Here is a 72,089-nt window from a genome sequence, read left to right on the forward strand (position 1 = left end):
TTATGGACTCAAGTCCGAGTTGTAAGTAGCTAGACCAAGCCCGCACTTAAGGAGTGAAGACTATGTATTTGAATAATATTTACGTTCTACATATTTCCTTATATTTGTTTTGTAATTATTTAGTTCATCCTCTCTAATTAAAAAATAATCATAAATCAGGTACTACTTTATTAGTTCTCATTATAGCAAAAGTTATTAAATTATTAACATGAAAATTAACCATTGCTATTATAGTAGCGTTTAAGCACTTATGAGTTATTATTATTATTTTTTTAAAGTTATATCCAGTAGTTTTTATTTAATAATTCAAGAAGAACAAGCATGCTTATTTACTGATTAGTTTGGTTCAAGATAGTCCTTGACTCTTGAAAATAGATAAACCTTCTTAAAAAGATATATCTATTAAAATATTTTTTGGAAAATAAATTTATGTGATTATATGTAAAAAAATGTTATACATATATTATTTAAAACGTTCAGTTTTAAACTACAGATGCAATGCAATATAAAGACAGGTGGGGGGGGGGCGGGGAATGGAGATGTTTTTAAGACAAATAATTTAAAGAATAGCAAAGTGGGAGTTAGGGCGAACCATACAGTGGACAACTTTATTTTCCACATTTATGTTTTTTTAAAAGCCAAATGAAGCACAAGAGGTATGTAGCTGAGAATATAAGTAAATTTATATTTAATTGCTTAAATTCAGGTAGTAGAACTCATTCAAATTTTTGCATAGGATACTTATTAAATTTACTGATAATTTGATAAACATGATCCAATCAGAACTGTAAATATAGAATTATATTTTTTATTTTTTTATTTTTTTGATTTAATAAACAATTATTATAATTAATATAAATCAAGATATGTTCGAGTCAAGTTCTTCTACTGTAGGAGTTTATAGGAACCAGGAATGACCAACTACGTCTTCTAAAAAAAATAATTAATAATAAACACAATATAATTTATTTTTAATAAAAAATGGAAAAAAATAATGATAAATATTTCTTTAAGGAAGTATTATTTAATTTAAATAAACAATCCAATGAAAATTAAAGTACATTTAAGCTTCATGTTCCAAATGTTATACATAATTTCAAGCTAAATAATAGATACAATGTTTATCATAAATTTATCAATGTAATTCTATTTAAATAAATTATTTATTTTATAACAAATAAAAAACCAAAAGTAGTAAAGTTTCGACGGGGATTAGTTATCATCTTGAAATACATATTATATTTCACGTCATCGTTTACTTTATATTCACAAGAACTCCGTAAATCATAATTACCGGAAATAACAGACAAAATATAGAAGTCATGCTCAGAAGATGAGTTATTATCCAATTTAAAATTACATCGTAAAAAAGGTAAAAAAAAAGAAGGTTAATCCATCATATTTACTTTAAATCTTTGATGTTGCTTATATTTAACTTATAAATATACCATGGAAATATTCATTATTATTTTTGATACTATAAATTTAAATATTTATGCATCAAAGTCAGCACTCCAGACATACACAGGGTACATCTCTTTTAGTAGACTTATATATCTTGACAGTTATTTGAGACAAATAGTTGTTGATTTTAATAACCGATTTTGCAATATGTTGTTATACAAGTTACAATTTGTATAGTCATCGGAACTTGTACGGAGCATACAAAAAAAGACTGTCTTGTACAGCTCAACGTAACATATTCAAAAAGAAAAGAAAAAATGAGTACAAAAATTTATCTATAATCCCCATCCTCAGAAAAAAAACAAAATTTACTTACTTTTTTAGTGTCTTCAATAATTAAAATCAAATAAGTCATTTCTTATTTCATTCAGATAATTCGTAAACTCATACGTACGATATTTTTTATTCAAACAGCTTTGAACAGTAGTTTAGCAAACACGGGGATAGAAGGGACCAATGCCCTTGTGTGGTACAGCCCTTCACTTTTTCTTAAATAATGTACTAATGAACATACGATATACATTCTGTCAAAAAAGAACTGGGAATTGTTCAATTAAATTGCACGCACTAGAAAGATTTAAAAAAACCTTTTCTTTCTAGATCGGAATGTCCCTTATTTGCAGTATAAACTACTATTAATGTAATGAGTAATAAATAACATGTCCACTCTTTATTAAAGTTTACATAGATACTCAATTATTTATATTTAACTTCTGAACTTTTCCTGCCTCCAAAATATTCATTATTTCTTACAATTACTAAACAATTGACTAAACTATATTTAATTTGTAAAAAAAGACATTACCCTAATCATGAAATACTTAACATATGGAATAACTATTAACTTTTAGAATCACACAACCTCTCTATTAGAAGTATTATTATAAGTTATATTAATATATTCTGTTATCGTCAATTCATATTAAAATTAGTAATTAATAATATAATTTTGCATAGAAATTGATTATTCATCCTACACGTGAAATAGATCTTCAAATTTTGTAGTTTCTTGTTGTCACACTGGTAAAACATCGGATCGAAAGCACAATGACAATAATATAATAACTTATCGGCATACAACTTCAACATCAAATATGGAAATTCTGAATCAATGGAAATCAGCTATACCAATAAATTATACCTGGTAAAAATAATAAATATTTTTTTAATGATATTTGATGAGTGTTTATATAGAATTATTTTTGTTTATATATATTGTAAATCCATAAATGGTCCTAAAATAGTTGTTTTTCTTTTCATTTTAAATATAAAGATAATGAAACAGAAAGTACCAAAAAGTTGGGAACTAAAAAGACGTATCATAAGAAAAAATTATATACCATCTTTAGGAATAAAAACAAAAGTCACAATTAAACAAAGGACCAGTATAATATCAATTGCTGAGGTGAGGCGTAAATAGAAATGTGATTAAATATAGTTAAGGGTACACAAATTTTTAATGGAAGATGATATGACAAATTTGTCTGAGCTCCAACAAAAATTAGATATCAATTGTGTGCCTACAAAAATCAGAGTAAATTGAACTTGCTTTCACAATAAATTATCATAATCAATTAGAAATGAAATAAATATCAACCCAACTTCAATATGTGCCCGTGTCTCCTGTTTGAGTTATAGCGATGATAACGAGTTGCTGCATTAAAATAGGCAAAATATGAACTAATTTAATCTTTAACATGTTGAATAATCCACAGTGAGGTTCTGTATTCATAATATAGGTTTAAAATTACTGAAGGTATATATGTAAGCAAATATCGTCTATATATATAAAGGGGAGGATGCAGCATCCTTGATAATAAACTCTTCAAAAATGAACCACAAACATATACTCATCAAAGAAATCAAAGCAGAAAAACCAATTTTTAACACTTTTAATGAATTATAAAGGGAGATCAAATCCAACTACAAGAGGTGAGACATAAATTACATAATGTGAAGTCATCTATCGATGAAAACAGATTCATCATGAATATGATGAACTACGAAGGAACTTATAATCTCATAATTATGTTATGGATATTCCTTATAAAAATGTCTTTCTTTGATGTGCTTTAAAAAGAAGTCTGTCCTCCATACTCACTAATAATAGATCAGAAATGAATAAAAGGAAATCTTGTATGAAACATTAGCTCTTTTTTTGACGAAATTGCATCATACTTGATCATTGATTTAGGAATACTTTTTCAAGTTTCACCACCAAAAATGGACGATCAGATAAGTCCCTAGCTCTGCATTCATGATTCATTACTTCTTAACAAGATTTTTTTTTGTTGGCCAATAGGGCATTCAGTTTTATTCAACAATTTTTTAATACAGATTACATTGGTATAATAATTTAGCAAATAAAATATATCGATAGAAAATCTTTGCGCTCATCTTAATTGTTATCGTCTCTTGTAGTACGGAATGTGTATATTATATGCTGTGTGTTTGTAATCATTGCGTCGATTTTTTCGTCGTTTGCTGTTGCTAAAAAATCATTTTTCGAAAATTGGACGGCAAATCCCTTTTCAATGATGATTTGTACGCCAGTATAGATTTCTGTTAATCTAGTGCATTCCCAGAGTATGCGGTCAGTTGTTTCTCTTGTTAAACCGCAGAAAAAATAATCTGCTCGGCCATCTATGTAGTATTTCTCGGCCGTTTCTAGAGTACCCGAAAGTACTTTTTACTTCAACCATTTCTCGGAAGGGAATAGATACTTATTTTTAATGGCGTTGATGCTTTGCTGTGGAGTTTTTGTGATTTTACGACGGCTTAAATAAGCAATGAAAGGAGTAAGTGTAAGTTGAGTTAGACGTCTTCTCAGGTACCAGGTGGAAAATATACTAATCTTGATTCTAAAAGGAAGTATTGGTCGCTGTACTGGTAAAAAATGTTCTAAGACTGCCCTATTGATGGAAAAATCCATCTAATTTAAAAGATAGTTTAACTCTTTTAAAACTGCGACTACTTCCTATGAAAAACTACCAGCAAAATAGAAGCTAATGCAATTTGTCAGAGGCATTTCCCATCCTAAGGAGACTACAAGTTTTTTGATTACTTCACAAGGCCCATCACAATATCCTTTCATCCTAGCCGAGAATCTGCCCAGTTTTTCAAAGGCTTTGGATAGACTCAATTATGGGAAGTCGGTGTATTTTAATCCTTTTGTAACTAGAAATTGATTCAATTGGACGCTCTAAAAGTACTGTCTGTCCCACAATTTCTTGAACCCATGGAAGTTGAGGCATTTTCAAAATGTACTAAATTAAATCACGATTAAGCCACCATATTTCATTGCATTGTGGATTCTTTGAGTTGATATATTTTTCTTCTTTAAGATTTTAAGGAAAGAATCTTCCATTACATTAATCTGTAATGAAAGAAACCCAGTTACTCCGTTACAAGATTCATTTGAGTTATTATGAACTCTTTTTTATTCACATTTGGCTCCTCTACAGGCCTGATGCCAACCTCTCGACTACTACTTTTGAGTTTATGTCAACTAAAAGGCCCAGAGGCTCCGTTATCCAAACATCGAGGCCATCAAAACCACTGTCAGCCAGCATTGGAAAGCTATGCCAGAGTTACACAGAGGGGGCCAGGCTTTCTACCGCCCCCTGGAAGCCATCATTTCCGCTGAGGACAACTACATTAATTATTAAGAGAGCTCAGACAAACATCTATGTATAGTTTTAATTTTGTTAAAATTCTATTGTTATTTTATAAATTATATCTTGTTGTAGTTTAAAATTCAAAGTGTTCAGATTTTAATGGACCACTTTGTATGTAAAGTATTATTATTCAGCAATATTGAATTTATGTAACCATATAATATTAAAATGTATTCTTTTTTATTTTATATAAGCTCCTTCTAACGGCTGTAGTAATAATATTAATGAACATTTATCTTCCGCCCCTACTACTTCGTTCTTTCTGAAAACCACTTTGAAGTGCATGACTCAATTTTCAACAGCAAAACCATCCTGCAATATATTTTTAAATTTGCAAAAAATTTTAACTGAGCAACATCGCCTAACAAACAAATTTTCAAGAGTCCAGCTAACCTTCCTCTCTTGGTCGGGGAAAGAGCTTTCAAGAACTTTTTAGTAATAAGCTCAGTTGCATCAGCAGCACCAGCACCACTTTTTTATATAAAATTATTTAAAGATAATCTGGATTTAAAAAAAGAAATACTTTTTGTCCATCGTTTATGTTATATTTTGAGGCAAAATAAAGAAAGCAGAAAAATCATGTATTCATCATGCATACTTTCTTATAAAGTTAGTGGAAAGTAAAAAAATAAAAGATTTTATAAAAACTATATGTACATAAGGGCATAGCTTACTTAACTTCTGGATAGACACGAGCCACGCAACCTCATTATTGGAACTTTTAAAATAAATAATTATTCTATTAAATAATAATTATAGAAGAGAAGAATTAATTCTTCTTAAAAAGTACACTGAAAAAATAGATATGATAACGTTTTTAACACTCAAGTGTAATTCACTAATAAAATTGGAGAGAAAGCACGCTTTTTTTTAGACTTCTACGACATCTTGATTACCCAGACATTGTAACACTACTCAATACTATGTGTTGTTTAGAAAACCTTTATTATGTTCTGCACTTTTATCTAACTTTCAGTGCCTTGCCTTCGACAAGCAGCTTTCAAATTCGAAACGTGGAGTCACACATATGATCAACAAGAACTTCAAGCCAACAATTCGATTTCGAGAATCGGATGGAAACCTTATAAAGATATCCTGCAACCTTTCAGGAATTATTTTTAATGTTCTGGGAATTTATGGGCCAAATTCGGAGAACCCTGATTTTTATTGTAAAAAAAACTAACAGAACTCTACAAATCCTAACGGAAACACGAATGCCCGCGCAAAGGAAAAACTTTGCTTCATCATGAAATCTCTATGACGCAGATCATAACTGTAAAAGATTATAGCCATACTTTCTTTTCTTCTTAAAAATCCTCCAAACCCCTTGTCGTTAAGAATTGACCTATTTCTATTCAGTGGTATTTAAAAGCAATCAGTCATGTCATATAAAGTAATCGATACCAAAATATCCGACCATAAGGGATTGTACAATAAAATTAATTTGATACATTTCCCAAATCATAGAGATAAAAAAGCTTGGAAACTCAATTCGTCATTAAATATATTATATACCCAAAGTTATGAAATCTTGGAAATAATTGAGACCCCGAGATACAATGTCAAAAAAAAGGATGCAAAGTCTTATATGAAGTATAAAAGATGCTATCAAAGATTAAAGCTATATGCAGACAGGCTGGAGCCCGAGAAGCTGTCAATAGGAATAGGAAAATTGATATCATTGAAAATGTAAATATAGAGGACATTTCAGAACGTGAAAAAAAATTCAATCTGGATCAAATTTTTCGAGATTCTCACTTAGCATTTAGAATCAGATTAAAATTGAACAACATCGAAGACTTGTTATGATGGATAAAAAAAAAAGCAAATGGAAGGATTTGTCAATCATGTTAGCAAGTGGAGAAATATCTGAAAATCCTACGGAAATATGTTAAGAAATTAAAACCTTCTTCTCCGAGCTGTATCAATGCTTTGATTATATAACACTTGTACTTGTTCCAGATGTACCCATCGATCTGCATAGTTCTGCGAAGAACTGAGATGCAATGCAGACCGTAAATTCACTATTCCTCCTGATGGTAATAATTTCATGGACAAACATTCAACGATACAAGAAAACATAACCACTGTGAGAGAAAACACTAAATCTAATACAATTCCTGGACCATCTGGTTTTGAATTGTACAAAAATATATACTTTATATTGCTCCTATTTTATTACAATTTTACGAAAAGATAAAGATAGCGTCTGATATTTTCCTGAATATACATCTGATGGAAAAAAATAAAAATAATAAATTTATAAAAATTTGAGGCCTCTTACTATGCAAAACTGTCTTTACAAAAATTTTACATTAATTATTTTAAATCGCATAGACAACGTCTTGGATAAAATTTTACATGAATCTCAGTATGGCTTCTTAAAACATAAGTTAAGATATTATATTTCCAAAGGTAAAACTGTTGATATGGTTTTCAATAAATCCAATCCTACCACTGACGTTTCATCTTCATGTTTAATACCCTATGGTCTAATAACAATTTATTATTGAATTTGATGTACAGTATGTTTAGGCTGTATTTAGGAAATTCGAAACTAATTACGTTATTTAAAATCTTCCTGGACTTCTGTAGATACCAATCATGAATACAGACTAACGGAATTTCAGAAATATTTAACTTTATTTTCAAGTACTTTTATTTTTCGGCGTAAAACTGTTCATTTAATTTCATTGTCAATGTCCTGTTTTCCTTTTATTGGGGAAATAAAATAATTTAGAACATTTATAACACTTAAAATATTTTTATCAACGTTGGGATTTGTCTATCTAGGATTCCTCTAGATATTTCAATAGTTCAAAAAAAAAAAATCAGTCTTAAAATAGTTTTTTCCAACTTTAGAGAAGCTACTTATTAACAAACATCATTTTCTTGCAATGTAAACAGACGACCTCCTATTTTGAATGGAAGTATTAATATAAAACCTTTGCAAGTCACTATGTATTCTTCAATATATGTAAGGAATGTGTTTATCAAGCTTTTGTCAACAAAGTGTCCTTCCAATTGTTCTTCAAAAACTGTCTGGGTGTTTTCATCTTTTTTTATTTGTAATTATATTAAATTTACAGTAAGTAGGCTAAAAAATATGCATGTTAAATAAGTAAAGTAAAATGATAGTCTGATTATGTTTTACTAAAATCATATCTTGAGATATATTATGTGATAATTACATGGTAAACATTTACATCTACCTTACGAAGAGGACTTGATATATCTTGCAAGTGCTTCATAATGTTGTAAATCTACTTTTGTCTGTGCTTTTTTGAGAGATGTTGGGAATATAGTGGGAATATAATATGGGTGATACTGATTATGACTGGGTTCATTAGATATAAATTGGAAGCCCCATATGAAGGCAAAAGGTCCGGATACAAATCAGAACCATTTTGATTTTTCCTATGGACAGTTTTTGCCATAATTCAGTCTTATCTGGATTGTGCTTAGGAAAGGATGAGAAGTAAACACATTCATAGCCTAGTCGTGATAGACAAATAACAGCCAAAAATGTCTACCATTTCAATACATTGCATTCAGCTTAAATTTCCCACTTTTCCTTACTTCAATCTCACTTCTAATTATTAACTATTATTGTCTGTTGATTATATAGTTTCCCTTCTCTGTTACTTCTGCAATAATAGTACAGTACATCCACTGACAAGTTGAGCCGGACGTTAAATAGTTCTTCTTCAATTTTAAAGTACAAGTTCAGAGGATGAGATAACTTTTATACGCCGAATGTGCTCATTTTCTCCTCTCAAGTAGTTTTTATTATTTCGGGCCGGTCAACATTAAAGAAAGGTTAATAAGGTTAGAACTTTGAGGAAGGAAAAGAGATCCACTAAGTCTTCTCTTGTTTCTTAATTATGTTGCATGTCTACAGAATTCAATGGGTACATGTATTAAAGAGATGAAAATTGGCAGAAAAGAGTTGAACAATGTTTTCTTTTTTGATGATTGCACTGTCATCCTGAGTGGAAAAAACGTCCCCACTGATTCATGAATGCTTCACCAAATTGAGGATGACATTGGGAGAGAACATGTCTGAAAAAAAAAATGTATGCAAATCACAAGTGCTAAGTAATCTGGCGATAACTTCTCAGACTTTAGAAGCATTCAATAAAGTTGAGAAAACAATTGTTTTGTGGAATTCGATCTCTATCAAGGTAGCGGATAGCATAGGTGTGTCGGTTAGCGTCTGTATTCCGATTGGCTGAGCTAAGTGACGTCACATATGTTTTATTAACTCAAAAATTAAAACAATAATATTAATATAACAACGTGAATTTAGAGTTTATCGAAGTGTTGGAAGACATACTCTTTTCAATGTTATGGTCTGGTAAAGGGATTTCAACTCTTTAGACGAGATCCAATAAACAAGGGCTTCACTCAGTGGTTCCCATCTCCTGTAATGGAAAGATCGCTCATTGTACAGGGTCCCCTTCACTGATTTATGACTGCTGACTTCTGATCTTGTTAATATTTGTCATAGAATCATCATATACTTTTACAAAAAATAACTAAGGAGTTCTGTAAAACGACAGAATAATCGACTGAAATATCCAATGAGGAGCATAGAGAGTGTTCATCCTCCATCCACAGCTCTTTCTTTGAAATTCTTGAAAGTTAATTGTGCTTCGTACATTATAACAAAATTGCCGGTGCAGGGAAGTGCAGATTTTTTCTTAACGCCCTACTGTAAAAAAAAACTATTCTATTAATAAGAGTCCTTCAGTGTCCTGGATGTATGTAACGCAAAAATCCCTCATCTCCATCACATTTATATCAATTATATTTATAAGTTGGACTTCGTGATATTCGGTCTATACGGATAATTGTATAAGATGGGAACTTCAAGCTCATGCCTGGTTGCTTTATTACTACTGAGTCACTTGACATTGGAAAACAAGCAGGTCATAAGTCAAGGCTGGTAAATATAATGTGCTTCTGTTTTCTCGATATTTTGGTCTGTAAAGCAAATTCTATTTTGATAACACATATAAATAGTTATTCGGAGATGTTAAGTGATTATGTGTTTTACAAAATAGCAAAATTCTTAACTTCAGTAAACTTATGTTGAAATATCTAAATGTCATTGAAATTCCAAAAAAATGTTGAGCTGTGAATGCTTTTCTAAACAGCCAAGTTGCTTGTCACCAAATTGGTCTATTACTTCTGCAAAGATCTAGGATCTCAATACAAATAAATAAATTATTCTATACTATATAATTATATGTTTTTAACTGAAAACAATAGTTAAGATGTAACAATATAATAGTACGATTGTTTTAGTATTGATTGAAAAAATAATAAATTGTAAATGATATTCTTCAAAATTTACATTCCCTATTTATGAGTTCCCGTTATTTTTTTTTATCTTATTGATTAATTTGTTTTTGTTTTGGACATGCAAATGGTATTTTCTTATTGTTATTGTTGTCAGGCGAGTATAAATGTCAAAACACTTTTTATTAATTGTTAGTTGTAGGGCTATAAATCATCTGTTTTACAAACTATTGCAAGCGGTGGAACACGGTGGATGACGTCCTTGAAACTTGAGAAACTCATCCACTAGTTAAAATGTTGAATAACTCACTTCAACAAGACACCTTTAAATCAAGTGTGAACCGAGGAGATCCATATAACATTTGTAATTCGAGAATGAGGAGCAAACTTGCATAAGAAGATTTTAAGGATAAGTTTATGGAAGCAGCAAAGAAGAAAGGCAGGGTTCTTCACTAAATAAAGTTCGTCTGGGACCCTATTCTTAGTCCAAGCCAGATGTATCTAAAATAAAGAATAACGTCGGGGGTTTTTCTTTACATGGAAATACTTTTGAGACTCACGTTATATTTTTTTCAGAATACAACAAAACAAAAACAATCAGAGACAGCTGTTGAATAAAATCATGGAAACCGTCAGGAACGGGATAGGAGAAAGGATTAGAAGAAGTATCTCTTTACAGAAACTCCCATACGGTCTTGAGGGAACCAGTGGTAGTTCGTGCGGTGTCTAAAGTAATTATTCGACTCCAAGCATTGATCTCCATGGATTGATATTAGAAGGTTAATCCTTCTCCTAAAATAATAAAAGTAGCTCTAAGTGATTTTAAATTATATAAACAGCAGGTAATTTTATTTTTATTAACTTCAACTATTACGCTGTGTTATCATTTCCTCGTTATTTATTTATTTTTTGCTTCTTTGTGTCCACTTTTTCTTATTTTTCCCCCTTTCAGAGGGTATCTTTCTTATTCTTTTTTATATTATCAGGTTTACCCTGTTTGCGTATGTGTGTATTATATATATACTTATATTTGTCGGTATGTGTGTACATATATTCAGTATATACATTGTGTTATTTAATTTTGTCTGTGTTTCTATATTACTATCTATTCCATGAGCTCTATGAGATTGTTCTTGTCCGAAAATTTACAAATTGTATATTATTTTATTAATTCTACTCTTGACAAACGTAATTGAATATAGAATTTCGTTTGATTAAAAATTAAAAAAAAACAACAAACATATTCTTGTTATTCCATATCAACCATAGAATAAAAATGTTGTTGAAAGTGTTGTGTGGAATTATAATACGACATATGACTTACCCACCTACAGTTTCAAAGATATTCCATTTTCTAAGCAAAAGGGTAGAATATAGTTGAAAGTTAATGTGTAAACCTGATTATTCCTAATGGTGTTTCGATTTATAACAAGGTCGTTTGAGGAGTTCATCTCTTGGATGCACTAACAGCTCTCTCTGGAGGGATAATTGTAAGAAGGAAAGGGTGGTGGCCTATATTTCAATGGGCAGTAGTACTTTCGATTTTCAAGCCTTACGATCCAAGACAGCGCGAACAAATTTATTCCTTCGTCATATTATATATTAGACCAGAGGTCATCAATCTTTTTTTACTGCGGGGGTAATAACTAAAGAATGACAAGCACAGGTCGTTTAATCATTCTGTTCAATACTTGCGAGTCAGAACGAAATCTCTGACATCCGTGATGGGCTGAAGTTCATCTCCCAATTTTAGATATCGACTAGTTTCAAAAGTTTTTCACTATATTGTAAAGACTGGACGAATATATAACGATATCAAACACGCTTTTGTTTGCTGTCCAGTTCTAAAAAATATAACAGATTTTTTTATTATTTAATTCCATGTATATTGCAGATTTTGAGCCGAGACATTAGGAAGCGTTTGTGCTATTTGGTATTCCGTCTAACATGAAGCAGACTTCAGATTATGAAAAACCATCAGCTATCAGTAACTGCAAAGTGTTTATTGCTGGACAGCTCACAGAAGATAGGGTGATTGACGGAAGAAGTGTAAAGACTATCTTCTTAATATTGGATCTATATAGATACATCGCTTAAACCTTGGGGCTCCCTCAATTATAAGACTCATTGTGGAAATATGTCGTCGAATAAATTAAATATTTTCGATCGATATTACTTCGGTGTGAAAGTACTCATATGCTGATTATTCGATATAAGAAGTATACGAAAGAAAATATTGATTAAATTGTCTTTTTCTTTTCCCTTTTTATTTAATCGAGTTGTTTTGCTGTTTATTTGTTAAGTACATTAAGTTTAAACAATATTTATTATGTATGTGTGCATATGTACATGAAGTATGCTATTCATTAGTTTGTGATAGTTTGATAGTTTTTGGTTTTTAGCTCTTTAGAAGGAAATTATTTTTTATCTAGTATGTTAAATGATAATTTTATACAAATTTCCTTTTATGTGTTTATTTTTATTTATGTACACTTAATATTTCTAATTGTTTAGAAAAAAGATATATAGTTAAATCAAATGCAGTGTGCAGAGATCCTAATCTTACAAACTAAGCAGAAGAAAAGGTTTGTGTGATTTGTGAAACTGACGTTTGGCTTTTTATATATCATCAATGTTTGGTTTGAAGTTGCTACATCCAATCAAGAGAATTGTTTTCAAATTGTTCATCAGTCTATCGTGTTCGATGTGCTGTCTTGACATAATTCATTTGTTGAAAAGGTTTGCTCACAGACACAAGTTGTTCCAAAGAGTGATACCATACCATACATCTAAACAAATCGGAATTCTCAGGAAACGAGTCAATTGCTGCTTCTATCAAACACTATTTGATGAAGTTGCCATTAGTAAACGGGTTTCTTCGTTCTATCATCTTTTATACAATTTTATAACTTGTTTAGTATGGGAGATTAATGGGAGAGTTTTCTAGAAATGTATGGAACAGGATAAAAGTACGTTCTAGCTATTCACTAGGTGAGACACATAAAATAAACTATAACAATTATAAATTTAAGACACATAACAATAAGAATCTTCTAGTATTCCATATATAATACTCAAATTTAAATTTTATGACAAAGTTTCGTGTTTCATACGTTTTATCAATCAAATTCGAATAAAATGGGTGGGCCGGATGAACTGACGTCGCCTGATCTGGCCTGCAGGCCATACTTTGGTATCCTCTGTGTTAGACACTAATTAATCATGCAGAACATATACTAAGAGACAGTCCCCATCTATTATTTAAAGGAACAGCTTGCAAAAATTGAGAGGAAACTGTGGCATCAACTCTATCAACTCTACTCTCAGTGAAGACCTTAAAAAGGTACATTCTGTAAGGAAATTGTTCAAACTTAAGTAGTTCCCATGCAATATTAAGATGCATCTACTTTGCTTCTATAATTAACTCAAGTACATAATATCAATTTTAGTATTAATTCCTATTTTTGTTCATGAAATTTTAATATTGTAGATAATAAGTAAATCTATATTTATATCTTTATTTATTTTTTCATGTTTGAATCCAATTATTAAATATCAAATATGTCTCAAAACATTATATCTCTTGTTAAATCAAATCCTACAGATAGCAGCTATACATATGATAATTAATTAACCGACACCTTTTGAGATCCCAGGGGTCGTTTAAGGTTAAAAAAATATATATCTCCCATATTAATTAACTTCCACAATCATTTTGAATCGTCAGTCGTTAAAAGACTGGCAAACTTTTCGGATCTATATAAATTTGATTCATATAATTTTTTACTGGCCTTCCCTTACTTTACTTTGCAACTGCAGAATTGGTTCGATTAGTGTATTTTCTGACCTTTCTATTCGGGGATTTGTATTTGGTGAGTGAAACACCTTTTTAATAGCGGTAAAAGAATAAAATAAAGTACTGAAGAGTTTTTTATTATGTTTGGGCTTCCTACATTTTTCCCTTTTTTATTGTAAAACCTATTCGTATGTGTGTTCTCATAGAAAGGATAAAATTATAATAAATTTCACTCAATAAGTCTTTTTCTTTTTCAAATTTAAATTTATATCTAATACGAGAGGAAGATATCTTTATGGGTTCTATTTAAAACCTAACAACATTCAACCCCAAAAACATAATTTACAGCCTTAAAACTAATATTGTACATATAATTTGTATTAGGGCTGTTAGTGTTTATAATATCTGTAGTCATTTTTCTTTTCAGTAAAGATAAATTTAGACATAATACTATTTTTACATTTTTTTTATTTTTATACGAGGTTCATTTTTAAAATAACTTTCTAATATGTATGTTTTGAATTAAAGCTCTTCAAACTCTCATAATAGTAACTTTCACAATTCATGAATAATTGACGGAGATGTTGAAGTGAAAAGTCCTTTTTTCTATTCTGAAAATACAAATTGGAACAAATTAACTCAACGGACAAAGTGCTTGGCAGAAATTGTTCTTGTGAACTTTATTTGAGTAGATTTTTTACTTGGTAAATCCTTGAGAAGAAAACATACACTATGTAGATCAGGATGATGTAGTTGCTCCCAAAATTAAAAATCCTTGTCATAATCAGTGGAACCAAATTTTGGCGCTACAAGTAGAACGAAAATACGAAATTTTAGAAATTTGTTTAAAGTTTATCTGTAACACAATTGCAATTTGTATTAAGCAAAGAAAGAAATTTTGCTTTATTTGGAAAACGTTTTCAAATAAAAAAAAATTTTAAAAAAAAAGAGATTGTAATGTTTTATATTTTTTTTGTAAGCTAATTTCCCTAATAGTAAGGCAATAAGTGATCGCGCCTGGACCGTTTATTAAATATAATAGTCATTGTTAAACTTTATTCTTTTAATATAATAAAAATATAAATTTAAACTACATATCAAGACAAATATGGCGGGTTTGGAGTATGTTTTGAGGGAGATAAACATCTCATTTAGTTGTATGCAGATGATGTTACTGTGACAGTGGAAACGTGTTCGGAGGCTCAAATTATAAAGAGGCTGGAAGTACTATTATTTTTTTTTTTTGAAAATTTAGGAAGAGGTCCGGTCTACAGTTGAATTTGAGTAAAACTACTATTATGCATATTAGTTCAGGGAATCCTGCTTGAGAGCTCAAAGCTGGGAGCTGCAGTATTAAAAAGAAGATTGATAAACTATGCATAACATGGGAGAGTAAAGGTATCTGCAAGGATAACTGGAACCAAATTAAGTCAACAGTAGATCAAAAAATAAACCTCTGGAAGAGGTTAAATAAACAAAAAAGAATATAGTTAAACAATACTCGTCTTATTCCTGCTGTAATTCATTAAGCTACAACAAATCCTTTAGTTGCAGAAAATGCGATTATGGAGAAATAGGTATGGATTAGTAGACTTTTCCTTAAAAACTACATCAAGGTTATAAAATGACCAAAATCTGATCTGGGGGGAGGCATAGCTGATTTATCAATAATCCTTCCTCAAATATACTATAAAATTTTTTTTAGACATATCGGTGAACACCTCGCCGGAATGGAGAAGGACAATTACTGAAACCAGAATTTATAAAAGGCTAATATTGGGAACCAATCTTAGCAATAATGTAACCACGGTACTGTCTCAAGTATGGGGTGCGTCTCAACGAGTTACCCAAACTAATGATCCTGTCTTTAATGACAACTCAACAGAAAATATTGTTCGGAAAAATCTGAGTAAGAAATTTTTATTTGGGAAATTAAAGGATCTGTCTATTTTGGAAGAACATGTTTTTAGCAACGGCATTTTGGGTTGACACAATATTCACTCCTCAGATCTATTCTTTGAGATTCAATTTTCCTCTTGAGAAAACTTCAGGTCTCAATATTATGCCATGCCCATGGTATTTGAAAACGGATATACTATGTGATCTACATAGAAGATGATTGAGTCTCCCTGAAAACTGGAAGGGCAGGATCAAGTCATCGTTGAGACGTAGATGACGGAAAAAAATTAACAGTCCAATTACAGATTTCCGCTCATTGTATTTTTTTCTCGAAGCCTTGTAAGGACTGTGGTAAGATATTTGATGACACAGTCAATGCGTTTGTAGATTGCCCGTCTTAAACCATTCCAAAACAATTTGTAAAATGGTTCAACTCCGGGGCACTAAATTTAATTCAGGATAAAAAAACATCGATGATTTCTACTTCAAAGTTCATGAGATGTTTCAAAAAATCAACTTGGGTTCCTTTTAACGACTATTTGGAAAGGAGAAACATCAATAAAGGAGCAGCTAACCGTATCAAAGTAATAAGGAGCAAATATTTGTCATGCCTGAGAGTTGGTTCAAATATCGATTACTCTCAGGAACGTTGGAGGTTGGAAAAAAAAATGACCAGAGTTGTAATTGCCAGTTTTTTAATGAAGCAAAATAAACTAGTGACCATCTTTCTGGAGCTGCAGGCTTTTAAGTGTAACTTATAAAGGATCTATTTTGACCGACAGATAATTTTGGAGCAACAACTGATAGAGATGAATTTTTAGGACATTATTATTCGAAGGAGGAAGGCCTTGTCAATACCATTATTACAAAAACCCAACAATTAATTTATGCAAAAAAATACTAAGAAGGACAAAAACCCGACAGACAACATTCCCATTATTAATTTATATATCAAAGTCATTCAAGATATTATAGTTCTTCAGTTTACTGAAGACGATTGATATAATACTATTTAATTTTTCATTATTTTTCTGTGTAATTACAAATCCACGTTTTTCTTTCCAACCCTGTAGTTTACATACATGGTTAAGATGAGCAAAAAATTTGGAGATAAACAAACCTAAAAGGAGACGAAAATTTAATTTTTTTTCATTATTTTTTAATTTTGCTGTCCCCAAGGTAATTTATTATGTACTTTTCTACTTTGTTTCCATTTTTTTAAGGCATTTATTATGCTTTTGTTTCCATTTTTTTCTGTCTTGCTTATAAGGGTGAATCAAATATGATATATTTAAAAAAAAAAAAAAAACAATAGTTAATATTATAATTGAGTAAAATTATTGGAGGTCGTTATGTGCTAGAAATTTTAAGACCTTGTTCCATATATGAACTGTAGAGTTTGTTTTGAATAATATAAGTAAAGAATCTTAGTTACCAAATAAATATTTTTGAAAAAAAAGGGAAAATTTTTCTAAAAAAAGGTAATTTATATATACATTAAATACATTTTTTTCAAAATAAAATTACTGATATGAATTTGTTTAAAGAAGGACACAAAAAGCCTATTAAAAATAGAACAACACATTATGTTAACATCATTTGATAAATATAGTACAACAAATTCTTCTCTTTAAAAAAAAAAGTTCATAAAATAATGTGCATGTTATTTTCGAAGAATTTTTTTTTGAGTGGGTTAACAAATATTTGGTTCTGGGGGAGAAAAGGAAAGAAAATAATCACGTATTCACAATGCAAGACTTGGGAGGGGAGGGGATATAGGAATAGTATGTAAAATAATGCAAGGGCATATGCTTGACCCATCATGTTTTTTTTTAAATGTAAAGGAGAACGGGGACATTTGCAACAGTCCCTTTTTTATCGAACATCAAAAAAGCTAGTGTCAGAAAAATTACATCACAATTGTAAAATATAAAGTAGATTATGTCGAAGAAAAAAAATCAATATTTTTGTTAACGTTTCTTCCAGAAATTTGATAAAACCTGTTTATTAATGAGAAAACGTAATTTTTTTGAGAATCCTTATTTTTCAAATAATCCAGTCAGTTTTTCATTATTATTCTTGTAACTGATAATGTTTGAATTATTGATTGTTTTGCTATTAGGGGATATAATTTTATTAATATCACTAATAAAAACTCACTTAGTGTGAATTTATTTGTACAGGCTTAGTACGAAGGGAACCATTGCCACAATTGATTTCATCGCAATGTTGTTATAATTATTTAATATTTTATACTACTGTGCTTAACGTCAAGCATGGTTTCTAGCCAGAAAAAGAGCTTTGGAGAGTGAATTTCTCCAATCTATGATATAAATCTTATAATATCTTAATCTATTAAAATACATTGAAATTTATAATAATTTATTATTCATTTCTCCTTTTTTTTTTAAATTTAATCTTGTTGAAAAACAATACACGTTGATTTAATGTTTAAATTAGGAAAGTGCCAATACCAAATTATAAGCCAATTCCGATACCCATTCTTTATTATGTATAAAGGAATTACATTAACAAATAAAAAAGTTGTTTACTTTTTTTAATGTTTAACTTTCTACTGATTATGTTTATGGAAGACGATACATAAATATGTCAAACACAATTAGATGTAAATAATTTTAAATTTAAATTTAAAAAGGTCAATTCCTCTCTGTGCTAAGTAGACAATTAATTATTGGTTTTAAATAATACTGTTAAAAGTGATGCCAAAAGGGAATATCAACATAATGTAACTAATAAATCCAATATTTTATTTTATCTTTAATAATCCAAAAATATATGTTAAAGTAATGACGTATGAGATTAACTGTTGATCCTCTAATGTTTATTTTTATGTAACTTTTTATAAGATATTTCAAAATTTATGAAATTTTTTTTAAGAAAAATTAAAACTCTTTTTCTTGTTCATAATACAAAACCCCTCAATTTAATTATACAAATCTCTTTAAAACCTGATATGAATTAAGGAATAAGTCTATATTTATAAATTAAAATTTAAAATACCGGCTTCCTACTGATGTATAGAATTTTTAATTACAATACATAAATATTATCTGCAGAGTCTTTTTTCGGAGAGAGGGGGAGAGGAAGTTGATTATTTTTTCCATATTTTTAAAATATTAAATGGCGCTTTTTTTTTTTCAAAAAAAATATTTAGACCTTTCCATATACAATTTTTGTAGTAATTTATTGAATGATATTAACTAAGAAACTAAATTTTTATTTTTAGAAGAATCTTTTTTTTAAATAGCCCATGTTGCCCAATGGGTAGTATAAGTATAAGTACAAGTATATTAGTTGACAATTGAATAAGGTTAGGGCTTGGATTTGAGTCTATATTTTGAAGACTCACAGCTCATCAAGATCATGTGAATTAAATATTCCATTCGACCCAAAAGTTTTTTTAGTTTTTTCAAATTGATATAATGAAATTTTCAAAGCATTTTTTATATTATGGAGGCTTGAACTTGACCTGATGAAAAAAATCCAGGATTTGCGAGCAAAGGCTAGACTTGGAATTGCAATATAAGGACTTTGTCCCATCTTTAGATGTGAATGAGTTCTTAGTTATAAGTTTTTATTATTGATATTTAGTTTTATAGAGATATCACGACATCAAAGAAACCTTGTTTCGTATTATGTATCAAAATTACCCTTTTTATACTTTAACTAACTCTTCTTATTGACATTTTTCAGATTTGAAATTTTTTGACTTTTCCTATATAGACATCAACATTAGAAAAAAAAACAAGTTTTATTATTTCATTTTTGCTGAAATGATTATCTTACGCTTAATTTCGACCTGGTTATTATAAATAGTATTTTTTATGATATATAATTTAAAAAAATTATATACATATGTTGGAAACAACAATAGAATTTTGATTTATTTTCTTGAAGAGATAAAATATTATCATTCTGGATAGAGAGCAAGAACTATTTGTTAAATCAGTAGATTTGGAGAGATAAAAATATTTGAAACACAATATGTTTTTAGAAGAATGTTATCCAAAAGTAAGTTGTAAAAAAATCCTGGATGAGGGAAAATTTCAAGATATGGAGTTTGAAAAGAATTTTGAGAAGAAGATGATGTCGATGAATACTAGAATCATCCTCATATGAAGAATACATTTTTCTTTTTTGATTGTAAGATTTTCTTGTCAAGAAATGGTATGATTGAATGGTGTTTATATGCAAAAAATAGAAACGATGGTAAACAATATACTCATAACAATGACACCTGGGCCTACAATATATGGTATATCCCATTGGAAGGACATCCTTTCAACGTTTTGCGAATTCACCCTTCAAATACTGAACAAATCATATTGAAAATATATAACATGGAAGATTTTACAAGAATTAGAAATCTCTTGATAAGACTGACCTTCAAGCATACATTTGATATTGGCAGGTGGGGTGATACTACTCCTGGTCTCTAGGACGCAGATAGTTGTAGGGCGAATTTTAGGTCGAAAATATCGTTAAAAGACTTCCATGCATACTAAATGATATAAATATTGCATTGGAAAAAATAACGTAAAACAAGTTCTTCATTTAAAAAAAGTGTAAAAAATATATCCGTAAAGCCAAAATAAGGATAAGGAATAAGATGCCTTTTCAAATTTCACGGATAACGTAACTTTAGTGTTTTCGATTTTTATTATATGTTCGTACACTCCAATAGCATATATCTACTATTTCAGTGATATCATATATTTAGTTTGTTTGTGAGAGGCATAGCGGTTAGAATAATTTTGGGAGTTTTTTTTATTCTCTCCATTGGATCTTCGATGGGGACGTTTGGGCTTTAGTTTCGATATAATAACCATATGGTTATTATATCAAAACCATATGAACCATGATTCGTTACCAGTTATGATGATTTTGAGGAAATCAGGATCATCATTGATATCTATCAACAGCTCATGAGTAATGCTCATACGACGATTCTTTTGATTAAAATTAAGCAGTTTCGGAACAAACATCGCTGACACTCTTCTCATGCCCAAATTATTGGGAAAAAATTTAAGGAACGAGCCAACCGATATGTCAATATCCTCAGTAAATTTTCTGATAGTAATTTTCTTTACTGCTTCAACGTTTTCATCTGTTGTTGACGTGCTTAGGCGTCCAGAGCGAGGCACGTCATTGGCAACTTCCCGGCCATCCTGGAAGAGTTGGTACTACTAATAAACATTTTTTTAACACGAAACGGATTTAGAGTATGTCAATGTCAACATTTTATGTGTTTTAAAGCACTTAAGTTCATTTTTTACACAAAATTTGATGCATTTTCTTTTTATCCATATTTTTCAATAGCAAAAAATCGCCGAGCATGCAAAATACTTCAAACCATTATGCCACTCACAAAGAAACGAAACATATTGTACAGGTGAAATTGTAAATGTATGATCGTGGTGAGTGTACTAACATAGAAACGTTAAAAAATCGAGTATAAAAAATGTACGTTGCCCTCAAAATTTGAAAAGTTATTTTAGTTTTTGAATACATCGCGTATATTGTCAAAAAAGTTCAAAATCTTTATACATTTGCAATTATTTTTTATCATAATGTTTATTAATAAATTAAAGACATATAGAAAAAAAATTATGCGACTTAGAATTATAATTGGTTTTTTTTCCAGTACTTGTTCATATATAACTAATTAATATTTAAATTGAAAATTAGTAATTATGCAGTGAATTAATCTTTAAATATATCATCTTAAAATAAAAGATTAATATGTGATAGTTATAAATATTTATGATCAAGACATTTTGATCCCTAAGCCAAGGATTGTATATAAGAAGTAAAGACCACGCATGGGTAATATAAAAAAATTGAAATATTGTGTAGAACAATAATCTTCACATTTGTTAAATAATTTTCGATATATAATGCATGTGTCTATGTTTTTTGTGTTGTTCTTTTTTTAGTATAGTAATAAAGTTTAAGGAATAGGTTTTCACTAATGATTAAGAGAATTACAGACTTCAAAGACGGAAAAGGCATTCAATATATTTCTCTCTCGTAAGCGCCTTTCTATTATAACATATATCTTACAAGATACTCTTGGAAAACTTTTCAGTTTTGAAATGTGTGAGTAAAGATCTAGATATTTGATTTAAATAAAATAATCTGGACATTTAATTTGAATAAAATAGTCACTATATTATGAATAGTATGATGAACCAATCCCTTGGAGATTTTGATCCTTCAATTTGTGAGGGCTATGATCCAGTTAATGACTCAGTGATGCAAATGTTGGATTTTTGGATTGAAGGGATTTTCATAGTGTTCATTGCGGTTTTAGGCATTATCTTCAACGTAGGATCAACAGTTATATTAAGTCTTAAAGAAATGAGAAACTCTTTTAACCTTTTGCTAATTGCACTATCAACATTTGATACACTTTACTTGGTAGGAAGTCTCTCTGAAAGTCTCGGCAAAATTATTGGGTTTCACTCGGACATACAAATCATTCTGATTCCTCTCCTTTTCTATCCTGGAAGAATGATTATGATGACTACATCTGTATTTATGACAATTGCTATAGCGATGGAGCGATATGTTGCAGTTCATTATCCCTTAGACTATAATCAGGTAAGGAAGTTTTTTTATCCAGGTATCGATGTATATATTTTTAAATATACCTATATTGCATACAAATGTAACTGTATTTTAATATAAAAAGGAACAAAAACAAGTAAAATAGTGGCAACATTGAATGAAACGTTCGCACTTCCTCTTTGGAATGATTTTTTTGCTCTGAACTTTTTATGCCAGGAATTTACAGGCAAATTAAATAGCTTTCTAAATTGTAATGCCAGTTAAAAAGTAAAGTTCTTCTTTAAAATAGTTGATTGACAGTACGTAAAAAAGTAGACGTCTCTTCAGTATAACTAAGGGTTTTATTTTTCCATTCATTTTTCAAACCATAAAGAATTTTTCATTCTTCCTCAAAAGAATTCATTAGATAACCACCCTTCTCCCTCCTTTGAAAGGTTCGAAAAAGAAAAGTCCACGACTTTTCCTGCAAATCCAAACGGCCTAAAATCTTTGCCCGAGCCTTTTACATAGGTACATTATTTAACATACTCCTTAAAATAAATAACTTTGTGTCCACATTTCCATATTTATAAGAGCAGAACTTTTCTTCCAGCAATTTTCCCATAAAATAATTGCACAACAACGACATGGCGTAAAAATGAACTTGTAAATTTCTAAGTGTATAAATGAAATAATTGATAAAGCTAATTCTAGAGTATACTAAAAATTCTAAGCCTTTATTCATATTTTATTGAAATAAGAAATCCAATTGCCAATACTTTAAATACTTGCTCCCCAAAATAAGCTAAAATATATTTACTTTGACAAATAAAGAAAAGTAAAAAATTACTTTCAATTGCTTAATAAGATGATTGTTTCTTCTAAACTTCCATTAGTGAACTAGTATATTATATAACCTGAGATATAAAAAAATGTTTCTTAATCCTTGGAATCTACATGATATTTCAGTATACTCCTGAAACAAAGAAACAAAAAATATTCTTGATAATGCCTTCTAGATTTTTTTTATTAACTTACATATTTATTTTAAATCTTAATCATATAATTTTATGAAACATAATTAATTTTTGTTTTATTGTTGAAGTTTTGCATATTTAATTAAATGTTTCGCTTAAAAGTAATTCGTTTCTGTTCCATTTGATTTCTAGATCTCTCTTTTTTTTTCTTGCGAAGAAGTTTAATAGTGAAGGTATTATACTATATAAAACTGTTGGGCACTACTTTCATTTTTTAAATTCGCATAATGTAATGTATACTTCATAATGTAAATGACTATTTAACTATTTATCATTTTTATTTTTTACCCAGTTCAATAACCTTCTTATAAAAAAAAATGAAGGAGAAAATTGAAATTTCAATTAATATATTATTAAAAAGAATGATTTTACATTCCTTGGAATATAATCAGATTTTATTTTTGTTGTTTTTCTATCTGATAATACTAGCCCTCCAGCAGTACAGTTTTGCTGAAGTAAATAACCGTATACAGGGTGTGCACGATATATTGGAACTACTTTGAACTTCATCCAGATCCATAATGTGGATATTCGGGGTTAAATCATACTAATATAAAAGGTTGCGTGAACAATACACTATAACTTCCACCACAATTGTTTTCACAACAAACAATAGTTATCATGGAACAAGCAAGGAGAGGCGCCATCCTCGAATTGGCTCGCACGGGACACAAGCCCTCTGCTATCTACAAGCTTCTTAACTACTCCAAGACCACGGTGTACTGGGTCTTCAATGCCTGGGAGGTTGAGGGGAAGGTCTGCTGCAAGGCCCACAACATGAGAAGTGACCGAATCCGCACTCCCCGCTTCCTTGAAAGCCTCCGGAAGTCTATCAAGGCTTCGCCGGGGACTTCCTTGACCAGGTTGGCCAAGAACCGTGGAGTGAGCAAGCAGCTGGTTTCCAAGGCTGTGAATGATGACCTCGGGTACAGGTCATACCGAATGGCCAAACAACACATACTCATGGCATCCAACCACCAACGGTAAACGTCTCCTGAATGACCTGAAGAGCCATGGAGGAAGAATCATGTTCTTCTCCGACGAGGAGAACTGGACTGTCGACATAATTTACATATGACCTATAATATTGAGCTTATATATTCAGAATGAAAAACTATAAAGCAAAAGTAGAATCAAGATCTCTCATGAGAGATATGAATGAGCCCATTCATTCAAAATAGGAGTTCCCGAAGTTAAATGGACCATTGCAGCCGATGTTATTCAACATCGTGTTTGCCTTTTTCCTAAAGTTGAGTCATTGAGCTTATAATCTTGAGCATGTTACAATCACTCTTATCCAACGTGGATCTTGGCTTTAGATATTCTAAACGAGTTTATGTGGACAAAGCTAGCCAAGAGGAGAGAGAAACGTGTTAATTAAATACATTGAGCTTCTTTTTTTTGTCTTTTCTTTTATGTATATATACATAAACGACTCATTTAAAAAGATATATTAATGACCATTATTAATAATGGGGAATAGTGTTTTTATAAGATTGTAGAATGGAAAAAAAACTATATTAGGTGTTAGTAAAAAATAGTTCAAATTTATTACTCTTTATCATATAACTTATATATTAGATCTCTGTATTTGCCAGTTTTTAATATATATTTAGGTCATTTCTTCCCGAGTGTAAAAATCATATAATTTTTAAAAAAGTTGTGTAAAGTAGTTTCTACTTGTCACTTGTGCCGTTGATGGGCACGTACATATATGTACGTTTGGGAAGATCTCCTATAAAAATATTTTTACTTGTAAATTAAAATGATGAAATCATAATAAAAGGGTTATGACTAATTTTCGTAATCTTTTTTTTTTCAAGTTAACTTTATTACAATAAATATAATAAAATATTCATTAATGCATATCATTTACAAGTGTTGGATACGGTATTTTTCAAAACAATTAGCACAATTTAAAATTACCTAATGCGTCACACTTTCTGGATCTATGAATGCATCTTGACAAACAAGATGCACAAGATTACGTTCATTTTTTTTTGAGAATTAGATGCCCTAAATTATGGTATCCTTTAGAATAAATATTTGCTTTAAGTTTTGCAAAATAATTGCGTGGATATTTTCACCATGATTGGTGACTAAGGATTTTGTACAGACTTGTCTAACATCGTTTAATAAAATATTTTGTTTTTTCTTTGAATTTAAAATTACTCCATTATTTTACTGAATCATTTCCACATTTTAAAACCAATTGCAAAATCACCAAATAGGTAAACCCTTCCATAGGGTTGTTGTAAATGCAGAAATGAGGCTGATTTACTTCTACTTTTTCTTCTCAAATTTTCAATAAAATTATTTGCAATATAAAGTTGTCTGCTGTCATTATCGTTAAAAATGCACTTCATTTTTCTGCTTTTCATTTTCATTGATTCCTTTTTTGATGGGATGGAAATTAAATATAGTCTATTGGATCTAACAGTATCTAGTAAACCACCTTTTTTATCTTTCAAGTTGTCTAAAAGGTCAAAACTAATATAAAGGTTGTCCATGATCACTAACGTGATAATGAAATCAATTTTTGGGGGAAAAGTAAATGGCTTAGGTTAAAAAATGGTTCCTCATTGTAAAGAAAAAACATTTAAGAAAAGTTTAAACAGTTTTGAAAATAGTATTTAGAAGTAGCTCATCGGTCTTAAAGTTTGGAAAATATTACATTTTTAAAGAAAAACACTGAGTATTTTCTTGATTACTATCCATATATTTCAGATAAAAGCTTTTTTGTAAAAACAATAAGTTGAGCTTACTAAATTTACAATAACATATACTTATAATTATTTTAACAAAAATAAAATTTATATGTTCAAAATATCGTCCATTAAAGTTGATTGAAATTTAGGTCATACCTGTTTTTTTTTGGTCTTTAACATATTGTAACCCTATTGTTTAACTGATAAACATTAAAGTTTGCAAAACGTTTAAATCACATTAAAGTTATTAAAAATTACTTTTTTAGTAACCATGACCCTCCTAATGGCCTTTTAATGACTTTTTACAGAAATTTACCATTTTAATTCAACTTTAACACCTAAAAACAGCAATAAGTATCTAAGAAACCTTAATCGAAGATGGTACTTACAAAAACAAATATTTTCGATACTGGTTTATTCTTTTTCATGGTGATATATAAAATAAATAAACAAGTACTTACTGTATTTATCCTTACATATTTAGAAACAAGATTTATTCAGTGATTATTATTAAATTGTTTATGTAAAGTTATTTTCAAACCAGTATATTTGTATTTTTTTATAATATCCTAGATATAAATAATGTCTTATCGTAAATTTTAGACAAATGCAAATAACTTTTTGTAAGTATTTTCTTATTGGTATAGGGAAAGATCCTTCGATGGCTTTGCTCGAATTGAACCTTTGAATCGTCATTTATAATTATAATTATGTTTATATATCCAGATATTTTATATATATGACGTCACAGAATTGGGTGTGTGTATCAATAAAAATTTTATGATAATAGCTTCTCTGGCCTACCTTGTCTCTTAGTATTTTGGTGACAATGTGGTACTCATACAATCTTGGAAAATAGGTTTTTTTTAAAAATAATTCCATCATATGGTGTTTTCAAGCAAATGGCAGATGTTTGTTCCTTGTAATTTTTCAAGTATAGCACAAGTTTCATAATTGTTGCCGGTATTTGAACTTATCGTGCCAAAACCATTTTGCTTTCTTTTAATAAATTTGTATGTACTCTTTGTTTAATTTAAAACCCACTTATAATTTATTTGATATATCATAAAGAAAAAGAACAGAAATGTATGCTAAATGTATATTTTTTATTGGTACCGTCTTCAAATAGGATGAATTTAAGATTTTTATTTCTTATTTAATGTGTTAAAATTGAATTAAATGGCCAATTTTAGTGAAAAGGTGATAAAAAGGTCACTAAGGGCATGATAATAATAAAAACCCGTTAAATCTAATATGATTTAAACGTAATTACAAATTTTTATATTTATAAGTCCAATAGTTGAGTTACAATATTTTGAATAAATAAAAAATGGGTCATTAGCTAAACTTCAATCAACTTCCATTGACGTTATTTTGAAAATCTAAATATTGTTTTTGTTGAATTCATTATATTATATATATGTTATTGTAAAATTAGTAAGCTCAATTGATTTTTTTTACAAAAAAAGCTTAATCTGAAGTATATTGACAGTAATTAAGAAAATGCTGATTTTTTTTCTTTAAAAATGTAAATTATCCAAACTTTTAGGACGTTGAGCTACTTCTAAATATTTTTCAAAACTGTTTAAACTTTCCTGAAATAGAAATCATATTTTAACTTAAGGTATACCTTTTCACAAAAATTGATTTATCGTCATTCAAATGACCACTTTACAACATTTGAATATTTATTCCTTTTCAATTAGTTCACAAACAACATCTCTCTTTTGTCCCAATTACTTACCTTTTTTTTGTGTGTGTTTTGTCTCCCTCATAAGGAATGCTATGAAGAAGCTCGCCGAAAGATGTAGCTAAATTCTAAATCGTAGACCCAAGTAGTGTTGGTTTTGATTTAGCGTATTTTTTCATACTGTGGTGTCAAAAGTACATGACCGTCGATTCATGCTCAAAAATATATTCAAATGTTTCCACTTATTTTTTTGAAGTTCCGTTATGGTTTCAAAGAACATTGAAACTTTGCAAAAGGGATCGTCCGGATTCAGATAGTTGTTGTTACCGAAATGTGTATTCAGTAAAAATTCATCAAATCGATTTTGGGACATCGCTTTTATATTAAGATATTTATTGAGTCTTCCCGCCTTTTCTAATACCTATTTCTTTGTGTCGCTTTGAGATAGCTACTTATTACATTATGTCATCACTCGCTCAAATTGTATCACTATTCACCTTGTCACTAAATATTGGATTGTTTGAGGGGTGGTAGGCAGATCGTTTCGTCTCCACTTATATATTTTTTTGACACAGGAATCCAGTATGAATAATTTTAAGAAGTACCGATGGTAGGTATACTACCAAAGGTAGGTATTTGAATTTTTACGTTATTCCATTTTGAATTTTTATATTGTGGAATTTTACTTTGAATGCAATATTTGGAATATTTGTTATTTCTCATAACATTTATATTCGTTTATAACTTCTGATATAATATATATTTATGTCTACTTGTACATTGTTTTTTTTTTTTTACTTATATGCATTGAGTTTCATCGAAATTTGGCTCTACATTTTCGTTTAAATCATCTTCATGATGAATAAAAAGCTCAGTAATGGAGTTCAACAAACCTTTAGGAAGGCTCTGGGAATCTTTTTAAATTGATTTCTCGTTATCCCTATCTTCATTGATTTGCTCATAAGGATGCTCGAATGCAATTACATAAATGCATGTAAATATATCAGGAGGATCATTCTCCAAAAGCAAAACAATCTGTTGAAGATTCAAATTTTAATTTCCATAAGTATTAGGTATAATTAATTTCAACGTTGATGTTAATTAATACTTTTTGTAGCTAAAAAAATCTTTTAAAAAAAGGGAATTTTAACGTACATATTACATTTGACAAGTAGTGGGTTGATTTTAATTTTACATTCAACTGTCGTTTCTTCATTGTTTTTATTTAATAATGTTCCCATTGTTTTATAAATGTATTGTTTAAGGTAAATAGAAAAACAAAACAAAACAAAGATGTTCACTAAAGGAAGATTAAAAATAAATGAGATACTTAAAGAAGACCGAAAACAGTTGTCAATCTTTTTATTTTTGTCTCAATTACTCGATTGGCTTAACTCAGGCCCGCCAAAAATTAAAAAACGATCACAAATCATGTTTTTTTGTGGTTCTAATCTATTTGTAGATCATACAGGATAATAGTTCTTCTACATATTGCATTTGAGTAAGACTTGTCAAATGCTTCAACTGTCTTCGTAACCAAAAAACGTTACATTAGTTAATAAATCAAATTTTAGTCAGAAAGTTATAACATTAAATTAAATAACATATATGAGAAATATATTACTCAACTTCCAAGATTTTTAATTGTGAAAGTTAAATTTACTTTTGCATATTACGACAAAAATATTACACTTCAAATAATTGATCCATAGTATATGTAGATTGTATAAATTTTACCTCACAATATTTTCAAATCCATGTCCGGACCTGAAAGTTAGGGGAAGGGGTGCCAATCTAAGTAGGATAGACAAGTTGATTGAGTTATCAACAAGTTAGACATTATATAAGTAGTGAAATAAATGGAAGCAATCAAAACATATCAGAGCTCACATTCATTATAAGTACTTTGTTTTCATAATTTATAAAAACATGGTTGCATTCAATGTCCTCATACATATACTGAATAACTTGTCCAAGGATCTTGATCAATAAATGGTAGCTAGTAGGAAAAATCTTTTTTCGGAATTTTTGCCCACACATTTCCACATTTTTGGAAATTTCTCCACGACTGTCATCGATAGTCTTTTAACTATTTTGGCTTCTCGCTTGAGCATACCATGCATTCTAAAGTCATAAAAGTTAAGAACAGATATAAGAGACGGACCAAAAGTGCTTCAAATGCTAATTAGGTTTGTAATATACTCAAGAAATTCTCCTTGCTTTTTACGACACTGAAAGGAAAAGATTCTTTAAGCTTACAACTTTTATAAGAGTTTTATTCTTCCACAGGATCCTATTTTGGGGAAGGCTGGGTTTTGGAAAGGGGTAACAAATTAAGTGGCCCCTCCTCTACAAAATTTATTTTTATTCTAGATCCAATGCGTATCAGTTTATAAATATTGTAAATACGCCTCTAAATTATGTTGATTGGGTATTTGATAATCTGATTTAGTCCACATTTTCAAGAATATGTCATGTAATTACATCTTATAATCAAAATGTTATTTACATGCAAGATGAGATTAGGAAAAAAAAAGATTAAATAACATGAAAATATGTATCGAGTTTTAACATATTCTGGCTAATGATTATTTTTTATATCTGATATTTTTCGATCATTTTTAAATAAATGTGATATTTAATTTAAGAAAAAAAGTTTTTAAAGTGATATTGAGCAAAAAAATCAAAATAAAATTATTTCACACTTGTGTACGAGGGTTGTTTGAAAATTCTGTACAAAATCCGAGAGATGGCACTACTGGCGCATATCGTGGTTATTTTTAGTTAGTAGGATCTTTCGAAAGAACACACACCAACTTTCAGCAAGATCAGTCTATTTCTTTTTGTTTGGCATTCATTTAAATTGAGAAAGTGGAGTAATTTTCAAAAAGTAAACAAAAAAAAAATCGTTTGTTGATTAAACATTACTTTATGATAAGCAAAACGATTCAAGAGACTAAAAATAAGCTTGATAAATATTCCATAACAGAAGGGGTTTGAAAATTTTCATATTGGCCATATAGACTCAAGTGACGCTGAACGTTGAGGTTATTTCTCCAGAAATAATTGATAAAATCTATGATATGGTGATAGATGACAGAAGTGTGAAGGGGTGCGAGATTCCTTACATTATGGGTATCTTGAGTTGTAAACCTATTTGTATTAATTTTGCGGTCACATCTGCTGAGGTGTGAGTTGGTGCATTGTCCTGGTGATGACTTTTTTGTGGGTAAATTGTGTGTGCTTTCTTGGAGCTCAGTTTCCAAGCGGTCCAATATCAAAGAAAAATATAATAATAGTTTGATACTTTTCAAAAAATAATTGATGATGATTATTCCTTTTGAAATCCAAAATACAGTTGCCATTATCTTATTGGTCGTTTCAGCAATTCAAACAAATGCTCAACAGAAAGAGAAAGACGGATTTGGCTAACATTTGGTAATGTTCTTCCAAAAGATAATACTCACTAAAAAACACCTTGCTACACGAGATTAGGGTCATTTCTTGTACTTTGCATGGACTTTTCAAATGACCCAGTGGAGAAAATCAGTATTGGATTTCTTACTTATTTTGTTATTTACTCCTTGATGAATATTTTTATGGGATTGAGGTCCAGATATTGGCAAGGCCACTATATGACCTTAATATGCTTCTTTTTGAGCCACTACTTTGTTACCTCGGCTATATGCTTGGGGCATTCTATAAACAGGATTGATCTTATTTAGTGGAACATACTTTATTTTTTTCAATATTTCAGGAGTAAAAGTTATATGGGAGGTTTAGTGAGGACATTACTCACAAAATCATCAGAAAGTTGTACTTTGCACAACTTTTAATCATAATGTGAGCCCTCAGCTTTAATAATAGCCTCAATACGTGACCTAAATCCCTTACAGACTTTGACTGTGTAGTTAGACCAGGGCTTGTTCCACTCCTTATACATGGAAGTCTCTAGAGACTGAAAAATCCTGTGAGAAGTAGCAAACACTCTCTAGTCCAGATGTGTCTTAATATAGTAGTGCAAATGGGTCGTGTCTGGAGAGGAGGGTGGCTACTTGTTGAGGTCCTAAAAGTACAGAAAGTTGTCTGAGGTGCAAAGATACTTCTGTAAAAAAATACTGTTCCCAAACTTTTTTCTACCCCAGTGTAGCACTTTATTATACAAAAGTTCGATGTATACATCTGCATTGAGCTGCTCTACAAAAATAGGAGGGATGTCTCCACAACGCCAAAGACCATGATTATGCATGAATTTTTTGTTCTCGAGACATGTCTCACTGAAGATGAGACACTGTATGGATGCCTGTCTTTGATGATTGAGGTTGTACATGTGAAGTGCTAAAAAAATGCTTTTTTAAGGATGCCATGGCTTTGAAGACAAAAACAATTATTACCAGAACGGTTTTTGGGAGCCTTCATAACCTACATGAAATATTTCGGTTTTTTTTTGTCTGTGATAGAAGGATGAACACTTAAACACATTACCATATAATATATATTTTATAACAATGATTGTGAAAGTGGCTTTTGATTTGAGTTTAATAAAAATAAGTACTACAAAAAATTAATTAAGGAAAAAATTTATTGCCCTTTCATTTATAATTTTTTCGAATACTCAAAAAAATTTTAACAGTCCAGTATGAGACAATTGATCAATATATTTCATCCTTTCCAATTTTATAGTAAGTTTTTAGAAGTCATAAACACCAATACAATATGTTTTTTGGGAGAGAATTAATCAATGTTAGTTACTACAGGAGGAGGGGGTCAGAATTATGTGAAAGAAGAACCACACAGTATTTAAAAGTTCCTTTATCTTATCTTTTATCAACAGGCCTTTTAAGATTTAAATATAAAAGAGAGTATTTTCTTTATTTATTTGGTTTGTTTCGACTAGTAGCCAAAAAAAAAAAAACCAATATTGTCTAATAAAACATTATGATAAAGTATAATAAAACAATATGATAAAATCTAATGAAAAAATATTGTAAAATTAAATGATATAATGTGGCGTGGAATTAAAGTAGATGTGGATTAATTTTTAAAAGCCTCTTAAAACCGCAAAGTTAAGATGTTCGTCTCCCCTCTTTGGAGAGGCTATTCCATATCCGTATAGTTCAATTAAAAAAGCTATGTTGGAGGTAATTAGTATTTGCTGATGGCTGAACCAAGTTCAAATCGGAAGACAACTTAGTGTTGTACACCTTACTACATACTTTGGGGTCGATATTACAATGAGTCAGTCCATTGATAACTTTAAACATCATAACCACATCCTGAAGTTTCCTCCTCTTTTCAAGCGATAACAGCCCGAGTAGATGTAAACTACATAAATATCCTTGAAAAAGAAGAAAAAAAAAAAAGATTGACAAATACGAAAATGTTGTAAATTTGATTTATTTCATCATTAAGTTTTTAGACAACTGAAGAAAAATGTGATTAAATATATCCTTAAATGAATAAAAGTTTATGTTTTTTTAAATATTTTCATAATCAAATTTATTTGAACAAATTTGAGATGATGCTTTTGAGTTTTTGGCGTTGGAAAATATAGATTTGATAATTCTTTTCTTAAGGATGAGTTTGAGGACATTATATATTTAGAATATTCGAGAAAGTTTGGGGTATCGGGTCATCTTCAGTTTATTTGCTCTAGTAGATTAGTTTTGCCATTACTTTATAACATTATCGCCTCACTCAGAGTTCATTTTTTTTTTTTTTTTTATTTATGTTGTGTGAAAAATGGACTATTGAGCTTTTTTATTTATACACATACTTGTCTTAACAGTAATAAATTGATTTATTATGTTTCCATGGATACATACATATATGTATGTATAACATTATTTATCCGTCATGACGATACTTCCTTAAAAAAATCAATAATTTGCCTTTGATATATTATAGAAAAAGTAAAAATGAATAGCTTTTGAATTTTCCAGATAAAGGAGTTCTAAAATAACAAAGATGAGGATGTAATGTATGCAAATAAAGCTAAATTTTTACAACTATAAATGGGGGGGGGGGAATATTTATCCAGGTAATTGGACGATATTACGATTAATTTCCCAAAATTAGTTTATTAATTTCCAAATCTATTGGTCTTACATGTCAGGGCTTATAGTTAAGTCAATTCTCAAACCAACCACCTCCAACCTCAAGTAAAGGCTCCAAACCTGGTCCTAAACGTAACACACGCCTTGATACTATCCATGTTGACCACTACCTCGAGAATGGAAGCAGGCAAGGAGTAAACTGTGTAATGTGCACGTTTATTGGGCTCTCTTAAAGACACTCCGTATAAAGTAGTTCAAGGGGCTCAGATCTGTAGGCTAGGATGCACATTTCGTTTACCCAAAACATTAATGTCTGAAAAATGTTGTTTAATCTGTTATTAATTACCCTATGTTGATAAAACACATCAAATCAAAATTATAGTATGATAATGGATCTATTAATATCAATTTGAGTTATGTAGTATGATTATATATGTAGCTATTTGTGTCCTGGGGCGCTTACCCTGAACGGAGTCACCAAAAAATTACCACATGGTGTTCGATATTGAAGATATATCAAATATTTAGTACTTTCTCTTTAATACAGTTTTGTAAGTTAAATCATAACAGGACAAATTCATAAACATATATTTTAGGTTTGATAAGATAATGAGGTCTAAACTTGTTTTGGATTTCCAATCTCAACTCTGTACATCTTCAAATTTGTTTGCTTATCCGAAGTTTAACAATAGTTTTTATGAGTATATTATTGTATTCCAGTACAGGTAGATGTGAATTTTTAACTTTATCTTGTATTTTTATACCATTTGTTATTTTCCTTGGATCTTTATCTACTCCAAAAACTTTTATATTCTTTTAATATACTATCTTATACTTATGAAATACTTGCACAAACTTCACATTAAATTCTTAACCTTTCATAAGCTTCACATATCCAATTTTTGAACATGGTACCTCATTAGTGCCTGAGGTAGTAAGAAATTTTGCAATTAACTATCGAGGTTTCAAAGAATGTTTTATTGTCTATACACCTAAATGATGCATCCAAAAAAAGGAAGTTGAAAAGGAATGACAAATGTCATATTTTGTATAGAACATGTGTTTTATTTAGGGATTTTGAAATAATATTATCCTTTAACTTTTATTAAATATTTCCACTTAGCACCAACCACTAAGATTATTATTATAAATACACTAGTTTAAAATATAATGATATAATTTTGTCACCAATGCTTATAATATCATGTGAAAAAAATACATACTTATGGAATAGATATAAATAATCAAAATATCCATTTTAATGTTGAGGTGACTGTACATTACACTCTCCCAAAAAACAAAATTGTTTGGTATCATGACAGCTGTGCTGTTTTATTATGAGGTTTTTCAAAAAGTCATACACATATTTTAAAAATCCTCCCATCCCTGGAGGTTTGAAAATTTACTCGATTGATTTTGAAGGGAAAAATTGATACAAATTTTAAAGCTTCAGTACATGAAAACTTTAAATTTCATAGAATATGACTAACTAAATAAATTATATATATATTTTTTACTTATATTTTGATTTTGGTCTTACTAAAAATCAATATTATTTAGTTTTTCGCAGTACAAACTGCTTTACTGGCATAAAGTTGACATGCCATAAAACAAACTCTATGAATACCTTCTATTTTATAACATGTCTTAACTCTGATGGGTTTCCTAGTAAAGTCATATTTATCCCTGCATAGTCCCAATAATCAACTTCAGTTATATGATTTTTTATTAAGTAATAAATGATGTAACTCATTAGGGGGATTCCTCATGATGCTCAAAACTAAATCTTTTTCAATATCCACAGTTCTCACAGATTGATTATTTATTTAAACCCTTTTTTTATTTACTTGAAAGCTCCACAAACACCGGATTTTGTGGACTTTGTAGTCTTACCCAAAATATACCGCCATGCAGATTCAATTATTAATTCTCCAATATGATGCTTACAGGCTAAATGAAGAAGAGGTTTTTCTCGAGCTTTTTCAATAAGAAGACATGCTCCTTTATGAACTCCAATATTTGATGTTGTTGTATCAAAAGCCATAGAGAATACATTTTATTTTATATTTCACTTGTTTATAAAATTAAAAATAGTGTTAATCATTAGTTCACCATTTATTCTTTCAATTATAGGGATAGCCAATATTTTTTCATTAAAAAAGGCTCCAGTTGTAACTACCGCCAATCTCTCTAAATTTAATACAATTTTTGAATTCCTGTGAATTGTTATTCCCCATGGATACTTGGATTTTATTTCTTTGAAAGAGTCTTCCACTTCTTTGGACATATTTTTGAGGGTTTTCTCCTGTGCATGGGCTGTTTACAACTTTGAAAGAACAAAATCCTCAATTTCTCCTACACCGGCTTCAATTGCTGCTGCAATTTTCACTCTATCTTTGACTTTGGGTAATTCCGGAGATACGATAACACTTTTTGGCAAGGTCACCTGGTTTTCTCTTCTCTTTTTGGGGAAAAATCTTAATCCTTTTGAAGTGACTATCCTGGTTTAGTCATAGGCAAATCTTCAAAGTTAAATTTTTCGAAGTGTTGCTTATTTTCTGTTAATTTTCCTTTTAATTTTCTTTTTAAAGGCCTTATCTTTTGCTGCCACTTGTACATTTTCTCCTACTCTGAATATTTAAAAAACTCTATATCTATTGGAACTTAATCTATTCCTAGAGTTAAACGCAGTATTTCTTCTGTTTTGGGATTACATACATAACAAAATATTTTTCCAAAATTTGTAGCAATATTTCCCTTCAAAATCGAGTAAATCTTCAAACCTCCAGGGCTGGCTAATTTTTTTAAAGATATCTCTATGATTTTTGTTATATTAGTTAAATAGTGAAAAGCCTCATTATCAAACATTACAGGTTTCATGATAAGAAACAAATTTTTTTGGGACACCTTACTGTACATTTAGACTCTAGGAAAATACAAACGTCAGGGATTAAAAGGAATAACCGAGGCTTAATAACAAATGTATTTGTTGTTTGAATTCAGCAAACAGAATTATATTTTAATCAGTTTTGTCTTACATAAAATATCTGATATAAAATAGTAAAACAAATATATTATTTTTTCAAATAAATTATTGGCTTAATTTTGTGCCAAATAGGTTAAAAGCTAACCAATTACTCTTTGAAAAAATGTCTTTACACTTTATTGACGATTATAAAATATTTCTAGATATAATTGGAATGTTTATAATATACAGTTAACCCTCTCTTACTTTCCTGGAAACTCCAGAAATCTTAATTTTAAAAATAAACATGTGTATTTACTTTTTCACACGCTGTTTTTATTTATATCCAAAATTGATACGATTTTTAAAATTCTTAGAAAATTTATTGCTACACATACTGAATATAAAATATTCTGAAAAGGCCACAAATTGTTAGAGTGAGTAATAAAAAACAGGTTTTCTTGCTGGGATTATATCCATGGAAACTATTCACGCTGTGAATACAAAAGATAATACAAGTATATTTATCATTTTATGTAAGAAAAAAAAAAAATACGAATCAGCATGAAATTTATCTTTAAACTGTGTCAAAATATAGCAAGAAAGCGTTTAATGCCTGAAAAAAAAACTTTAATACAAATACAAGTGAACAAAAACAATTTTTTCAGGCATTTATTGTGGATATTACAAAAAAAAAAAAAAATAACCAGCATTTTGTGATGTTCATTTAATCCTCTATGGATAATATATTTGTCATTACTGTTATTCAAAAGAAAAATATCAAGAATTAATTTATATTACTGTTTTATAGTTGTCTCATGTATCAAGTGGAATTATCTGTAGATAGAACTATGAAAACGTTGTTGGCCGTTTGTTTATAAAATGGGATTTTATGTACCCAAAAAATGATAAAACTGCTTGTTATCCGAAAAAAACAAGTAACACTTTTGTTTATAGTCTTAAAACATACAGTCAGGATAAATGCTATTTTTTAGTCGTTGTGTTTAATTTTTTTAATAAATTTTTCCCATGATAAATCTAGTAAAAAAAAACATTATTAAAGAAATGTGTATGTTCTTGGCAATCATAACAGTATCTTGACTGATGAGGCCCCTTTTCTTCCGCGATGGCTACGTCAACAAGTGAAACTGTCTCATCTTGGGCTCGAAAAACCCGAGATTTATTGTTGAAAAGCCTCGTCATCCTCAACGTGTAACTGTTCTGCGCGGCTTATAGTCCAGCAGGACCATTGGACTTTACTTTTTCGAAATGAGGCTGGAGCAACAGTTACAGGGAATTGATTGCGCAATCAAAAGATGATTAATGATTTTTTATGGCCTAAATTGGATGGTAATGATTTGGAAAACGTTAACTTTCAACAAGATTGCGGTACGTTCCATACAAGCAACGAACCCATCGTTCTTTTACGGGAAAAGCTTCCAGACCGATTTATCTTTAGAAGAGGTGATCGTAATTGGCCACCGAGATCTTGTGATTTAACACCTAGCGACTTCTTCCTTTGGAACCACATGAAAGATAAGGTCTGCACCAACGGCCAAGCGTCGATTCAAGACCCCAGAGATATAATTCGTAAAGCTAATGAGGTCATTCAACACCCACTTTGCAATTAAGTGATGGAAAATTTCATAAAAAGGATACGACCCTTTTAGCCTTGCTGTGGTGGTCATTTGGTTTCTATTGTTTTCCATTATGAATGGCATACCTTTTTCTTTACATTAAAATAAACATCCAATTAATTATCTCATAAATGACCTTTTTCTTTGAATATCAAAATAACACCTCTTATTGGGAAACCCTTTATAAGATTTAAAGCGAGGAACAGGTGGCAGTCACTTGGTACGGACAATAAGATGGATGCATAAGAGCCACAAAAACTATATTTATAAGAAACAATTTATCCACCTATTTACATACATGTCTAGTAGAGCTGGGACAATAAGCTTAACCTGCAGTTTTGTACAAACCGCGGTACGCCCTTCACGGTACGCAGTTCTGTACAGTATAATAGTAAAATGTTTTTATCTTTATTTTATTATTTTTTTCATTTATATTTTATGTACTTTTTCATGTTTTATTATTTAATAATTTATTTCTGTACAAATGAAATATTCTGAAGTTCATCTTTCTTCACGAATTTCAACCTGAATATGTAAATATCTGGTTGAAGTTTTTACGTTGTTCCAAAATTGCTTCATCCTTTACGAGTATAAGAGTAACGCCATACAATGAAGAAGCTCTTAAAAATATATCCGTTATATAGAGCTCATTTCTCTAACTGAAAGGGAGAAGGAATATACCCTATGATAGGCTTAATGCTCCTCTGAATAGTGGATGACTGTCTGTGATAAGCGTCTCAGAAGTATGGAAGGATCTCAACTTTTATTGGGGTAAAAAATTTGAAATTGCGAGGCACCGTGGTATTATATTGTCAATGACTTCCTGCTAGGGAGACAGTCTTTCTTAACCTCTATGATAGTTTTAAAAAATGTTCTGGCGTTATACTCCAAACGAATACAGTATATATGTAAACGGAGCATAGATTTTATAAAAATTTTTGAACGTTTTCTTGGTTGGAACTACCCATAGGAGGATGCTTTAATTTCCCGAAAGTGCGAACTGTCTCCGGTAATATTGCTGGGGACGTACGTTGGTTAACCTTTCTAATTGATAAAATGGCTGATCAGTCCTTTAATTCAATGTTAGGTTATTTTAAGGGTGTTGAAAGTCCCCTGGTGCCATTCAGGATTAAATACTCGATATAAGAGATCAGGAGAAGTTTTAAAATATCAGCTTTGGTTCCTTTTTGTGACTATTTGGAAAGGAGAACTAAGTATGGACTGCTTGAAAATTTTGGAGCAACAACTGATAGAAGTGGATTTTAGGACACTATTATTAGAAGGGGAAGACAAATTCAATGCCATTATTACAAAATTCAAAAATTAATATATGCTAAAAGGACTAAGAAGGACTTAAACCTTAAAGACATCATGCCCATTATTAATTTATTTATAGAAGTCATTAAGAATATGGACTAGCTCTTCAGTTAACGTAAGACTATCCCTCTGACGTTATTTTATTTTTAATGGTTCTTCCGTTACTTTTTATCTTTATTTTTAGACTTGGATTTTTCTTATTAGTATACATACTTTTTTTTAAGGTGAAAATTTTCATGTGATGTGCTAACTATGCTATTTCCAATAGCAATGGATCATTAGCAACATTATCCTTCGTATATTAACTTTTTAATACATAAAATACTTTGCATTAAAGAAACACCAAGGAAAAAAAATCTGGATTAAGACCCTTTTTATATATCAACTTCATATGAATTCATAAGAATGAAGAACTCCTATAATAACTTTTCCTTTTAATAGATCATAATCATAAGGTGGTGAGAACTATTTGCTTCTTGTTAAGTTCATTTTACATTGTTTTTCAGTCAATTTGGATACTTATCATGAGTCCTCCTGATTTTTTTTTTTTTTTTTTTTTTTTGCAAAAAATATAAGCTAAAAATCCTCGATTTTCTGGCAAAAACAGCATCTAATAAAACACTGGTTGTATTGAAAAGGGGAGTTTCAACATTAATTGTTTAAATAAGTATTCAAAAGTTGTAGACTTTCATATAATTTAGTTACTAAAAAAATCAGATATAATCAACTTTTTAAGCAACAAAATGAACAATAATTCATAATTTATATAACAAATAACTTATGATGGTAGTTAGTTTTCTTTCTCTCCTTAACTCAACACTGTCTACTCATTTCTTGCAACTCTAGTTATAAGTAAAATATTTTTCATTTCTACTACGCATTGCCTCAGGTTATTTATTTAATAACTTTTTAAAAAGCCTACAAATATTTTGGGGGAGCAAATAATTTTTTTTTTCTATTAAATGTATTCGAGACTACAAATAAAACTTCCACTTATTTAGGTCTCTTTTATCTATTGGATAAAATACTACAAAATAGCTTGATATTTTTTACATATAAATTGAGGTAGGTAGCTTATTTTGATACAAAAAAATGAATGTTAAGTTTAAATATTTTTCTTTTTAGTTTTACAGCGTATTTTGATTCATGTTAACAAAAAAGGATTTAGTTCAAAAATAACTATTGGAAAGAAATATCTTAATAATGAACTTTTTAATGAAAACTCTAAACCATATAAAGTCCAATTTTTCCTCTAAATATTATGTAACTTATTGTTTGTAAGAAACAAGAGAAATAACTTAATTTTCCCAATATTATAGGCAATGAATGATGAAAGAGCAAGTTTAATACGTCTTTTGAAGTATGTTGTGCCTGTAGCCCTCTTTTCAGTCATTTTCAATATTCCAAAGTTTCTGGAACTACACATCACCTATAGCTCTAATTCAAGTGCACCCCAACTGGAAGCCACTCCGCTTCGTTTGGACGCCAACTATGCCATATATTACAACAACTGGACTCGTCTTCTCATTTTAGGGATCGTTCCATTTGTGGCACTCGTCTTTTTCAATACAAAGATTTATAATGATATTCAGGTAAGCACTTTGTTATAAACTATACTCCTGCGTCAAGAATTAAATTACTCATGAAACATTCATTTCAGGTTCGTAGAAGACATCGATGCCCAAAATTTGTCAAACGCAATTCGGATACAATTGAAAATCCCCCCAAAGGCATTTGTACTTCTTCACCTCCAAATGCAAATCGACGGAAACATGAGGATAATTTGGCTACTGTATTTCTGGGAATTGTAGGCGTCTTTTTAATTTGCCACATCCCTCGAATTGTGTTGAGTCTCCATGAGACTGTTGTGATTCACGACATTCTTCAATGTGATCAGATGAATGCAGGGAATTATATGCCATATTGGGTATATATACTCACCTATATTTCGCACTTACTCCTTGTGGTAAACTCATCTGTCAATTCAATAATTTATTGTGGACTTTCATCGCGATTTAGAAAACAGCTTTTGAGATTTTTAGGCCACTACAGTGAAAAATTTGGGTTTAAGTTTCAAAAAAGTTCAAATATTAATCTGCAAATGAGTCATCTTCCAAGATCAAGACCAAACTTTAATCCCATCCCCAATTGCACCAATAACAATAGTCACCACCACTTGCTTCAGCAAAAGTCTTTTGATAATTCGAACAATTCTACAATGGCCAAACCGACCCAATTATTGTTGAGTAAGAAAGTTGATAACTCTCCTGATGAAACTCTCTATGTCTCGCAAATTTCTCAAGTTTAAATCTTACATTATTTATAAATGCATCTATGTTTGTATATTATTTATAGTTAGAGTTGTAAATTTTTAAGTATTTACTAGCGTGTAAAATATTTTTTAGATGATCATCTCTAGCTAAAACTATTCATTAATTTTCGAGGAAAGATGATACCTATGTAGAAAGTAGGAACGAGTGAGTAAGTTTTCCTATAAAAAGATGACACTTAAGTATAAAGTAGGAACAAGTGAGTAAGTTTGTCCAGGAATTACGGAGAGATCTTTGCAAGTGTATTATTTGATTTATAGTTTTTATTTGTAACTTGCAAGATATCAGTTCTCTTATTGACTATTCCTCTCTCATTTGAAAATTCAAACGTTGAATTGAATAAGGAGTGTAACCAAATATGTCGTTTCTTAAACTTACATAAATATATCTATTTTTTTAGGACTTCGACAATCCACAATTGACCAAATATTATTCTACTTGGACTTTAATTCATATTTTAAAGACTTCAAACATAATTTGATCTCACAATCAAAGATGTGAAAGCTATTTAACCCTTTTGATAGAAACCAACCTTTCTTTTTTTTTTGACGTAGTTTATAAACTTGGGTTTTACTTTAACCCATATATTAATTAATTTAATGCCTTGATACTCAGTTGAGATAGACTCAAAATTATGCTAAGTAATCATAACAAAAGTTGATTTGCACACCAAGAAAAGATAATCTGTGATTCTTTAGTGGAAATATTATAATTTCATTTTCCATAAAAACTTTTATAAAATATAAATTACTTATAACGAACTTTTGGTACTAAAAATAAACTCATGAACTTTGTTGAGATTGAGTGTGATATATGGGATAACATCTGATATTATATTTGTAGAAACGCAAATAACTTAATTCAAAATAAAAATGAAATAAATCAAGTAAAAGTACGATTTTATTAATTCACCAAACCTTCATTAAAAATTTCAAATAGTTCCAAGAAAAAGAGTTGCATCCATTCTGAAGTAAATTTCCGGAGTATATTAATATTGTTTCCAGTATTAAAATCAATATTAAACAGAATTAAAGCAGTTTTATCAAATTTGGGGTGCAGTAGTTCCCAGCTCCCTAAGAAAGGGTTAATACTAGACTCAAAAACTGTAACACTATGTACTCTATGGACATGAAATGATCTCAAAATAATTTTGAAGCCTCTAACTGGAATTTATAAAAATATAAAAAGACTTACACTTGTGACAAAAAACCAGTGACTCATCTTAGACCTGAAGTATAACAACTTTTTCCAACTTTATTCAGTTAAAACAAAAGTGTAAATTTTTGATATGTCTTGTGAAGAATTGAAAACTGACACTGTCTAATTTATGTATATTTATCAACATCGTTTGTTTTTCTATTTTTCACTCCAAATCGCAATATTTTTTTATTGATTACCTTTATTTCGGTGTGAAACATGTCTATTCGTGTTAAAATTATATCAAAGACTCTTTTTTCGACAGTTAATATCTTTTTTTTCAAAAAAATCGCAAAAAATCATACATGTTTACAAAAAGATAAATTTTTCGGAAAAACATTTCAAAATGAATTTCCAAAACAATAAATAATTTAGAAAAAAAAATCGAAAATCATAGTTACTCAATAAAATAATAATTTTTAACTATAAAAATTTGAAAATTAAAATTTATGTAAAAAAAAATGAAAAATGAAATTTTATGAAAAAAAAAATTGAAAACTTAAATTACTTGGAAAATAATTTGAAGAGAAACTCAAAAATCAATTGTTTTCAACAGAAAATTAAATTCAAAAGTGAAATTCCAGATATTAAATGTTTTTGAAAAGAAATAAAAAATAAATCCACGGCTTCTAAAAAAAATTCAAATATTAAATTTTTTGAAAAACTTTATTTCAACAGGAAATTAAATTCAAAAATGAAATCCCAAATATTAAATGTTTTTGAAAAGAAATAAAAAATAAATCCAGGGCTTCTGAAAAAACTTTAAATATTAAATATTTTGAAAAACTTTATGTCAACAATCCATAGTTATTTACAATAAAAGTAAATTATTTGAAAAAAAATATTTAAAAAAGAAATTACAAATCATTATTTTTTTTGAAAAATTATTTCCAAAATATACAGTTATTTACAAAGAAATTAAATTTGTTCTATAAAGTTTCAAAAATTTACTTTCAAATATTAAATTCAAAAATTATTTTTACAATTTTTTTCCCCCATTGATTTTAACTCATTTTTTTAGATCGATTTAAAACAATATTTCGGTTCAAACCGGTCTATAATTTTCAGACCGAAGCCCAGCATTAATATCTATATATTTAACATTATAAAATTATTTTTTTCTCCAGCTACTACTAATTCTAAATGTTGTAATTTATTATTTAAACTTTATCTGAGAGCTGTTTTAGGGTACACTTTATAAGTTTACCCACAAGTCATAATTTCTCTTTCTATTTCAAAATTGGAGACAGCAACAGGTAAATGTTGAAATTCAATCATTGCAACCTTTAAATACTAAGGAAATAACTTGGCAATAGCGAAGAATAAACTATTCACCATTAGAGTAGGAAGAGAGTAACCCCAATTTTTACTATATATTTGGAAAATTTAGTCTGGTCATGAAAGTAGAGAAAAAGTCTCATTCTGTAGGGAAAATTCTGAATTTCTTTTTTATAAAGTATACAGGGGAAAAGAGGGACTCGGAGTTGATCCATAGACTGAGGATACAGGCTCTAACAGAAAATTTCGTAGTACTTTACGTTATGGTAAAGTTTGACGTGTGGGTAAATTTATACAGTGAACCCCTGATTATTTATGTAATATGTACTACTAAGTTGAATGTATACCTAAGTAAATATTTTTATATTTTTGCAAACATTGAATGTCAATTGAATGTATTTTATGTTCTATGTATCTATCCATGTCACATGGGAAAATAAAGTAACTGTTGTGTTGTGTATGTGTAATTGACTTTATTATAATATTAAAAGGGGCGTACGAAAGAAATATATTTAATATATATATATATATACAAGTAAATAGAGGTAACTGCCCCTCAAGATATAAAGTAATAATATTTATATCTACCAGTATATACCACAACAATTGCAAAAATAATAAATTTTATAAATGTGTATAAGGTAAAATATTCTTTGGTTTTGCTTTAATCTATACTAGAGGCTTCTGCAGGATTAGATACATATATATATATATTTGAGAAGGGGCTTGGTTTTTTTAATCAACAAATGCAAAAATTGTTTGTTTGCTTTTTTAATTTAAAAATTTTCGACTGTTCATATAAAATTAATTTTTTGGCAAAAAAATATATTATTAAACTTTTTCGAAAAAATATCCAAAATTTATATCTCTCAATAGAAAATTTAAGTCTTTGGGCAAAAAATGAAATAAAATATGTTCGAAAAAAATTTGAAAAATAAAATACTTTGGAAAAAAAAATTAAAAACTAAAATTTCAAAAATTGATTTTTTTCAAAATAAATTCAAAAATCCCAAACTGCTATTAAAAAATACAAAATTTTACATGTTAAGTTTCAAATATTATATTTTTGTTTGAATTTTTAAAAAAATTTATAGCTATTTATAAAAAAATTCTATTTTTTGGAAAGTATTTTCAAATATTGAACTTTTTTCTCTGCTGTATAATTTGCAAAAAAAATAATACCCCTATTATTGCGTAAATATTTTATATCTTGACCAAAATACTAATAGGTCGAAAAGAAACGGAAAATCGATAGCTGACAACTAAATATATTGCAGATGTTTATTTTGGTGGAATAACAATGTGGAATATCAAAAAATTCCACCCGCAACAACCGATATAAAGTGATGGAATAAAAGCATAAACAAGCAATCCCTCCAATTTATGGTTACCCTACAAATTCAAATTCAATATAAATATATTTTCTTGTAAATTGCTTATTACTCTATTTGCAAACATTGTCGTTTAGTGGCTCATTTTCCGATTATAAAATATTTTTCTGTGTTATATGGAACTTGTAAGACAGCTGTGAGTTGTTTAAGGTACTTTGAATCCAAGTTTAAGGGCAAACAAGGTAATGAAGCATTATACAAACGAGCAATCTAGGTGTGATAATTTTAAAAATTAGTATGTTGATATTTTCAAAAATATAAATTGTACTCGAAGTTGGATGTATCTGCGTCATCAAGGTATTTTTTTGAAAGAGTCATCTAAAATTACAAAGTTAAGGGTTGTGTTTGACCCTTCTATTAAGTTTACTGTTGATTTCTTATTGAGTAATTTTTTTATGTATATCCAAAAATTATGATATAATCTAATAGATTTATTGCTTAGGAAGTGATTTGAGCTATTTAAGTGAACCACTGATATACAAAAAATGTATAATCACGTTTCTGTTTCTAAGGAACAACGGTACTTGCTGAGATTTATCTGAAAGAATGGAAAAAAAACTAATAACATTTTGAGTGTCGTTGTGGTCGACTTATGAGTGAGGTATGAGTGAGGAACAGTGAGCGTGGCTCATTTTTGTTTTGTATGTAGCTCTTCAATGGAATATGAGATCATTTCCCTCTGACTTTGAAAATTCTGTTAATATTATTGTGAATGACATGTTTTACGACAATTTGATTACATACACTTCTAGTGTGAAAGAACCAAGTTAATTTTAAGTTGAGAATATGGTTTTGCAACTCTACAGAAATACTGTAAATATTAAGATATATTTTTTTTGCAAAATTAGATAGAAGGATATGTAATGTCCTTAATGGGTTGGATTCTCTTGGAACTCTTAGACAGTTCCATTCATTTATTACTTGCATCATGTTGTAATCAAATTCCAAATACAATAATTATGCGGCCTGATTCAACAAGAAGATTAGATCCATACGGTTATTACTGTTTTTTAGTAGCTAAACTAATCATTCAAGAGACATAAAAGTTTCGTTAGAAAGGGAAAATTATGGGACGATTTGGAATCCAAGTTTCAAGTGGCCTTCATGAATCTATTTAGTCATAAAAACATAATTAATTATATAATTTATGTTTAATATGGTAAACAATTTATGTATAAATTGACAGCTCTTATTTTATGATAATTTTGAGATTAAGATATATTGACTATTTGAAGACTTCCAAAATATCTGAAAAATGGAAACATTCACACTGAAAATAAATTTTATGAAACTCTAATATCCTAGCTATTATTATTGTCACACAGTATAAATATGTAAACATTTTGTCACCTATATTTTATATTTATTTTTCTTACATGCAGAGTATACTAGACTGCTTACAATAGTGGACCCATGAATTTTCCTTATTTATCAAGATATTATGACAACCATATTAATTTTAATTAAAAGGGGACTTGATATTTACGCCACAAGACAGCAACGTTTATTTATTGTTACATTGACGGCTTTCGTAACATTTATTAAATAAGAACCATCTGAAAAGTTACCAGCCAGGGGACAAACCAACATTGCAGTTATGGATTGCTGTTAAAAGACTGTAGTTTGTTCCAATTCAAGAAATGTATATTTTCTATTAGTAATATATTGATATGAAATACTACTACTTTTATTTTAGACTATATTTACTTTATTATGATGAAGCAAGAAAAAGTGACTTTTTCATTTTAAAGTTCTTTTAAATTATCAAAATTCGATTCAGAGTGTGGAGTGGGATATTGCAAAGTAAGAAATTCCAATTATGGGACGGTGCTCAACATAATTGAATTTTCGAAACTATGGGTTAGTATAAATGAATTATAAAGGTACACATTGTATGCTTGAACTCTTATCTATAAAACACGTTAAGAAATACTTATGTCATACATGAACGTATGTAGGATAAATTTCTCACCATTTATTTAACATATATTTTTACAAAAATATGATGTTTTCTCCAATTTAACTTATTCAATGTTTATACTCCACAACTTCATAGCTAGCTCAAATATTTAAAAAACTTTTTATTATCTCGATTATAATATCAAATAGGTACTGACAACAATTTAAAATTAAATTCAATGTATTTATGCACGAATATTTTAGTAAGAGTTTTTACAAGTCTTGTTAGTTTCTGTAAGAACTGCCTTTCTATTTGTTTATACAACCTACTTTTTATTTTCAATATTGCTAACCAATGCTATGTATTCTTCAAAGAGATTGCACCATAGCATGTTTTATTTGTCATAATATAATATATTATTTAGGTTGAATTTGTTTTACTCATGAGAATCATTCATCAAAAGAAAAATGACTTGAGGAATTAGTTTTCATTCAATGTTCATAAAAAGTTAGTTTAGAACAAATAACAAAGGTATCGAAATCATCTAATAATCGTATTTATACGAAAAGGTAACCTACGAAAAGATTATACTTAATGATAAGTAAAAACTCCAAAGTTATTCCCAAATATATGTTTACTTCTACAACGAAGTTATTTTTTTGTCTCTATTTGTTTGTTTGTTAGTCACAACGATTATGGCAAAAGTTACGGATCGATTTTGATCAAGATTATTACCAAGAATGTGGTCACAATCAGAGGTTATTTAATTTTGAAAGGTAAATGTCTAAGTTCAATGTTACACAAATGTAAAAAAAGGTATAATCTACTATAAATTTCAAATAAATGAAGATACATAACTTAATTTGATTTAAAGGGAAGGTTTTACACTCCCCTCAAGTGCCCATCCCAGTTCAATAATTTATTTTTTTAATCATTGAAATATCTGAACTGAAATACGACGGGGGTGTAAAAATATGAAAAGACTAGCAATCTTCCAGAATCTAAATTGGAGGGTAAGTCAAAGACCTTAATGTTTTGAAAAATGCTAATTTTTTCAAAGAATGTGACTTTTTCCTCAATTATCGTGGAAAACGTTCACGCTACAGCTTTTTATGTTTAACAATTTTTTAAATAATATGACTTAATTTACTCTAAGAAATATGTATGCTCTTTTGAGAAAAAATATTCGCCATTATAAGAATAATAATGCAGAATAGTTTAAAGTAAAATTAATCTGCAAATCAGTTTGCGTGTAATATTTATTCATTTTGTCTATTTCCCTGATGCAAAACATAACAACCAGTTTTGATTGTATCCGTCCTTCATTAGGAATGTAAAATCAGTCCCTTTTATAATTCCTTCATAGTTATCTCAAATTTCAAATCGTCCTCTAGGATGCCTCATTGCTCATATGCACATCTAGAGTACTTAATTAATTTAAGTTTATTCTTTATATAACTATTCTCGTAGGACAATTATTAATTACAATAATTGAAAAATATTTAATAACAAAAAATGCTGTGCAACACTTTGTAGTTTCCTTACATATTAATTAACATGTATTCTAATTTGAACAATGATAGAAAGGAGATACATTACTAAAATATTTTTAAATAAAGATAAGTATATCCTCCAGTGTAGTAGTACAGTATATATTATTATCACCTCCCCCCTTCGAAAGGTTTAATGACTCAAAATTATATTAAAAGAGTCATGAAACATCAATATACAATTTTCTTCTTTATTTTGGCATTGGCGATTTTGTATCCCAAGGTTGTCTCTGGCTTATTTGTACTTCAATTTCGTTTGTATAAGTAAATATACTATATAATCAATTTTAATGTAAGTTGTCTCGAATATACTAAATATTATTCCAGATAAAAGTATTTACTCACCACATAGAAAAAATTTGATTACAATACAAAATAATTTAAGTATTGGAAACAATTGACTAATGTTGATTGAGTAGAACCACTACATGTTTTTACTACTTGAAGTAACAAAAAGTATAATATTCATTCAAAAAATGAATATACTAATTAAAACAATAATAAGATGGTAGTAAATACTTATTCGTTAATTGTTATTTACTCTTTGGTGGGTATAGTTAATCAATATTCTACATTATTACTTAATTAATTATTGACATACTAGTTATAAGTACTAGGGATTTTATGAAAGTGCTATTGACAATATTACTTAATATATAATATACTTAACTCACAATTATGCTGAAAGGAAATGTGCATAAATAAGCAATATATAAGGGTAGTCTAAAGTATTAAAATTTACTTTTTGTTCATAGTATTTAACATTAATACATTTGTTTTTATAAATAGAACTTCCATGGAAAATCTACACCTTGTTTTCATACGATTGAAATAAAATTTGGTCTGTCAAATATCATATTATCCAGCTGGATTGAGTTATGAACTACTTTTCATGATAAATTGGATGAAAAATTGTCTTGAGGATTAATTTTGAATGGTTTACAAACTATTGTCCAATACACAAGGGTCTCAAGACAATTTTTCATCCAATTTATCATGAAAAGTAGTTCATAACTCAATCCAGCTATGAAGTTATGCAACAAAATACTCGATCATTTTTTTAAAAACTATAATAAAAAAGTATGGTTGACCTTGACCAAGATTAAATAAATTTATAACTTAAAAAAAAAAAAGATTAACGTTGTGGCTCAATAGGGTAGGGGATAAGATAAGTGTAATTTGTTCATATATGTAAAACTATTTTGAAAAATGGCAAATTAAATAGTTTCTATTTTTATAATTTTATGCAAATATAACAATTATTTAGCATAAAATGGCTAATAATTGAGAAGTGGCATAATTGGATTAGTTTTTATACTATTAATACGACTAATGCATTAGTTGAACCATTGGTTTTGGAAAGAGATAAATTCTAACTTAACCATTTGTTACAAGAAATATTAATCTGAAAAAGATTTCGTAGAAATGTTTTATTTCTTTGAACAAAGATAAATGTATTTTATTTGATTTAACAAAATAAACATGTTTTAGTTGTCTACATAGAAATCATTTTAAAAATGTTAATAATTTTGGATTAACAAAAGAAATACAATAAAAATATGATGCACAATACTATTTTATTTTTATTTTTTCGTAAAGTGATGTGTTTTTTTATAATTTTATAGTATTTCGATTAACTTGTACCCAGGAATGAAAGGTTTTGGAACCTTTTACTTCTTTCATCTATTTCATTTGTTTTGGTGTGATACATGATATTACACTGATACTATCAACGCATATATTTATATCAATGATATATAAATGGTTTTAATATTTGTCTATCATAAAGTTTTTGAAGACTGACCTATTAAGTTTTAAGTCATCCACTTTACTTTAGCTCCAATTTCATCATGCGGCCGTTTTCCATGGGACATGGTTAATAAATTTAATTATTTATTAATTTTTAAAATCATTTATCTTAAGTTTAAACCAATAAATTTTGAACCGTTTACTTCCTGTGATAGAGCACATTCCGTAAAAAAACAACTCCCAACATTGAGTTTTACATTGATTTTTTTTAATACAATACTACTTTTTTTGGAAAATATGTTTTATTGTAATGTCTTGTTTAAGACAGCTTATATGATTTGATTAATTTGAAATTGTTTAATAAAGTTTCCAAATCCTTTTTTTACTTTATTTTATTTAAAAAAAATTATATTCAATGAGTTGTTTGTAGCTTGTGAGCTTAACGCTTTTGTTTTGACTTTATTTTTTAATCGCACTGTCGGATTATAAAAAAATCCAGATTCCCAAGCAATGACATACATTTTTAGCTTCAGGGCAACAAATTTTGATAAACTAACTTGAACATATTAATAAATTCATACAAAAAAGTATATATGTTTCCTTTATATCACTCAAAGTAAAAAATTACTATACTTGATGCTTTTTTGACCATTTATAAGCATTGAGATGGTGTTTATTTCCAGGCCATTATACGGCTTACTTTTTTTTACGAATGAAAATTTTCTACTTTTTTGGATGTGTCATCTAAACAAGATAGCACTTTTCCTGGTGTAGTAATGATAATATTCCATCCTTAGTATAATAATTGTACACTTTTTAGCCGTATGTCTTGAAAAAAAACTTGAAATTTGTATATTTTTCTTGAAATTAACCAGCTTTTGGGATTACATTATACTAAACATTAGGAAAGAAACTGTGCTGTAAAGGTCTATTCTTTTATGCATATTAAAATTACGCCAGTTTTTTGTAAAATTGTTAAGTTTTGTTTTTAGTTCTAGCAAATTTAATTCTGAGAAACCCTATAATTTAACCAATTACTTAATGTCTAAAACAATTATCATTCCTTTGAGAGAACAATTTGATATTTTTAAACTTTTTCCTAGTTGAAATTAGCCAATCGGGATAATTGCAGTCTTTGATTTATTATCAAGGCGCTTCTCCCTCTACAAAGAACAAGTGGCAGTAATATTATAACTTTTTTTAAAGCCTAATAGGCATACCTTTATTTACAATTATGACAGCCAAAAAAAAGCAAACATTCTAACTGAATATAACATACTCTTTACACATAACTGATATGAGTGAATGAAAAAACAGTAATAAGAAAAACAAGCATAAAAACAACAACTTTTTTTTTCCATACTAGTACTGAAAAGTCCGAATTAACGACCATTGTCGAAAAAATTAGTTAAAACTTCGAGTTCTTTCTCTATTTCACCTTCCAAATTTGTTAGTATGGGTTTCTTGTTACATCTGCAAGAATATATTATAACTTGCACTTTACTGATGATAGCCTCCACCTTAAAATCAAGTGTCGGATCTGTGGCCACTACCCAATCAGTTTTTTTAACTCGAGACATGCAGTTTTTCTTTTAAATTTACTTGACACATCCTTACCAAAGGATTCACCCTATTACACTTGTAGAAAATATATGCTGAAGTTTTCTATTTTCTCGCTCGGAATGTGCAGTCATACTCTCGTCATCGCTATTCGACTTATTTGTATAAATTGATGAGGTAATGATTCTGTGGTGGAGCAGTTTTTGCTTTGATAAAGTAAAATGGTTTTTAAATAGTATTTTTTTATCGAAGTCAACCCAATTATGACTTGAAATTGGGTTTATTTATTTCATTTGTAATACTTTTGATATTTCTCTTCTACAACTTTACCTTTAAAGAAAGTGGATGAGAGAACTTATAATCTAAAATAGATGATATTATTTATTTCTGAAAAAGTAAGTGAGTCATATCTAGGGGATAAGTTCGATGGTCCTGAGGCAGAAAAAAGATTAAATAAACAATGGAAGGCAATTTGAATATAATTGAACTTTAAATTATATTATTTAAATTTCCCCTATTGTTCTAAAAATTTAATTGTTTCGATCGAATTGTAAATTTAAAAAATATTTAATTTGTTAATTAACAATAGAATTTCAATAAAATTAATGTGTGTCCAAGCTTTCTTAATCATTAATGTAGCTACTCTTAGCTGCTTTGATTTTTTCCTGATAGTGGTGGAAGTCTTATCATCCCCTGTGGATGTTGTCCTCTGCCGTGGTGTCTCAGTACTGGTATTAATGGTTTTGAGGACCTCTGTGTTTGGATGACTGACATTTTAGGCCTTCCCCTGGGTTATGTTCAGGAAACTGGCATCAGCAGGGGGGCGGGGCAAAAGGATCAACGATCGAAGCCTAAAAATAAATTTGTATATGCAGAATTTGCCATGGAGGCCATAGAAATCACCATTGTAAGGAAAAATGGATATCACATCTCCCTTGTTGAGTGAAACAAAGTAATAAAAATACTGGACACATACTATATACGTATCATATCCACCACAGAGCCCTCCACAAAAACGTTACCTGACTATGAAGGTCGCCGCTACACTAACAAAAGAGCGGTGATCTATATCAGTAATTGCACTACAGAACAATTCGTCCGACGTTTATCTTGAACGATACACCTCTCTTGCTAGCCTCGTGGGGAGAGGTGGAGAAAATGAGAGAGGAAAAAAATCCCTAGAAAAGGCTTATTACCTTCATCAGAGGGGTCACAGGAAACATTTGCGAGAAGATACTTACTCACATCATGACCAAATCTGAAATAACACAAGGTATATCCATATCAAATCACCAAGGTTCTCCGATTTTTTCCATTTTCAGATATGTGCAAGGAACTATGCATTCATAACTGAGCAAATTTGTAGTTCATTGACATTTTGATATTCCATCACAATTCTTTCATTGGCCTCAACGTGAAGATGTATGCTTGATACCAAATGATTGTGCGCTTAAGTTGATTGGTGTACCAAAAGTCTTAAACTCTCGTCGAAACTATTCCATTAATGATAAAGAAAATCAGATAGTAATCAATAAATTCAACCTATTTTTAAGAAAAAAATAACCTCATTGTATTTATTAAATTGTAATTATTATTTAACTTGTTATATGGTATTATAAAGTATATACAAATTTGTTAAACTTATACTACACATTCTCGAACTACTTTTTGAGTGTTTTGATTTCAACTTTTTCTTATAAAAACGAATCAAAGATTGTATGAAATGATAAGTTAAAACTTTCTAGCTAACTGATGCTGATCTACTGCTGAGTATAAAGAAAATATTTACTACTGTTTCATAAACATTCTCATTCTCAAAAACTACATTTGAAAAAAAAAGTTCATTGGTCACTTAAACAGTAAATATAATACAAATAATGAATTGAAGTTAAATACTGAGCTAAATTAAAATTAGCAACTTCATTGCAGAAGTTGAGTAAGTTAGGATAAAAAAAAACTAATTTTAAATAATGAATTGTGTAAAAAAGAAAATTTAGCATAATACAAATTATTATCAATTATCAACAAATGTTGCACTGTATTTCAAAAATTAAGTATAATAATGGATTATAGTTGAAAACTAATATTTTTACAATTATTTTTCAATTACTTTATATAATAGTTAGAATGAAATTTAAAAAAAAACTTATACTACAATTGCAAAAGATTAGACTATAAAAAAAAAGTTTTTTTATTATTTAGTTTAACTTTTAATGTTGTAAATTAATATTCAATGAATAAGTAATTTTCATTAAGCATAAATAAATCCAAAATTTAATATAATTTAATCGATTTTTTGACTAACTGTAATAAATAACTAATACTTTAGAGGCAAGAATATTAACCCATATTAAAATACTTTTCTTATCCAATGTATTTAATTAGTATTTATTACAGACTAAGTCATTTAATTGACTTATTTTTATTTAATTTCCAAACTTTCCACACAACATTTTTAATTTCTTATTAATGAAATATTCTATATGAAAAGAGATCAATTTCAAAAAGGGATTAAAGTTGATTTTTTTTGGCAGAAAATTTTTTGAAGTTGTAAAATGTGTGATAAAAACAAACAATGATAACGTTAAAAAAATGAAGAGAAATCAGAAAACTTAATTCTATTTTTCTACCTCTTTTTGTTTCATAAAAAAAAATATTATTCTAATCATGAATTTTACCACTTTTTTTTCAAAAATTTCATTTCATTTTTGCTTATAATCTTTAGGATTGAGAGACACACCGTCTGCAGGGTCAGAAAGATCCTGAAAGAGGGGAAAAAGCCTTAAAATCGAGCTCAGTAGTGGAAGGCGTGAGAAAAGAATGAAAAATCAAATGAAGAATGTTGTTTCTTTGGTTTGTTGTAATGAAAAAAAAACAAAAAAAAACTGATCTTAAAGTCAAAAAATAAATCCAACTTATCATATACAAAATTAGTTAATATTCATTTTTATCAATCTACCGAATAGAGTCCATCAATTTTACCATTACCAACAAATTATTTGTACAAGATAAATACTCATTTCCATGATATGGAACATAAAGTAAATTTGATAGCACAAGTACGAATTTAATTAGTCTAAATAATTTCGGCGACTTAAAGACTAATTTTATTTAAATATACACTCATAAAGTCCTTGTCAAAAGCTGAATATTATTCGACAAAAGTGGGAAAAAATCCTAATAATGTTAATCCAAGTCCTTGAATATTTTGATCATATTTCTTTTCAGCAAATTTCAAGTCCATACTTATTAAATAAAGTTAAAGCTTTCTGTAGGTTTAGAATAAACAAGATTTCGAGTCGATAGTCATAGCTATCGAGTCCAAGTTAAATATCAAGTCTTTTATTGTGAGATCAAGTATAGTCAATATATGAACTCAAGTCGATCTTGAAGCTCGGTGTTACTTTTGGTAGTCAATTAATTCACAACATAATCAAAAGGCACAAATTTACAAAATTGAACAATGAATTTGAGTTTCGGTGGAGATGGATTTTTGTCTCTTACCATTATTAATTATTCATCGCATTATTAATGAAAATTTATATATGAAAATTGTAATTTTAATTTTAGGAAAATAATCATTTTATTTTTTTTGTTTATTCGTCACACAAGGTTTGTTATTTAGTTTTACCTTGAATATAAGTTATTGAAAAAAAATTCTTAAAATTTTAGTTGTCAAATATAAGACTTCATTTTACTTGCTTTTTGTATAATTTGAAAACATTTTGTAACAATTGTAATAAAAAATAATTTATATTTTATATAGAGTATTTTAATAGTGTGAAAAAAAGATCTTGAACCACCTTAAGCGAACGTGTGGACTCATTGTGATCTTTTCTGATGAGGAGACCTTTAATGTTGACCCTGTCTTTCACAGACAGAATAATCGTATAGTGCCATTTGGGGATGTAGCAGAGGACCACCGATATGTCTCCATCACTAAACACCCTCCTTCAGTGATAATGTTTGGCCTGGTTGCATCCAACAGGAACGTCATGAATCCTCTGTGGTTCTCTTTACGATAAAGGTTGATAAGCAAGTAAAATTTTGGACACCAAAGTTTTCCCATTGATCAAATCCATCCTTGGCAATTTTCTCTGGGTATTCAAACAAGATAGAGTACTTGTCTATCCTGTAAAGAAAACACAAGAGTGGCTTTAGTCAAACAATTCTGGCCACCGCAGAGCCAAGAACTTAACCCCCTAGGATATTCCATTTAAGCGTACGTGGTGTCTAAGGCCTACTGGAGACGCCACAACTGCACCAACCCCTTTATTTTTTATGAAGACCAGCGTCAACAAGGTATCGGCCCTCATGAGCGCCAAGTATATCCAGAGGGTCTGCAGTAGCTGCTGTCACCCCCTGACGATCATCCTCAATTCTGAGGGCAAAAACGTTGACTAAAACGTGTTCTATTGATTTCAATTAATAGTTAATATTTTTATAAACTTGTTTCCTAATTAATCCAGGATACTGTCATGTACTTCAATACTTTGTGTGGTTAAAGGGTAAATAATAATAGATGGACCGGTACTTATTTCACGTCAAAATTTGCCCCTCAGCCATAACAATACATAAATAACGTGAATTTAGAACAGAGGCTCTAAAACCCAAACTTTGTCCAGTTGAATGGTCATTTTCATGGTCAGTGGCTAAATAGCAAAAATTAAAGTTACCCATTAGCAGATTGGACTAATTAATCTCGTTGCATATTATTATAAATCTATTGATTAATCCCTTATTTGTAGACCCGAATAATCCTAGGAAGACTGTTAGAAACAAATCAATCTGATAGTGAGGAAGAAGTCAATTTTTGTAGATTTTGTAGAAAATGTAAGGAAGGATATCAAGTTAATTTTTGTTTTTGTCAATCCTTAATTTTTGGCACTTTAGATGCTTTTACAATGGGACACAAATAAATAATTAAAAGTTTTTTTGGTTTTTTTTAACTTGGGAACTTTTTCTTGTGCTTCTTCTTTTATATATGAAGGGAGTTCCTTTTTTCCTGTATTTATTTTTATTTTGATAACATTTGTATAAAAAGGTACAATATATGGGAGAACTTATATTTATTCTACATTGATTTTGGGATGCAACCACTCAATTTGCTTCCATTTTGCAGCTGCTCATTGAAAAATACTAAGTAATTAATCTATAGAGTTACACTCAAAGGAAAAAGGGTTATATATAGTTGTATTACTCAATTTAATATTTCAAAATTATGGTGTAAAACTTATACACATAATATAATTATATGATTCTTGAAGTAGTTCATCTAAATAATACTAATCAATAAAAAAATGTAAATCTTTATTTTCGAATTAAAAATTAAATTTGTAAATAATACTAATCAATAAAAAAATGTAAATCTTTATTTTCGAATTAAAAAATTGTATTACATGTTTTATATCTAACATACATCTCGTTCACATTTATTCAATCTTGCAACCTTTTCTTCAAATAGAAAACTGAAAAAACATATTTGCTAGTTTGTTAATTATTCTCCAAATTTCATAAAAATATAAAAGTAAGATTAGAGGACATCAATACAGTACATCCATTTTGGGTTAAAAATTGTGAATGGAAGTGTATTAATGTGAATATAAAATCAAAAGTTATTTACAAAATTAGTCTAAATCAAGAAAAAAAAAAATGTCAAAATGGTAAGCATATTCAAAAGAATCAATCAGTAAGGTGTTTTTAATTGGATAAAAAAACTTTAGCAATTAGTCGATCATTACCCCATTAAAACCTATCAATGAAGTCGCAGCGAAAAAATAAAAGGAAAACTTTGTCAAGTAGAGAGATGAGGATTATATTGTGGAAATAATGGCAGATCCAGCTAAAATTCTACAGCTAGTTGCTTTTCAGGTATGCTTTGTTAAGCTCAAATTTAGGGGATTCAGACTACAATGTCAGAATTTATTATAGCTAAGTCACACAAAAATGACTTTAATAATAGTAGAATTAACTTTCCTGAATATGAAAACGTTTTGAAGCAAACAATTGCAGGAAAGATGTCACTCAGGCCCCTGGATACATCTGGGATATCAAATGTATATCTATTGGTTGAGATATGGCAGGGGAAAAGTTAATAGATATTTCAGTTCGAGGAGTGCCAATTCAGAGGAGTTCAGAAGTGAAAGATGGAAGGAAGGAAGAATATAAAATTAAAAATGCAACAATGGATTTAATAACAGAGGAAGGGGTAAGTAAATCCAAGTAAAATAAATGCTGAAATTATTCAAATACCTCTGAAAGAATAGGATATGAAGAGAATACTGAGAAAACTAAAAATGAATATGACATCTATCCCCAATTTTTAAATATAGGAACAAGAGAAACGATCGAGGTTGAAGGAGTTCAGATAAGTATACAACCGAATAATTAATAAAAGGATGAGGTTAGTATAAAATTCTCAAGAAAAGATAATATTGAGGACACTTCAGTATATGACAATGTTCATTTTAATACTAAAGGTAAAGGAGAAGGTGATATAAGTGTTACTATACAACTATGTCAACGTTCAAAACCTCTTGTAAATCCTGTTCTTATTCTGTTTGCACGGACAAGGTCAGCGTCTGTTTCGAAAAGAGCTTCTCCAAGTTAAAGATTATATCTGCAAAGAATTCAAGCGCCTAAGAAAACTCAGAGGAATTAATTTCACCAATTATAAGCGTTTATCATATTGATGTTGTTTAGAAAACAGACTAAAATTGAAGATTTTTTATTCTATCGACCTCAAGGTGTCAGAAAATCATTATAGGAATTAATAACATTATTTCATTAAACAATAGGGGAGGAAAAAATCGTATATTTTGTCACGCTTTAATGAAAAGTTTAGTTCGTGATAAACCTGAAGTTATATACCTTTAAGATGTTAAGGCTCCTACCTCAGCATCTTGTACTTCGAACTGCACTATTTTTATTCCTCTTAATTATTATTACTTTCTCACAGGGTCTGGTATGGATAGGGCACTACTTTCTCACATTTGAAAATCAATCAATCAATTTTATTCAAACAAAAAAAGGTGGTTTTTATGTAATCAACGCATTGAGGCCTATTGTGAATTGTTTCACCTTCTTTCAATCTATTACCAACGTTTATAATAATGACTATTATCCTGTTTTGATCATAGGAGATCTGGATGTTGACTTATATAATACAAATCGTCTAAGTTCATAAGAAGACTAAGTTTAAATGACATAATTAACTTTTTGATCCAAAAATACAATGTCTCCTGGAGAACCGGCCAGAAGACTTTGCTAATCAATTTGGACCTTGCCACTTCATCTTTTTTATTCAAAACTAAAAACACTTTTTACCATTCTATTCTTGGCTCAGGTCAAACCTAATTGAAATTGTTCTCCAATTTTGGAGATTTAAATAATGCTTTCAGTACCCCAAATGGCTATGATGACAAAAATGTTATCAACAAACCTCAATTCGTTTTATCAACCAATTTAACAATTCATTTAATTATTTTTTTTAACTTAAAAGATTGTGAGTAAATGTTTGTAAAATGTTCTTTATTTGTATTTACTATTACTTCAGATTATTTTGATTTGCAGAAATTGCTGAAGTTGAATTAAAAGAAAAAAGTGACACTGAAAATAACGCATGTAGAAAATTAAAAAAACATCTTTACAAGCAACATTTTCTACATATGTCATAAAAAAATTATCAATGTAGGCCATATTATTACAAACTTTCAGTAGAGATTGAATCTTTTTCATTTGCACTTCAAAAAGACAGTTTGTAGTAGGACAGTTAATCTTGTTCGGCCAAAGTTAAGTATTCATGCAATTTTCAGTAGAGAAGTAATAACTTATTTTATCAAAAATAACATAAAGATGGGAGAGCTTGAGACCTGACTAATGGCAAAATTTTCAGTCAGTGCATTGATGATGTTGTTCCTTAACTGGTGAAGATAAGAGAGTTTATGGAAATCTATGGGCATCTTCCAAACTAATTGACGAAAGGCAAAATAGCCTTGATTCCCAAAAAAAGGTTGCCTACGGATGCCAATAACTGCAGACTAATTTCTTCTATCAGTGAAAGGTGTATTATCCTTTTTTGTATTATTGTAGCCAAAATTGATTCAATTTAAAATGTAAAGCATGTTCTAGAATAGAAAGGATTTTAGAGAAGGAGAATGACTTCCGACATATCAAGAAATATTTAGGCTGGAATTGAGAGAATACAAAGCCTAATTAGAGCTATTCCATTCAATGGTAGGTCAATTATTGCATTAGGTGATTGGGAAAGTAAAAATTTAAAGAAAAGTTGTCCCTATAATTGTCTATCCGCTCCGTTACTTTTTGTTGCTGGGCTTAAAGATCTTGGGGATTCCATAATAAAGATGTTTGAGGGGTTTTGAGTTGATTTTGGAACGTCAAAATATTTTATTGATATGTGTATGCTGACAATATATTGGAGACAAAGTCAGAAAACTAATTAGTAAGGAGGATTGAAGTTTGAATGAACTATATTGAAAAGTATGAAATAAGTTCTGGTTTGAAGATTAGCAACAAGAATACAGTTATTCTCCCGTTGGGAAAGTGGGATCATTTTGAAGGTTTTAAAATATATTATTGCTCTATCAAAAAGAGTATTTATATTTTAGAAATTAAGTGGGAGGGTAATGGAGCCCTGTAATCGAAACTAGACTGACCTTAACTTTTTTACTAATTCTTTGATTCACCAATTTAATTTCTTAAAAATAATTGACCTCTACAATAATTACCAAATTGTTCCTGCTTCTCTTTATAAGGCCAAGTCTATTCCATGGTTAAACGAAAAGGTCATTAATGAAAAAAAAATGGTGGCTGAATTAAGTATTTAATTGAAGATTCAAACATTCTATAAAATGACCCAAAATCCAATTAGGAGGAGGTTTGTCCTTGCTCTCGAGAATTATTCCGAAAATTTATAATTAAAAATCTGCTTGATCTATAAAAACTCTGAGTTTGAGTGGCCCCCATCTTTTTCTTTGGATCTTCCTTATAAATGGTTAATACTAGGAACTGAATTTATTAATGAGAAAATTAATGAATTATCTCATTCTTGGACAGCTGTCCCAATTATCATTGGGAAAGAGACAGCAGGTTTTTATCCTCTTATATAATTGGCATTGTGCGTCAGAATAGTAGTTAAAAGTTTATCTTTATAACCTCTTAGGTAAAAAAAAAAAAGAAATAAACAGCATTATCTAAGAATATAATCATTATTTATGATAGTAAAAAGTTTTTCTTTCTATTGAAAAGAGTTCCAATCTTATTCCAATTCTGTGGCACTTAAGAATTAATTTTTCCTCCAACTTTGAAGTACAGGTGGATAAAATCTGAGATGGATGTTTAAAATGTTTGAATTGACCTAAAACATGGAAGAACAGGATCAAGAGTTTCATATCTAAAATTAGGGATAGTAAGCCATTTACTGCGCCATTTCAAATATCATCCAGCCGTTTATTTTTTAATAATCACTAGAAGGACTGCAGCAGAATGTTCAATGCAGTCATGCATGCGTTTGCGAGTTCCCAGCACTCCAAGTTTTGAGACTTTCATTAGGCTGAACATAGCTAGATTTACTTAAAAATTTACAAAATCATTACCTTTATTTGGTCTCCCATTAAAAATTCAAAGTGCCCTACAAGAACTAGACTTAGGGACTTTGCTTATCAGGCTGTAAAAACATGATTACAGAGAAATTGGCAGTAGTGGAACCAATCAGAGTCGAAACAATCAAAACTATTCTGATCACAGCAGCAGCCCAATATTTTGCTTTCTCTTTTAAGTTCCAAGGGGTATCAGTCTTTGTGGAACTTTATATAAAACACTACTACCCCTCATAAAAATTCTTAAGCCGATTAATACACAATTATTAGAAATTTAAAAGCCTATAATAACTACGGGAGTGCTCCAGGAAAGTGATTGAAATTTTATTCAAGATTGACCTTCCATTTTTAAAAACTCTTTTTTCAAAAAATTGTTTAATATTTATTGGTTCATGACATATTTTTGTTCCTCCTTCGACGTAAATTTCCAATTTTACAACACTACTTTTGTTGTGTATTATCACTAAGTCAGGGTCTCCCCCTTTCTATATCCTTTAATATCTTAAACGGTTGTATGTATCCGTACTTATACTTTCATTTATCTTTAAATACCCTGACTGGCTAGATACTGATAGGTAGTATGACGTTTGTAATAAAGTAATACACTTTCTAAGTCTCCTCCACGCTTATCATTATCGTTGACGTCACCACAATTCTATCTTTAGTTTTTTTTTAAATTTAATATTCTATCATTTCTATCGATTTATCATTGTTTTGAGTCTTTTTGATCGAGATTTTGTAGAAAATGAACGATTAATATTGCATTCTAATAATATATAAATGTAAAACTATGGACCAGTAGTGATGTTAAAAATAAAGAAAACGAAAATAAACGTGTTCACCCTGACAATTGGTTAAATGTTTTCAGGTTAGTTGTCCTGATGTTTCATTAAATTGGTTGCAAATTACTCCGATATTGATCCTCAATTTTATTCCGTAGGATTTATAATTATAAATCCTCGGCGTTACTCTTGTAATTTATGAGCAAACCTTTTTGTGGGTACAAGTTGTGCAAATGTTATCTCCACAGGAATGAAAAAAATAAAAAATAAAGACAATCTTCTACAATTGTAATATTTTAATTATTGATTTACAACAAAACAAAAATAAAATCCATATGAATAAGATTTCTTCAGATCAACAAAATAACGGTCATCAGAGATTGTGCATTAAGGGATATGGCGAATGATTCTAGAAGTATTGAGTATGGGAAAATTGTCCATGGATACATATACATTGATTTATATACTAAGGATAAATCTTTTAAAAATGTGTTGAGGTAAGGAACAAAATCGAAAAAAAAGTTTTTTTGCATAGATTAGGGAAAGTAACAATGATGTGAGAAATAATGTTTTTCTTTTCTAAAAAGAAAAAAAAAGAAAATAATCCCATTTATACATGCACAATTCCAAATTAGATATATGTGGGAGTATTACAAAAGAATTTCGGCAAAATTGCAAAAAGCTCAGATACATGCATACACGGCTTTTTTCAGACTCAAAGCATATAAATGTTTAATTGTATATTCTTATAAGAACTTTTTAAGCTCTTTTTGGTATTTTTAGTTAGTAATGGGTGTTTATTTTATATCTGTGGATATTTTTGAATGCCTTGTAAGTTACTTTTTATTTTAGAGACATGTCAAATTATTTATCACTTTTGACTAGGTTATCTTTATTACTGAACAGTAAATATTAAAATTCTTAACTTGAACTTTTGGAAAAGAAAATAAACGAATCTAACAGAATCAATAAAGGTTACACATTGTGTATTAATAGAACAGCAACATTGCAAATATAATTAAATAAATAAATATTTATCTTTTCAATTATCGGAAGGGACTAATTTGATAAACTTTAATGTTTAAAAGTGTTTAATCATGATCGCATATGTTGTATGCCTACTGTCTATCCAGATGTTTAGTAATTTATTATTAAAGTATATGAATATACAAAGATGTGGAGTTATAATTTTAGTGAGTTTAGGGTGTCATAAATCATTAAATGGATCAACAGGTGGCCCGTGTTCCTCTAGTTGGACATTCCTAGAATTCATTTTATTTATGATGCTTTATTTCGAACAGGGGATTGCTAGCTTTCATCAGTTGGGAAGAGGAAATAAGCCCAAAAAATTATATACATCTATTTATAATTAGGTTTATTGTATATATATTTGGTAAAAAAATTGGTGCTTCTGAAACTCTTTTTTTAGATGGGATAGGGGGGAGGGGCTCAAAAATGAGTTGACGGTCCCACTGCTATCGAATATAATATGTTATAATATGGGGCTCAAAAATGAGTTGACGGTCCCACTGCTATCGAATATAATATGTTATATACATTAATCTTGGCTTGATTTTATCAGATTTGAATTACCTCAAATGTCAAATTAATAACATTAGTAAACCAAATGTTGATTTTTTTAACCCTTGGATTAAATTGGTCTGTTCCTGATTGCTTTAGCTAGATATTAAAATAATAGACTTGAAAGGAGCTAAAAAAATTGAAAAATTAATGAAAATAATCAAGCACTTGTCCTTATGAGAATAGAGAAACGACTAGCAGTATAAGGACATTATTCCACCTCTATGAATCACTATTCATCTTTGGACTGGGAGTATTTACTCTAACATTAGATTTCAAGTCACTTAAATTATTTAGACTAATTATTATTACACTCTACTGTATATTCCATAGTCATATGACTTTGGTTTGAAATAATATCTTGTACTCCATGTAGCAAATTTGTGTATAATGTTATTAGTAATTATCCTCTTTTTCCATACAATAATATATTATTGTTGGATAAGTTATATCCGAGAAAGTTTAAAATAAAAACTTAATGGCCATAAAATTTGAAGTTACTACAAAATGTGTAATTTAAAAAAAATGCTAATGTATATTTGTTTACCATTGAAATTTAAAATTAGTTTTCTGAGTTAAATTCATAAATATTAAGAGTGTTGTTATTTTATCAATTATTTTTTATTATCAATGGTTTGAAATAAAGTTTTGAATGTTTGATGAACTACGTAAAGCTTTTTTCTTAAATAAAGGATTTCCAATCAGGTATGAAGTTGGTATATTATAATTACACTATATATTAATTGAAAGGGAGAATCGCAATCCAAAAGGATTGGCAATATTAGTAGTAGATGGTCTAACACTTATAAATAAAAATGTACCCGATCTAATAGATTCAAATATAGTTTTAATTTAGATAATACAAAAATACATTAAAATCAAAAATATAAATATATTGGATGTTTATAATCCTCTATTTATAATAGCAAAAAGATAACATGATCAATAAATATAAAATTTGTGTTTTTCACATTTATTGAAAAGTATGAAACGGATTTAGCTTCAGAAAAATCTATACTTGATAATTATATGATTTTTGATAATTTTAGAGTATTCAATCTTTGTAGAATACTTTCCTGAGTTCGATTTAATTAGCCAACATATATGTTTATACAGATTATATAATCTGTGAGGCCAATTGTTGATAATTATTATATAAAATCAGGCAAACATTGTTATAATGTCTAATTATACACCATTTGTGGCACATATGTAGTCTTTAAATTACGAATAAAAGTTGGTTTATAACAATAACTATCGTACCCTTGATCCAGAAAAGATAATTTATCCTTATTAAATGCAAATTGCCTATTCTAATGACTTAGTTAAACAGTAATATTAATGCCATTATAGGATATAACTCTTGTTGGTAAAAAATTATTTAATACTTAAATAGTTCAGCTAGAAGATTTATTCTCTTCAAGTACTTTAACCTTCACTTCTTGAGTTAATTTTTCGATTATGTGGATTAATAGAGCAATTTCCAATATGTTGCTTATGTGTTAAATATTTTCCAAATTGTTTATAGTCTCTGAACTCTGGGATTTTTCCATTTTCAAGAAGAAAGAAAAAGTTGTCTGAAAAAATCTCCGTCGTCTTATTTTGAATTTTATCTTTTGACATTCCCTATTCAGAAAAGCAGCATTTTCTAAAAATTGCTCTTAGTAATAAGACACACCCTTATAGTTCAATCAATTAAAAAAAGATTTTGGTTTAATAATTTATCTAAGGGTTCCAAAGAACAGGAGTAATAATTTCTTAGATACATTTCAATTCCTTTTACCACATCCATCTCAAACAAAATGACGTTTCCATGCTCCAAAGTTCAAATATATATTTAACAGATGAATAACAAATCGGGGAAACAATGAAGACAATAGATAAAATAATGGCATGAAAAGATTGAATAATAAAATAATATATTTAATTATCAGATTATTGGTGCTTTTCAAATATTTGTGTGCGTTTGTATATTTCTATAGATATATATTCTTAATTTATATTTATGTATTATTATTACACAGTTTCAGTTTTTGTAACCCAATAGGGATATTTTTCAGCCGCATTTCAATCTTCAGCCATAATCACATTTTCTTTTTTTGGTATTAAATTCATATTTTGCAAAGTTTTTGTGAGGAACTTTGTATCACTAGATGATGTGTAAACGCCCATAATGTATATTGGATTTATCATTCTGTTAAATGTTATTGTGATCATACTACCATGCTTCTCTCTTTCTATATAATATGCATCCAAATCTTTCAAGGTAAATGTCGCCACACCCGCCTGAGAATATCCATATTGAGTTGTAACTGCACTGGAATACTTTACACTATATTTCTCATACACAAAATTTCATTCGTATTCACTTATTTTTCTGGTATCCAGTAGACACTACAAGCCGTGGTAATTTTATAAATTAAATTATTTACGCAATCTACTTCTTCTTCCTTTTTTTGGGAAGATAGCCTGTTTTTGTTTATCAGTATTAGCCTAATAGGCATCAAATATTATTAATTTTATTTTCTTCCCACACTCTTCCTCTCTGTGCTATAAGAATTTCGTTGTTTTCGCTTCTTCTCTCTCACATTCGCATTAGCCCATATTTAATCTCTGAATGAAATGCATGCCTTGAGTTTTCCCTTCTTTCTAGTATCTTAGATCTTATTATCCTTTTTACTGTTCCTGAGAATATTTTTTTTTTTGCTTCAGGACTGTTTTTATTTCTTGTCTTCTTCTATAGAAGTAATTGATGTATTTATATCGTTCTTTTCCATTGGTGTATCACCTATTCTTTTTTCTCTCTAGCCCTCTTCTATATTCTGATGAGCTTTTCAATTTATTATTGTATTCTTTTGAAATATGCCTTATGTTGAACAATCCACTACATTGCTTTGTTTTTCAACTAAAAAATATCAGCTTAATGTGTGAACCAATAGGGCTAAACCATAATATTTTTTTGAGTTACCCAAAACCCTTGCGGAAACATGAGATGTATAGGTTGCTACTCTATCCCTTATCTCTTTTGGCCAATCCTTGACCATGTAGATATTCATATGTATTCATATACAGGGTGTCCACGATAAATTGGAACTACTTTAAACTTCATCCAGATCCATAATGTGGATATTCGAGGTTAAATCATACTAATATAAAAGGCTGCGAGAACAATACACTATAACTTCCACAACAATTGTTTTGACAACAAACAATAGTCATCATGGAACAAGCAAGGAGAAACGCCATCCTCGAATTGGTTCCCGTGGGACACAGGACCTCTGCTGTCTAAAAGCTACTTAACTACCCCAAGACCACAGTGTACTGGGTATTCAATGTCTGGGAGGTTCAGGTGAAGGTCTGCTGCAAGGCTCACAAAATGAGAAGTAAGTGACCGAATCCGTACTCCCCGCTTCCTTGAAGGCCTCCGGAAGTCCATCAAGGCTTCGCCGGGAAGTTCCTTGTCCAGGTTGGCCAAGAATCGTGGAGTGAGCAAACAGCTAGTCTCCAAGCCTGTGAATTAAGACCTCGGGTTCAAGTCATACCGAATGGCCAAACAGCACATCCTCACGGCATCCATGAAGGCCACCAGGCTCACCAACAGAAAGCGTCTCCTGATTGACCTGAAGAGCCATAAAGGAAGAATCATCTTCTTCTCCGACGAGAAGAACTGGACTGTCGACAGACATTACAACGTCCAGAATGACAGGTGGCTTGCCAAGGAGAGAGAAAAGGTCCCTGCAGTCTTCACCACAAAGTTCCCGGCTCCATTACGAGGGAGTGGATTGCTGTCCATTCCGCGGAAGTCATCGGGGCATGCAAATCCTTTAGGGGCAGGATGGAGAAGATGGTCGCTCCTGAGGGAGAACATGTTGAATAAATTTATTGTTTCATATCACGTCTAACTTTTTCATATTAACAAATACACTCCAAATTCCATTTTTATCCAGCAGGTTGAATTTTAGGATAGTTCCAATTTATCTTGGAACGTATCGTATATCCAGCAATCTTTGAGCTCTATTCACAAGGACTCAATTTTTGCAAATAGGCTGATACAGTTCTTGACTAAATCAGAGGCTATAATCTCTTTGAAATCTGGGACTCTAATCTCGATTGAAATTGGCTTATTTTTTGCCTTCATGAGATGTCTTGTTTGACCTTAGAAATGAATTTATTACCTTTTTGACACATTAATTATATTTGACGTGGGAGATCAAGTTTACGAAGGATTTCCTTTTTTGAATTCTTCTGACAAAGGTAAAGAGGGGCCTAAGTGTTAATCTTAAACACATAGATTCAAGATCCTGAAGTTTCAATTTCAAAAATTCAGCTGATAGGGTATCTGCATTTAAATAAATCATTTCCATGAGTCATTTTTCCTCCGTCTCCCACTCTTGATACAAAAAAGATATCATATACTAGCTATTTTCGTTTTTAACTTCGTCTCACTCTTTTAGGTTTCTATTTTCCAGTATGGAAGGATTTCTTTGAGGAATATTTTTCTCAATTACCTTTGCAATGCTTAACTTATCTATTTTGCTATAAAAAAATTTAGCGTCTCTTGATCTTTCCAAAAATGTGTGTCTAGTATAAGAGACCATTTCAAGTTAATGCTCCCTGGAAAAAATATTTGTATTTATACTGTAAGGGAAACTTCGTGTACACTACTAATCAAACGATATAGAAAAACCTGGTACTAGAAACAAAGATCAAGAAGATATAATGAAGATAATGGAAGCTAGTGGACCACTTCAAGGAAATACGGAGGTAATAATCCACTCTTCTATGAAGTACAGATTCTTTCAGGAACCCAAATATGGCTTTGATGATAGCGTTGAAGCAGTGGCAAAGTTCCAGACGATGGTAGTGAAAAAGGTATTCTTGGGGTACCATATCTCAAGAAAAGGGGCACAGGTCACAATAAATGAATTAATTTAAAGGAATTATTTTGCCTAAGGAAAGTATTGACAATCATGCGGCGTTTGTTTTTATAATTTTGCTATTGCTTATTTTTACAATTATTTAAAGATAAATCTTGTTACTAATTAATTCTTCGAATAATTTTGGGAAATCGACAAAACTTCGAGTCTATGAATTGTATTTACAGATATTGTGTTATTTTTAGTGTGCTTTTATTTGTTTTAAAGGGCTTTAATTAATATGTGGTGTGTATTTATTATTGATATATATATATATTGTATTTTTCTCCAATAATCAATTACCAGTGATATTGATGTGAAAAAAATATGTTTTATATTATCAATACAAAAATTATGATACCAAAATTGAGTATGTATATTTAAAATAACCCCTACTCCTTGAAAAAAAAAATCCATAAAAGTACAATTTTTAAACAGGGATATTATTCACCCTAATCCTTTGAATCTGCATGTTATCCCCAATGTTTGTCATTACACTCCTGAAATAATAAGTTAGATTATATGCCATTCCTTATATAAAATGATATTACCTTATTTAGGATTTATTCGTATATTATACATTTCTTACTCGAGGTTTGTCTAATTTAATTAACTGTTTATCTTAAAAGTTGTTCCTTTGCTATTACTTTTGATTTCTGAGATTGTAAATAATATTAGATTTTATTGAATTTATTGGATATTATTAATAATATTATGCAATACAATTTGACATCCAAAATTTATATAAATTTTTAAAAAACTTTTTTAATATTTAGAATCAAATAAATCATCGTCATAATCCCCACTATTCCATTTTTGAATCATTTTTACTCTTTAGTTTTTATTACAATACAATGATGCTCTTCATCACATTCAACATAAATAATTTACAGCAAATATATGTCTTCCTACAATTAGTTATAAAATATTAAAATTAGATAAAATATTCTTTTGGATTTGGATTGGTCAAGATATGAATTTCTTGAATATATACCTGCTATTTTTAAATTAAAAAAATATTAAACAACATATTGATAGATTTCACTCGGAATTAATACATTCTTATAGTCATAATAATATATATACGTCACTAAAAAAAATTGTATTTTTTGGCTTGGCATTTTGAAAATTTAAATAAATAATATTTATTAACTATGTATGAGTAACAACTTTTTTTTCAAGATATATAAATAACTTTAATTTTACATAAATAAAGTCATAGATAACTGATAGTACTTTAAAAAATTTATTTCAATGTTTTCTATTATTTCTAAAATTTTCATCTGTTACCCCACGAAATTACCATTACCAGAACTTTACATGATACATATTTGCTATGTTTCATAGACAAGATTTGGTATTTTTTGTGGTCTTAACAATAGTAACTTATGTATAACAAATAACTTGTATTTTTTAATTTTAACTTTGGATAGTTTAAAAAGTTAATAGTTGCTCACTATGTACTTTAATGTATGTGCTTCAATTTTTAATATTCTTTTCCTAGATATTTTGAAACATATAAAAATAAATATCTTAAAACATAAATAAGTAAAGTCGTAAATAACTTTTTTTTCTAACTTTACTTAGGGTATTTATTTTAAATTTTTTTCTATAAAGGGTTAATGTATCATCTTATGAAATTGGCAGGAACCATATTTGCAATATTTCATGAATATAATTTATGTTTTTATGGTTGTAACAATAGCAACTTGTGTAAAAACAAATAAATTTTATTTGTTTTGTTTTGAATTTGTATAATTTAAAAAATATATATATATAGATGCTTTAATTTTTATAAGTTAATTATTAATATTAGTTTTATTTGTAATAACAAATTTGAATAATTTAAACTATACATACATAATCTTATTTCTCGACACAACCATATTTTTCATTTCTAAAATTATTGAAATTTTATAAAGAGTCATTCAATTAACCTTTCAATGTATTTTTCTTATGTTTCAGTATGAAATTCGTATATATTATTTCCTTAAGTAACAGTATTTCTTTATCTTACTCAAATCACTGTAGAAAAGAGAAGATATGTACGATAGCACAATATTTCTAATATTCACATTTCTAATTCCACAGAATTGTAAAAACGTTACATTCTTTATG

The 72,089-nt window shown here is 29.2% G+C and overlaps 1 protein-coding gene and 1 long non-coding RNA gene across 2 annotated transcripts; both read left to right on the forward strand.

Annotated features, from left to right (window-relative positions):
* Window positions 1–22,245: 22,245 nt before the first annotated feature.
* On the forward strand, window positions 22,246–44,116 carry LOC121113999 (FMRFamide receptor). The gene is made up of 3 exons (XM_040707810.2): window positions 22,246–22,764; window positions 41,440–41,712; window positions 41,781–44,116. Exons 1-3 carry the CDS (start codon window positions 22,336–22,338, stop codon window positions 42,426–42,428), a joined length of 1,350 nt encoding a protein of 449 aa, XP_040563744.2. The 5' UTR covers window positions 22,246–22,335; the 3' UTR covers window positions 42,429–44,116.
* A 9,565-nt stretch (window positions 44,117–53,681) lies between these two features.
* LOC139907195 (uncharacterized) lies at window positions 53,682–54,719 on the forward strand. The gene is made up of 2 exons (XR_011783656.1): window positions 53,682–54,348; window positions 54,398–54,719. It is a non-coding gene; the product is annotated as an uncharacterized lncRNA (long non-coding RNA).
* The last annotated feature ends 17,370 nt before the right edge of the window (window positions 54,720–72,089 follow it).

This window comes from Lepeophtheirus salmonis, chromosome 1 (assembly GCF_016086655.4).
Source record: "Lepeophtheirus salmonis chromosome 1, UVic_Lsal_1.4, whole genome shotgun sequence".
NCBI classification, from domain to species: Eukaryota; Metazoa; Arthropoda; class Copepoda; order Siphonostomatoida; family Caligidae; genus Lepeophtheirus; species Lepeophtheirus salmonis.

Coding starts and splice junctions, on each gene's coding strand:
- LOC121113999 (XM_040707810.2), top strand. CDS start 22,336: ATGAATAGTATGATGAACCAATCCCTTGGAGATTTTGATCCTTCAATT. Junction 22,765..41,439: donor ATCCCTTAGACTATAATCAG/GTAAGGAAGTTT, acceptor CCAATATTATAG/GCAATGAATGATGAAAGAGC. Junction 41,713..41,780: donor AGATTTATAATGATATTCAG/GTAAGCACTTTG, acceptor CATTCATTTCAG/GTTCGTAGAAGACATCGATG.